This window comes from Squalius cephalus (assembly GCF_949319135.1).
Source record: "Squalius cephalus genome assembly, chromosome: 25".
Lineage (NCBI taxonomy): Eukaryota > Metazoa > Chordata > Actinopteri > Cypriniformes > Leuciscidae > Squalius > Squalius cephalus.
Genome location: NC_137146.1, coordinates 2551305 through 2621209, shown reverse-complemented (window position 1 = coordinate 2621209; position 69905 = coordinate 2551305). Strand labels below are relative to the sequence as shown.

The window sequence follows — 69905 nt, the reverse complement described above, 5'->3', positions numbered from 1 at the left end:
TCAACATAAAACAAAGGCATGGAACATGAACATGAACATGAACATGACGCTTACCAAAAGTGGTTACATGAAACGATACTTGACCAGGACACATGGCAAACATGAGGGCTTAAATACACACAAGACTAATGACTGAACAAGACACACCTATGCACAATGAAACCATGAACTAATGACATGACAATACACAACACATGGCAGGATCACATGAGGGCCAGGGAATCACATAACAACAACACGTCTACATTAAAGGGTTAGTTCACACAAAAATGAAAATTATGTCATTAATGACTCACCCTCATGTCGTTCCAAGCCCGTAAGACCTTCGTTCATCTTCGGAACACAGTTTAAGATATTTTAGATTTAGTCCGAGAGCTTTTTGTCCCTCCATTGAAAAAGTATGTACGGTATACTATCCATGTCCAGAAAAGGTAATACAGACATCATCAAAGTAGTCCAAGTGACTACAGTGGCTCAATCTTAAGTTTATAAAGCGACGACAATACTTTTTGTGCGCAAGTTTTTTCACGTAGTATAACTGCGTAGCGCTTCTGGGTTGTACGTCACACGCATCACACACATGACCAGCGTTCGGCCAATAGTGAGCCTACGTGTGACGTACAACTCAGAAGCGCTACGCAAGTTACACTACGTGAAAAAACTCGAGGCCCAGAGAGAAGGAAATGAATAGTGGAATAAAGTCGTTATTTTTGTTGTTTTTTTTTGCACACAAAAAGTATTCTCGTCGCTTTATACTTATACTTCACTTATTACTAACCAGATTGACTTTATTTCATACGTGTCCAAAAGTTCTTATTGAGAATTAAAGAAGGTTTAATGCCAATTTGGTGTTTTGTGGAACATAAGTTTTGTTTAAAAAAATAAAAGCAGAGAATAACAAGACAATTCAGCTGAATAAATTGTTCTTTATGCATGCTGGGAGGGATGAATGAGTTTTGTACTCTGCACACAGCATCATTGTAGCAAAAAGGTTTTTATTATTTTATTTTTTATTGTTGATTGGTGATGTCTGTGTGTAGAACTGGAAACAGCAGTTGAAAGTTTTTTGCATATACTTTTTTTTTTTTTACTTTCAGATTATATGAGTCACAGCATGGTTGGGTCTCACCCTGTTTTATCAAAGAGATGGTAGTACAACTACTCTGAGTATATTTAAAATGTTATAATTAATATTCAAAAACGTATGCCAGTGCAAATGCATGCTTCTGCTGGAGTTCTGTCTAGCAGGTTTGATGTTCATTGATCTTCTAGCTACATCCTGTGGGTTTTGCAGAAGAACAGACATTTTCTCAAGAGACGTGCCATTGGCAGGTTTGGCAAAAAGTTTATTTTAGGCCCTATACTATGTCAAACCGTTTGCACTTAAAATATTCCCAGCGTTTTACTAGTAAATTCAATTCAAAATTCAATTAGAGGGCTCTACAACTAAATTCTTACTAGTAACAATTATGATTAGAGAGCTCTCAATACACGAACCGCAAACTTTTTGCTAAGCCTGCAATGGCACGTTTCTTGAGAAAATGTCTGTTCTTCTGCAAAACCCACAGGATGTAGCTAGAGCACTGAACATCAAACCTGCTACACAGAACTCCAGCAGAAGCATGCATTTGCACTGACATATGTTTTTGAATATTAATTTTAACATTTTAAATATACACAGAGTAGATCAAATGGTAATATTTTTCATTCATCTTGGTCTAACATTAAAATAGGGTTGAAATTCAGGAAATTCATCTTGACTTTTGGTGATCACAATATCTGAATATATTCCTTAAGATTTAACTGGAATATTATAAAAAGAGGGTAAAGCTATTAACTCACATTTATTAGTTTAACTGAAAGCCTGAAGTCTCAAAAACAATTCATGTGATCAAAAAGTGAAAAAACAAACAAACAGCTGTGGTTGCCAGTACTTTCGGGGGCAGTTCGATGCGGCATAGAGATCACGTCGGCCGGATCGTGTTTCTCACGAACACAAACTTGTCAGTTCTAACTTTGCTAATACCTCTTAAATCGGTTGCCTATTGCTCACTCGTACAAAAAAAGTGTAGTTTATTTTAGCCACTTCCATACAACTTACTAAACCAGTGATAGACAGAAATCAAAAGGTCTTCAGATGATGTACTGCTGCGTTCATATGCACCTTTAGTTTGACCTACCCTAAGATTTGCGGTAGTGCCAGCCTCCTCATAATCTACTAAAATAATGATTTCAGAAAACTTCAAAATAAATCAAGATGTAACATTTATTTGTCAGGTAAAAATGTATCATGCTAATTACACAAGTAAATGATTAAAAGCCAATTCAGAAATAATAAATACATGACATAATTTACTCAAAGATGACTCTAAAAGTAAGCAATGCATTCCTGACAGACACATACAGTGGTGTGTGAGTGTTTTCCAAGTGTAAGACTTGAGAAAACACTGAAACAGCACTGTATGTTTTTTTTTTCCTGATTACAGGTTCCCAAAGACTGCTCTGTCACTTCCCCTTAAATACCCAGACCAGAACAAAAGGGTTATACCAATATTTTTTAGAGTTGTTTTGGGTCAATTCATGTACCCCAGGGGGTAGCACCTGGTTTCGGGGGAGAGGGGAGATATCTTGAAGAGACATCACCCAAAGAGGAGAACAGGTCTCCTAAGTTCTCAATCTTTCTCATTAAACCAATGAGTGCAATGAAATTAAGACCATTTTACCAATCACACTGAGACACTTAAAATGATACCAAACATGAAAAGGAAAAACAATAGATTCACAAGATACATTATATGTGATATATAGACATTCTTAGTGAACTTTTGGTGACTTGACTCAGGGGGAGAGGAGGGGAGGAGGGAGAGGGGGATGCAGAGATAAGGAAGGAGAAAGGTTTGGACGAGACAATGTCCTGTCGAGACAATGTCCTGTGCTCTTTCTTTGAGATCTTCTGTCCAGGGTGCGTTTTATTGCTTTATTGTAGGGTGAGTTTTATCTCAGCTTTTGTCTTAGCAGGAAAATCAATTCTTACATGATCACAACCTCACAACACCCTCCCCCTGTCGTGATTGGTTGGAACACTATTTGTTTTGGTTTTGAGTGGTTGGTGAAACCAATTGTTTTTGTGCGCAGATTTCAGAGCCTAGGCTGCCTACAGAGACTCGTTTTTTTTGATGGCATGCTTATGGGGCAGCTAGCGGATCGTTAGGAAAGATTAGATGAATGTGATAAAAAAAAAAATTGGGCCTGAAATCACTGATACAACCTTTAAGAGGGGGGGCTATGTAACAATCACCAGTGAGAGTGCCCGGGATTACCATCAGAGGGCACTCCAACCCAGACTATTACCACACCTTCACAGACTCCAATCGTTTGCATGGATTTATCAGCCATGATTACATACAGTTGTTAATCATTAGCCTCATTGGCTCTGCATATAAAAGCCTGGTTCAACCTATCACTCACTGCAAAGTTTTGTTTGTTGTTGTGCTGCATTTCTCTGGTTCTATGTATTTTGGTATTTGGACTCTCTGCCTGCCTTTGAATTACCCATTTGCCTTGTTCCCAGCCTTGTGTGTTTTGTTTGTTTGAATTGTTTACCTGTGTTTTGGCCTGTTGCCTGTACATTAAATTACATGTCTGGATTGTCCCATTATTAAAAGCTGCTTTTGGATCTCCAACCTTTTGAGTCTCAGAACAGTTCATAAACGCCTATACTGTCAAGCCTTTTACGCTTAAAATGTTCCCAGCGTTTTACTAGTAAGAATTCAAATACAGGGCTCAATTAAATTCTTACTAGTAACAATTGTAATTAGAGAGCTATCAATACACAAACTGTATATATATCACAATTTTTGCCAAATCTGCCAATGGAAGGATGTGGTTAGAAGAGCATTGAACATTAAACCTGCTACAGTACATACACAGAACTCATGCATTTGCACTGACATATGTGTTTGAATATTAATTTTAACATTTTAAATATACTCAGAGTATATAAAATGTTTATATTTTGCATTCATCTTGGTCTAACATTAAAAAAGGGTTGAAATTCAGCAAATCTTGACTCTTGGTGATCACAATAGTCACCTTCAAGTCAAGTCACCTTTATTTATATAACGCTTTTAACAATTTAGATCGTTTCAAAGCAGCTTGCAGTGATAATAGGAAATTACAGTAACAGAGATTGTTTTGGGTTTACAGCAGCTCTAGAATAAAGTTATTGTCCAGATAAAGTTAGTTTTGATTGATTGATTGAGTGATTCACTTCCATTTTTTAAAGATCATTAGTTATTAATTTAGGGGCCGCTAAAACGACACTGTTCTAACAGAAAACACTCCGGCCCGCTCATCTGCACGAAACAGTGCCTGGTGGCTCGAGAATGCAGACCCTGAAAAAACGTTCCAAGGTGCAAGCCTTAAAAAGGTTATCTCTGCGCAAACCTCAAAAACGTGCGAAAACGCAGACGGCGAGCACATGTGCATCACGTGTTTGAATATACTGTATATGTGGCCTTTGGGAGTGCACTAGAACAGTATACCCCAAAATATTATCCAACTACGCCACTCCCATTTACTGGACTGGAATGGGAGACCCAACTAATACCCCAGAAATAAAGATACACCCCACGCTAATAATATTCAAATGAATGAAACAATTGAAGGCTGATGTAACAAAAGCAATAAACATTATTTATTTGAAATCTTCAATCAGAGTAGTTAAAATACTTGCTTTGAATAAAAAAAACAACCATTAATGACAATAATACATCAAAGACATTTACATGAATTCTCGTAGACAAATATTCATATGAAAAACTACACCAACTAAAGTTGGGCCGGACCACAGTGCTCAATGTTGACCGGGATCCACGTTTAATTCACCATGAGTATAAGACTCCAAAAGGGTTCAGCACACCAAAAATAGCAACCAAGGTTACACTGCATCAACCATAAAGTGCTTTTGTTAGTACACACCAATTCTAATCACACCACACGGGTGGTCACCTTAATACATTGAGCATTGAGCCCTGCCCACAAACTATGAGAACTCAAACACTGCCCGCTTCGTTTGAACAAGTAAAGTGCAGCAATCACTACTACAATCAGCTGTATAGGAGGCTATCCAGATTGCACATATCACTAGCACTCCCCCGTCCCAATCATTAATATTGCACACTGCCCAATTACAACAAATTGTCTCGATGGTAAGATATCAATCATCAGAAAAACATGACCTTAATCATATAAATTCACAGATATGATATAACTAAATAATAAAAACTACAGATCATACAAAAGTTTCATACATGAGAAAACAGTGGCTGGATGTCCAAACAGAGTATACAAACTGCAAAAACGAGAAACGGCGTTCGTTCACAAAAGGCTCCTAATGATCCTGTGTGTACTGAAGCACACAAACGCCGGAGCGTGCACAAACCAACGTGTACAGATGAAGGAACGCACGGGACCTGGTATAACAGCAGGTTTGGGCTAAGCCACCCGCACCAACACACGGCAGCAATTATGCAAACGCCCTGTAACACCAGCACAGTCTGGCCACGAGAGAGAGAGAATTCCCGACGAATATCAAACTTGGTTCTGTTTACCCGCCCATTCGGCGTTAAACTCGGAAACGCTTCCACAATTGATTTACTGGTGACTGCACATGCACACACACTTCAACACGCGGGACGCCAACACCTGGCTGCCTACGCTCATATAATCGCGGTTCCACTCCCCTCCGTTTCCTGTCTAAGCGGCCGACAAAACACAAAAAAACCCGCCCTTATGGACACCTCCACATTTAAGCCCTTGCTACTCGCTCCTGGGTCCTAAAGTCCCAATGGCTACATATATGTGCGCAGACGTGTAGTCCTTTACAAACCAACCCTCAACAAACTACTTGTCTGGCCTTAAAAATTTATAATACAGAATTATTTATCACGTACAGCCACGTCAACCGGAATAATCCCGACAAAGTTTTATCTTTACAGAGGTAAAGGGAAGGGAAGGAGGCCTTCACAGGGGAGAAACTAGTTGACACTTCAGGACTGCATTGTTGTCATGTCCAGGCACAGGTCCTTCATCAGATCCGGATTCAGCCTGGATCCGGCGGACTGCGGTAAACCTCTGGATAAACAGAGAGAGTAAGTTATTAGCGTAGACGCCATTCTTCTTATGATGTAACAAGTACATCAGGATTGTAAGGAGTGTAAGGAAGTGTTCCGGCTGACCTAATCTATGCAGCCTAACATTGAATTATAGAAGTCTATAATGTGTTATGTGTATGCTAGGTCAAAGAGATGTGTTTTTAGTCTAGATTTGAATTTACAGAGTGTGTCTGCTTCCCGGACAATGTTAGGAAGACTGTTCCAAAGTTTTGGTGCTAGATAGAAGAAGGAAGGATCTACCGCCAGCAGTCGATTTTGATATTCTAGGTATTATCAACTCGCCTGAATTTTGAGATTGCAATAGATGTGAAGGACTATAATGCATTAAGAGCTCGCTCAAGTACTGCGGAGCTAAACCATTTAGTGCTTTGTAAGTAATCAGCAATATTTTAAAATGTATACGATGTTTAATAGGGAGCCAGTGCAGTGTTGACAGAACCGGGCTAATATGGTCATACTTCCTGGTTCTGGTAAGAACTCGAGCTGCTGCGTTTTGAACTAGCTGTAGTTTGTTTATTAAGCGTGCAGGACAACCACCCATAAGAGCATTACAATAATCTAGCCTTGATGTCATGAACGCATTAACTATCTTTTCCGCATTTGTCATTGACTGACAGCATAAATCGTAATTTAGATATATATTTTTAAGATGGAAGAATGTGGTTTTACAGATACTAGAAACGTGACTTTCACTGGCCGTGTTCTAGGTTATTACGTGCAGAAGTTTTTGGTCCAATAATTAGAATCTCTGTTTTTTCAGAATTTAGTAGTAGGAAATTACTAGTCATCCAGTTTTTTATATCAGCTATGCATTCCGTTAATTTTGTGAACTGGTAAGTATCGTTGGGGCGCAAAGAGATCATCAGCATAACAGTGAAAACTAATGCCATGCTTCCTAATGATATATTAGCATGTACAGAGTGAACAGCAGCGGTCCTAGTACTGAGCCTTGTAGTACTCCACACTGAACTTGTGATCGATAAGACATCTTCATTTACTGCTACAAACTGATAGCGGTTAGATAAGAATGATTTAAACCAGGGGTCTCCAACACGTCGCTCGCGAGCTACCAGTAGCTCGTGGCCTGATTGGAGGTAGTTCGCCAAGGGCCGTTCACATATTGCGTCTTTTGTGCGCTCAAGTTCGTTATTTCAAATACAGCAAGCTCATGTTTTACAGGTGCAGCGAGTCCGCATGAAGGATGGGAGTGCACCCAAACATTACGGGTGTTTTTTTTTTTTCCGTAAATAAATCTCGTAGCAGAGCTACAGCAAGCGTTTTTCGGTAGTGGAAATCCATTAGCTATTAAAACTTCTTTGTCGTTCAGTCGAGCACATGGTTGCATAGCAACGACAGACGCCACGGGAAAATCGGACCGAATTTTACTATTAATAATAAAAGATAAGCTAATGTGCATTGTAAATGTCAGTAATTTATCTTTTTGACTCATTATTTTTATAAAACTGATATATGCCAGGTTTATCTTTTTATAAAAACTTTTTTGTCAAAACTTTATTTGAACTTGTAGTCTACATGTTAGTAGATAACATGTTGCAAGACACTCCTTTAAAATCTGGCCATCATTTTTAATGTTATTATTTTAATGTTTATGTAAACAAAAAGTTATTTGCTGGTTTTCGACATAAAACTTGGTGAATTGATTTTATTGTGTAGTATTAGTACTTTTTGAACAGGATTCTGTGATAACCGTGATAATTTTGGTCACTATAATCATGAAATGAAATTTTCATGCCATTTCATCTCTAGTTATCATGCACTATAAAATCAACTATAATTATGTGTTTTTACAGTATAATATGCAAAGTACAATTTATATATATATATATATATATATATATATATATATATATATATATATATATTTATCTCTGACTCTGTTCTTTTCTCTGACATTTAAGGGTGACAGGCCTACAAAAACTATTTTAGGTCTAAAACAGTTTGGATAGTTGTTAAAATGAGAGTTATGAGACATTATTTAAGATATTTAAGTATTGTATTACATGAGTAGCTCTCGGCCACTTTCATTTTTAAAAAGTAGCTCTCAAATGAAAAAAGTTGCACTCTGCACATTTTGTATGTCTCCCTTATTTAACACACCTGAATCAGATCATCAGCTCGTCAGGAGACTCCATGAACTGATTTGAGTGTGTCAGATAAGAGAGACATACAAAATGTGCAGAGCAGCGGGTCCCGAGGACTGGAGTTGAGAACCACTGCTGTAGCCTATTATTGGGACGGGTAGGACAGACATAAAGGCATCGGGTGAAACAGCATCAGACATAAAGGCATCGGGTGAAACAGCATCAGACATAAAGGCTTCGAATGAACCGGACTCAGACTAAAAGGCATCAGCCATAAAGGCATCGGGTGAAATGGACTCAGGTGGAGTGACAAGGGCGTAGATTTGGTTTGAACATTGGGGGGGGTTGAAGTTTGGGTATGCCTCCTTTTCATGTGATCATGGTATAAATATTGGGGGGGTTGTAATGCATAGATTTAAATATTGGGGGAGGGGGGGGGGGTATCTCCCCCCCAACCCCCCCACAAAATACGCCCCTGAGTTTGGAGGTTCGCATCATAGCTCGAAAGAACGCTTTAACTTTACAATACTTTACAAAGCCAACATACCATCTAGCTAGATGTATACAGTATACAACTCATGATGGGTTACTTACCTCCTCCATCAGCCGTTCTTGTATCTGTACCACTTCTGTTCTGATCTGAACCGCGTACATGTGACGTCACATGGGGCGGGGCAATCCCAACCGCCAAACTCACCCTGAGTCCGTTTCACCCGATGCCTTTTTGTCTGAGGCTGTTTCATCTGATGAAATTTTTGCCACACCAAAAATCATCCCCGCCACGACTGCAGCTTCTGAGTGATGTCGGATATTGTGAGTAGGCTTCAAGACTTCTGAAGCCATTCGATAACTTAATATGAGGTACTAATGAATATTTAAGTCGTAAAGTTAAAGGAACTCATCTCTCTCGTTCTCAGTCATTCTCCATTCAGCATTCAAACAGCGTGTCACGTTCGGTTACGACAGTCAACACGATAAAACTCACTCCAAGATACATGTTGCCATTATTATACTTTATGTGCAGATAAAGGAATATGGTTTGGCATAAAATTACTTTATCTTGCTGGAGTTATATTCATTTTTATTGCTAAATCATGTGATCTTCTTCCCGTGTGTAGAGAGCGGTTTTTCACACGCACAGGAACTGAAATTTAAAACTGTTAAAATAAAAGGCTTAATTTTGCATTTAAAATAAGTTTATTCAGATGTGCGCAGACGTTCTCTTTCGCATGCACAAGGTTTCACATGCTTGCTCCCCTGATACCCGTCCTGAGTGCTCTCAAGCATCGACGGCTCGCTTGCTCAGCAACCCAGCGTTAAAATGTGCCATAATTCCAGCCAATCAAAGATGAGGGTGCTAAATCCTGATTGACTGATTGACAATCACAAGTCTACCTGCATTACCGACGGCGGAAGAGGGAAAAAACTAAATATTTTTTTAAATGCATTTTAATAAGAAAAAACATAATTTAAAACGGAAGAGGGAAAATTCATGGTGGATTGAGATGTTTGTTTAATGACTTGAACACTATTAACTTTCAAGTTCAAACGTCTACCACCCGACGACCACACTTAGGCTATGTAATTAAGTGGTAGTTCTAATGTCTTACTGAACTGCAAGTTCTGTAATTAGTGGAATTTGAATGTGACCGAGCTGGGGTCTCTAATGTTTTCAGAAATTAAGATGTTTTCAGAAACGAAGGATATACTTTTCCCCTTTTAGTGTGTACAAATGTTACATTACTCCCTTTAAAATATTTAAAAATAAAAAGCCATCAAATGAACGTAAAAATGTGATAACGGTATGCACTTCGTATCCTTGAAATTACTGAAAATGTGATAACGGTAAAATAATAAATGCACTTCGTATCCTTGAAATTACTAAAACAAAAACGTTCACAACAGAAATGTTTTGTAAAAAAAAAAAAAGTAAAGAAAATCATACTAAAAAAATAGACTGGATTACTAATCTTACGTAATATTTAGGATGGATAGTATGCACATTGGGATGCAGGCTTGTTCCTTCTCACTACAAAAAAAATAAAAAATTAATTTTATGGGTGTCATGATCCTGGTTCTGTCCTTCTCTTTTTCTTTCCTTTGTCTCCCTCTGCTAGCTGTTTTACGTCTTACTACCTCCTCTCTCACACATTTACGCACACACTCATTAACGCATCACCTCATCTCGATCAGCTGGTTCTCATTCACATCCCTCTTACACACCTGTTCTCAATCTTTCTCTTTTGTCTTCGCTATATCTAGCTCTTTCTTTCATGTCTGTGTTGTCGGATTATTGTTTGACTGTGATGCACGTCGATTGTTATTGCTCTGAAAAGAAACCTAAGTCCTGTCCTGTCCTGTTCAGTCCAGTCGGGTCCTGCTGTTTACTGTGCAACTGTTATCATCTGCTGTGACTCCTGTGAGTTACCTATTCTGTGCTGTACCCAGTGTTCTCCGTGGAGAATAGCAGAGGGTTCCACTGCTCACCAGACAATCGCGCTCCATCCTCCATGATCTGACTGAAAAGGGCACTTTCACGATTAAAGGGGCAGGGACTGACAATATGTTATTTTGTAGTAGATGGATGAAACAGGAGTGTCAATACATTAAACTCAATTTACTGAAATTGATTTCTGTATATTGTGTTTTTGTTTTGTTTTGTTTTTTTGGGTGGATTTATTATGGTACATTTCTGATACAACTAGCAATTCCCAGCCCGACCATTTGCTGTAATCATCAAGAACAGCAGCTTAATTGGAGATGGCAATCCTGCTCGATATCGTCTGCAAAAATAGACAGAGAAAATGGACAAGGCATATAGTCCTCACTTTAGATGAGCTCACACACATAGTTAACTGACCACTACTAAATGCTTTATAACTACCTGAATTACAGTAGAAATACATGTTAATATAAAGCATTTATTAACACACTAAGTAACTATTCCTATATGTCGGAATAATAATATGTATTTAAACAGTTTATTAATCATTTACTTACACTTTCTAAGTGATCTTATGAATCACTGACAACTCCTAAATAACTGCTTTGTAAATAATGCAATACTTCATTTAAAAATGATAAATCGATCATTAATAAAGTATGAAAATACAATTATTAAACACATTATAGATATGCTTATAAATCAATAATACAGCATTTATAACTGTATTTATAAGCTGCTTAATGTCTATTAATGCTTTATAAATGACAAACTAACTGTTTACTAATGCTTAACTAATGATTAATAGCGTACAGTTATTATAAAGTGTTACCAAATTGTCTTTGCAAAAAAATGTGATATTGATTAACTGTAGTATTTTACTGTTGAATTAGGCCAAACTCAGATAATCAAAATGCTGCGACAAACTCAACTGATTTATTGATATAAGTGAGATAAGTGAAAGCATTTCATATTCTCTCAGTCTGCAGGTTTTCATTCATAAGACAACTTTTTATCACCATTTCAAAGAGTCAAGTCAAGTCAACTTTATTTATATAGTGCTTTTCACAATACAGATTGTATCAAAGCAGCTTCACAGCATTAAATAAAATAGTACATCAGTGTTTGTTTCTAGTGTAAAACGTCCACGTTTGGTAATGCTGATCAATAGTATTGTTGATTGATTAATTAAATTAAGTATCCCCAACTGAGCAAACCAAAGGCAACAGTGGCAAGGAACCGAAAAACTCCATCAGGTGACCTAATGGAGAAAAAAAAAACCTTGGGAGAACCCAGGCTCAGTCGGGGGCTTTATTTTCTCTAATTCTCCTAGTTCTTTTTTTTTTTTAAATTTCTTGACTTTGTTTGAGCTAACTTTGCTTTGTTCCATCATTTTAACATGTGTTAATAACCTGGAATTATTTGCTTGCAACTGCTTCTGTTGCTGTAACACATCTTAAATAATCTTAATGGTTTTTGGTTTTATATTTTCAAGAAATTTAAAGAATCCTGCCATTCCTCTAAAACTGAGATTCCTTGATTTTTCCTGTGTCTTTTCATCTTCTTCGTCATCAGGTTCTGACTGACAGTTGTCAAACAGGAAATACTCTGGCTGATTCTGCTCATTCACTGCACACTTGACTTTAGCCTCTTTAACAGCCTTTAGTGCATTTTTAGGTGGAGCTCCATCTGAGTGTGTGAAGAGCAAGACAATGTTTTCAGAATTATCTCTCCCAAATAAAGACTGAACAGCATCAAATATGTATATTTGTCTGTAAGAGAGCCGATTTTGGGTTGCATTAATCACCAGACACACTGCATCTATTTCATGAACACAGTCATCAAATCTGCTTAATCTAAACAACCCCATGGCAATCTCTTTCTCAAGATCAATTCCATGTTTGTCTCCATGTACTAGTGTGTTGATGATAGTTAAATCAGTTTTACTCTCTTGTGAATAAAACCCATAAACAGTGATGCTGGAGGTCTGACTGTGAGCTGATGTTCGGTCACTCTGATCATCTGTGATCTCAAACCAAACCTTGTCTTCTCTCTTCACACCCAACATGTAGTTGATCATCGCATTAATCAGGGCTGTTTTTCCTGTTCCTGTTTCTCCCACCATCAGAATGGTGTTGTGGGGTTTGTTTGTGTCTCTTTTTCCAAAGGTCATTTTTCTATATGGTTCAGATTGATCCATATTGTCTGTCTTTGTTTGCAGACGGTATCGGGCAGGATTTCCATCTTCAATTAAGATGCTTTTCTTGATGGGAAATTTTTTGTCCTGCAATGTAAAGCATAAAAACAATAACAATAAAAATGTACATGTTTAAATGTTGTACAATGTTATATTTTGAAATCATCAAAAAAATATATGAACCAATATCCCTGATAAAAATATAGGCCCTTTCACATCAACCCAGACAATTTAAGTATTTTACATTTCTTTTTGGCTGAATGTTAGGCAGAATGTTAGCCTATGTCACCATAAAATTATGCAATAAAAAGGGAATTGTGACTGAGGATTAACTAAGCTTTGCATTCCCTAAGAAAGAAAAGGAAAAAAGTCAAAGAGAAGTGGATCTACATGAGGGTGAGTTAATGATGACAGTACTTTCAGTTTTGGGTGAACTATCCATTTAAAATTGACACTCTCAGTCAACGCCTTCTAAGCAGAAGACTGACCTGAGGAACTTCTCCTTGCAAAGAAGAAGTCCTGAGGCCAATGGCGTCAGACTTTTGAGGGCAGCCCCCTCCGGGTTGGAGCGGTGTTCACCTCATTACACAGTGCCCGCACCACTTCGGTGCCCTCAGGAGGTTGTTCTGCAAACCCCGCCACCCTTGGTGCCTTGGGGCGCAGTGGTTTCCAGCAAGCTTGTGATTCAATGTCACCACAACGCTGCGTCAGGAGGGTCGAAAATCAGTCAAATTTCCTGCCAGTATGCTTCAGGTCACAGAAGTGGCAACTCTAACAGGTCGTGCTTTCCTGCGGATTTTCCATCAACTGCATAATAATGTGCGGCATTAGAGGCAACATACAATTTGAGGGTGGAGGGAGACAGCCTTCGCTCCAACCCTTCTTGCAGAAAGGAAAGCACAGTACTGATCGAACATCTTCGGGGGTCTCCTCAGTGAGAAGAACATCACTCAACGAACAGGTTCCACTTCAGAGCATAAGTATGCCTCGCAGATTGTGCTCTCGCAGAAGTGATGGTGTCTACGACAGCTTGTGGTAGATCACCTAGAACCTAGACTTGGAGTTTCCAGAGGTCTGGACGCGGATGCCATACGGTGCCCTGTCTCTGAGAGAGGAGGTCCTTCCTGAGAGGACAGGGAATTGAAGGTCAGGGAATAGAACAACTGGCAATTGGATGAGTCCAGAGAGGCAAACAGATCTATCTGTGCGGCCCCAAAGTAGTCCCTGGGGCCACAGGCTGTCGAGCTCGGTGGCGGCACGATTAAGCAGGCTGGAGAAATAAATGGCAGGAAGTGACCTCAGATGCTTCTGACTCCATAGGAGGAGATGGCAGGCGAGTTGCGACATGACCACCTTGATGATTGATGTACGTAACAGTCGCAATGTTGTCCATACGAACCAGCTCATGCTTGCCAAGCAGCAGCATTTTGAGGCGGCTCAGCCGGGGTGATTGTTACACGGAGCGTGCCGCTCTACCATGCCCAGAACCATGCCCCCGGGACTTGACCGTGAAGCCAGTGCTGAAGCGGTCTCATATGAAGCAAACCCAGCAGCATGACTGTGGCTGTGGATGCCATATGCCCCAGGAGCCTCTGAAAAGTTTCAGTGGGACCACTGTTCTTGACAGTTTTCAAGCAGTTCAGCACTGACCGGACATGTTCCTCTCCATTCAGCTCCATACCAAGAATAGAGATCCTCTGTATGGGGGAGAGTTTGATCTTTTCCCAGTTGACCCGAAGCCCCAACTGGCTGAGATGCCAGAGCACCAGGTCCCTGTGCTCGCACAACTGCTCCTGACAATGAGCTAGTATGAGCCAGTCGTCGAGATAGTTGAGGATGCGAACACCACGATATCTCATGGGAGCAATGGCCGCCTCCGCGACCTTAGTAAAGATGCGGGGTGACAGGGCCAGTCCGAAGGATAGGACTTTGTACTAATACGCTCGACCCTTGAACGCAAAGGGCAGGAATGGCCTGTGTCGCGGGAGGATGGAGACATGAAAGAACGTGTCCTTCAGGTCAATCGCTGCAAACCAATCTCGGGGACGGATGCATTCAAAAATGCGTTTCTGCATTAGCATCTTGAACGGAAGCTTGTAAAGGGCCCAATTCAAGACACGCAGGTCCAAGATTCTTGGGTACAATAAAGTACGGGCTGTAGAAGTCGTATTTCATATCGGCTGGAGGGACCAGCTCCTTCGTCAGTAGGACTGCAATCTCCATGCGCATGACAGGGGCCCGTTCACTCAACACCGAAGTGAAGTAAAGTGAACACCCCTGTACCTGGGCGGGTGCCGAAGGAACTGAATCGTATAACCGAGTCTGATGGTACATTGGGAGCCAGCTGGACAGATTGGGAAGCGCTTTCCAGGCTTCCACAAACTGAGCCAGGGGGACCAGGGGCACCACAGACGTACTCGGGGTGGGCTAGCGAAGTGGATGACAGGGACCCGACCCGTCTCCACAGGTCGGCATTGGGTGCGTGACAAGGCTTAGTCGTAAGCTGCCGATTGACGATACAAGAGGGGGCAGAGGGTGGTAAGGCTTTGCTGGGTCGCACACCGCCAGTCTGGCCCTGTTGGGACCCAGGAACAGAGGAATTTGCTCTTTTTTGCAAATGTGGGTGCCGCTGGACTCCGGGGAGCCAGGAGCGGAACAGAAAACACAAACAAAACAAAACAAAGATTCTCCACCCGGCCCTCCTTCGGGAGGGAGGGAGTGGTGCGGTCATCTCCATCTCCCGGGCTGGGCGGCCTGTCTGCGGCCGGCTTCTCGCTGAGGCCTGGGTGGAGGCTTCTGCTGAGGCCTGGGTGGAGGCTGCTGCTGAGGCCTAGCGGGAGTGAGGTCGGCGACAGGGGGGCGCCCTTGGCGACGAGCAGGCGGAGGATCTGCCACCGGCAGACGGGTGGAGGCAGCAGCAGGCCACCAGAGCAGGATGTGCCAGAACACCTCCGTCTGCTTCTGGGCGGTGGAGAACTGTTGGGCGAAGTTCTCCACCGCGTCGCCGAAGAGCCCAACCTGGAAAATGGGGGAGTCCACGAACCGAGACTTGTCGGTCTCCCTCATATTGGCCAGGTTGAGCCAAAGATGGTGCTCCTGGATCACTATGATGGACATGTCCAGAACGACTGCACGGGCCGCAATCTTCATGCCACGGAGGGCAAGGTCAGTTGCGGTGCGGAGCTCACTCATGAGCTCACGGTCTGGACTACCCTCGTGCATGTCCATGAGTGCCTTGGCCTGGTGGACCTGCAGCAACGCCATGGCATGTAGGGAGGAAGCGGCTTGCCCACATGCTTTGTAAGCCTTGCCCGTGAGAATGATAACTTACAGACCTTTGAGGGGAGACGCGGATCACCCATCCTAGAGGTAGTGGTTGCCATACACAACTGCATCGCGACAGACCGCTCCACTGGAGGGATAGCCACGTACCCCTTAGCCATTCCTCCATCAAGGGTAGTGAGGGGGCAGGAGGTACTAAGCCGGTTTCGGGCAGAAAAAGGTGCCGTCCACAACCTTGTAACCTCCTCATGTAATTCGGGAAAGAAGGGCACTGGGGCTGCACGCTGAGGACCAGCACGGCCCGCCCCGAGATACCAATCATCCAACCGAGACGGTTCGGGACACGGTGGAGGATTCCACATGAGCCCGACCATCTTGGCGGCCCGTTTCAGCATAGCTAACGTTTCTGGATCCGGCTCGGGCAACGCTAAGGCCTGCATTTCGCACCAGAGTTTCAGCTTGGGACTTGGTGCTGGTTTTAGAAGGTTTATCTACGGCTCCCTTCGAGCCTCTTGACTTGCTCTCAGAGAAGTTTCTGACCCTAAAAACTGTGTTTCTTCTGACCATTTTTTTCACTAAAGAGAATAAGAGATCTTCAGGCCCTTTCGGAATCCCCCTTGTGTCTTGAATTTGCACCAAGCATAGTAAAAGCTTTCTTTTAACCTAAGCCGGGCTGCTTTCCGAAAGTCGTGACCACGTACCGCGCAAGCATTCTGTTCACCTACTTTCAAGAGACAAGACCAGGATAGCTGAACCTTGTTTGTCTAGTCAGAGCATTTGATACTTATGTCCACAAAGCTGCCCTTTGGAGGAAGCCTGATCAGCTGTTTGTCTATATTGGGTCACCTAAGAAAGGCCTCCCTGCATCTAAACAGACTGTTTGCAAATGGTTAGTTGAGGCTGCCTCTCAAGCCTATGAAACATCTGGCCAGCCATCACCTTTGGCCATTAGAGCTCATTTCACTTGGAGTATGGTGGCCTCCAAGGCCTTAATTTCTGGGATCTCCCTTCAAGAAGTTTGTGATGCAGTGGGCTAGTCCTCGCTGATCACATTTGTCAGGTTTTATGACTTGGACTGGGTGCCCCTGGATCACAAGTATTTATGTCAAAGCTGTTCTCAGTATTCACACAACAGGAATTTGTGTGTATGGTGTTGGGGGTTTGTCATTCCCAAAAGGGTCATTAACGCAGCAGGAGTTCTCTCGGAAGGAAACGTCTCAGGTTATGACTGTAACCCTAGTTCCCTGAGAAGGGATCGAGCAGCTGCATCACTTTGCCATACTTTCTGCATCCTTGTGATCGACTTGGCTAAATTGAAAATGATGCCGGTTATTCCTGTGTATGCTAGTTACGAAGTAAAGTAAGAGATCTGATGTTTGTTTGTATTTTATTTTTGCAGGTTATTTAGATCTCATATTACCAGGTAGTTTTGATTGTCTTTATCAACATTAGAACAACAGCCTGAGGTCAACTGATTATGAGCCAAAAATTCAGATTTACATAAATTATAGAACTTATGTCAATCTGACTATGGGACTAGAACTACATATGTGTTTGGCAAATGCTTTTATTACATTAAAAAACTAAAAACTTTTATATTAAGTACATAAAAAAATAAAAATAAAAATTGGAAACGTTTTACAATGTATTTGCTGGAATATTGTCTCTTGGCTATATTATGTAACAAAACAACAACAACAACAACTGTATTTTACCAATGCAATGCAAAGCTAGGTGAGATACCAAGAGACCAGTCTCTGGTGTCATGCCAAAGCCAAAATTTAGGTATCATACTAACCTACTATATTTCCCAAACTCTTCTTATAGCAACTATTTAAATGCCCTTTAATGAGATACAATCAGCAATGATTTTCATGTAGATATCAAAGCAGTGCATGATGCTTGTATTGACAGTAAACGTCATGTAAAAAGGCCTTGACATTAAAATAACAAAGTATTTATGTAGTAAAAATAAATTATTTCACATCATACAGTACCTTTGTGATTACTGTGATGACATCAGATTCAGCGGTGTAGTTGAGTTTTCCCACCACTGCACATTTAATATTGTACTCAGTATCTGGTCTGAGATCAGTCAGAGTAACTGTATTCTGGTTCTTTAACACAATTTGAGATGTCCAGTCTTTCTCTTCCTTCATTTTGTACAGTAATCTGAGCTCCTCTGTATCAGGACCCGGTGGAGACACTTTCAGAACCACTTGTCTATATCTGACATCTTCAACGATCGGACAGTCTGGTTTTGATGGAGGAGTGAAGAAAACAGCTTCATTAGATCCATTTTTATACAGAAGAATGCAGGAACCTGGATGCTTTTCATGCTCTTTTATGGAAATCATAAATTTACTGCTTTGACTACTACATGACTTCATCAGCTCTATAAACATGTTCAAATGTTCTCTCATTTTCTCCCTGATGCTTCCAGTGAGCCATGATTGAGACGCCACATCAGGTTTCTTCGGTGGATTTCTCATCATTTGAGGATTCATGTAATTTTCTTGCTCATTAAGCAACTCATCTGGCAGCTCAAGAGAACTGAAAGTGTAGCAAAACACATTCTCCACCTGAATATCAGACAAATAAGAGTCCAAGCTTGTGTTCACTTCGGCTCCAAAGTCCATTAACTGGCGAAGAAACTCATTAACGGTGTTTAATTCTTTTTCTTTCACTGTTATCCACTCTTTCAGACTCTTTTCATTGAATGGAGACTCATCATGAGCTTGAAGAAGATCCATCAGAGCACAAGACTCTTTCTCACAGGCTTTCACTGACTGGATCACAGATTTAATTCGGTCACTGATATCTTGTCGGTACATTTGGCAGTTTTGCTGCATATCATGTATTTTCTTATGAAGTGCACCAAAAGTTGTTTTCCTGGTGTTTTCCAAAAGTAAATTGCACTTGTTTTCAGTCCAACTGAGATTTTGGATAGCAGACTTTTTGGCCTTGATGAGATCCTGGTTTATGACTGTGAGACGCGTCACATCACTCTCTACGGTGTAGTCGAGTTTTCCCACCGCTGCACATTTAATATTGTACTCAGTATCTGGTCTGAGATCAGTCAGAGTAACTGTATTCTGGTTCTTTGACACAGTTTGAGATCTCCAGTCTTTCTCTTCCTTCATTTTGTACAGTAATTTGAGCTCCTCTGTAGCAGGACCCGGTGGAGACACTTTCAGGACCACTTGTCCATATCTGACATCTTCAATGATCGGACAGTCTGGTTTTGATGGAGGAGTGAAGCAAACGGCTTCATTAGATTCATTTTCATACAGGAGAATGCAGGAACCTGGATTATTTTTCTTTTCTTTTGATGCAACAATAAATTTGACCAATTTTCTATTGTTTAAAACAATCAAGTGTTTAAATACCCTCAGGTTGTTCCTCATAATCTTTTGGATGTCAGTTGTGAGCCAAGTCTTGTGTTCTTGTTTCTCATAATTTTTTCCTTTCGTTGAAGAACTCAGGAAGGCCTTTTGTTTAGAAAGCAGAACATCTGTCCAGCTCAATGATGTGAAAGTGTAGCTGACCAAGTGTTTAACTTCCAGATTCATTAAATTTTTATTGAGGTTGTTTTCTACCATTGCTCCTAAATCATTCAGTTGTGAGAGCAATGCTTTAATAATGTCAGATTCTTCCTCTTTCTCTTTCAGCCATTGTTCAAGAGCACTTCTTTCAAATGGAGATTCCTCATGATCTTGTAGAAGATCGATCAATGCTGTGTCCTCTATGAATTTTCCACGGATCTTTGGTAAGAGAGAGCCGAGTTTCTTCATGAGACTCAATCTGCACTGGTAGCAGTTTTTCTTCATGTCATTGATTTTGTCATGAAATGCAGTAAATGTCGAAGCTGGCGTGTCTGTCAGAAGATCACTGCATTTCATCTCAGTCGTACTCAAACTCTCAATAACAGATTCAACGTCTGAGCTTAAACCTGTGCTGATTTCATGTTGAAACTTTACAACTCTTGAGAAAAGTTTGTCCAAAGGATAAAGCCAAACTCTCAGAGGAACCACACGCTCTTTGTTTTCTCCCAGCAGTTTCGGAAGATCTTCAAAAACCTTCATAGCATCTTCAAAAGTGGTCGGGTTACGTGATGGCTGGAAGTCGCCATAAAATGTACACTTAAATTTTTGTGCAGCAGTCTTCAGATTGTCATTCAGATTAATGTTTGCACCAGCTGAAATGCCTTTTAACTTCACAAAGACAGCTTCTACTTCTCCTGCTATCACTCTCTTGTCTTCATCAGATGAAACTTCTCTATCAAAAACAAAGCAGGCGTCTGCTCCGTACAGCACTGCCGTCACTACATGTGTGGCAACGTCATTCTCATAGTGAGCCATGTCTCCAGAAGCAAAGTGGTTCATGATCAGTTCTTCAAACTTAGTGGTTGAATGATAATGTAATGTCAGTCTCTGTTGATTGAATGATTTCTTTCTGTCCTTGAGATAATTGGCAGCTCCACTTACATCGAGGAGTCCTCCTAAAAGACTCAGTTTCAGACTACCATCAATTTTCAGCAATTTTGTTTTTTCCTCAATCGAGTCTGAAGCTGTGACTGTGAAAACTGTATTGATTTGGGATTTCTTGCTTATGTTCTCCTTCAGCTGCTCTTTACTCCAAAGTCTGATTCCTGTAATGAAGGGGCAAATGTTATTTTACAACATTAAATAAAAATTTAAGTCAACATTTATATATTTTATTTATTTTTTAGACAGCAATTTAACAGCCCGTTTGCCCTACCCGACCTTTAATTTCATACATCATAGCAACACCACACTAGTTGTTGTTTCTTCACCTAACAGACACTTACTTATTATTTGGATATACATTTAAATAAAAGTCTCTGAGCAGGTGCATCACTAAATACTGTATGAGAAACATCCTGGATCAAACCATTAATGCCTAACATAATGCAGAGATATCTATATATTCAACTAATTTTAAACCAGCATTGCCATCATATCAGATCTAAGAGTTATGGGTGCTGAGAAAGATTTTTATTTCGGTCTGTAGTAAATTATTTTTGCAAATAAATTATTTTTCTCTTTTAAAACCCATAAATAAAGAAGTAATTTTACATTCTTTACCCATGGGCCTCTAAAACTTTCAATGCTTCACAGATTTGGGGTAACAGCCTATTATCACCTGGTACGAGAGCATCTCTCCTGCAGTCATACAGCATCCCCAGCTGGAAGGGTCTCCCTAGAGCTGCAGTCTCTATTGAATTCACTCCCACTGGATCCATGCTAGACAAAACACAGAAAAGAAAAATCACAGTAACATTATAGATACTGATGGAGGTTTAACCCTGTATGCACTTTGCATACCATGAGGGGGGGGCAGCCCTGAGAGACCTTACGACAGCTAGGACCTCTTCCCGTAGCCTTCTTAGCTAGCTGGACGGCCCTCAGGTCGACCTGTCTCGCTGAAGACTTCGGTTGAGAGCGTCTATGCCCCCAAGCTCCTTGAGGGGGGGCCCTAAAAGCAATGCACTCTTTTTGTGCCTGCCAGTATGAGGAGCTGGGGGCAGCCTTCTTTGACTTAGAGTGGCGAGCGAGATACTGCTTAAAGGCAGCGGATTGTTTCTTCGCCTCCTGAAACCTCTCGATGACCGAACTGACCAGTTCAAACAGGCCAGGCCAGCTGACGCTGAACAGGCCAGAAGGCAAAATCGGGGCATTAAGGAGAAAAGCCCTAGTCTGCAGCTAGGTTGGACAGACGAGAAGAATAAGTTTTTTGAAGAAGAATGGCAAACACAGGTGTTGAGACTGTGCTCTGTGCTAGGAAGCGCTCGTCCAACTTACTTTTTATCTGCGCTTCCTGCCTTTGATGTGGCCAGCTGATATTAAGCCTGTCCTCAACAATCTCCTTATACGCAGGGACAGGAAACAGCAAGGTTTATTCAAAGTCCCTGCCCTCGATCCTGGCCGCAGCACTCTGATCGGCAATGCATCAGTCTGACAGTCCTCAAGAGCTGCGCTCCCAAACAATGCACACAAAGTGTCCCCACCTGTTATAAATCTCGGACAGGGGTGCACACATCGCTTGAACTGTTCACTCGACATTCTTTTTTTTTTAGATATATATGTGAGACAACACCAAATAGGACTGACAACAACACAGAACGCTTGCTGAAGAGCAAAAAGCTAACTCTGTTGTGTGCCGGCGTCCCCTTTGTAGCTTCCGTGTATGCCGTCAAACGTTATGACACAAGACCAATCACGATTGGCTTAGTTTCATTCATGCTTTAGAGGCGTTACACTGAGGGGCGTTTCCCAAAGTGGCGTTCCTACGCAGTGCGAGTTCCCTCGAAAGGGAACAATCAGTGCTGGATGAAGTAGATTAAAGAAAATTTTAGCTTCAAACTCTAACATCAATAAGATTAAATGTTTGTCAAAAATAATTTGAAAGTTTACATTTGTAAACTTGAAATTTGATTATTGCAAACAGAACATGAAAGCTGAGATTAAGCACTAAAAATAATATTTGAAAATAAGAAAAGCACTTTCTTACAGTACATTCGGTTTTATTCCGATTCAAAATACAACTTCAAGTTCAAAAAGAGTTTAGTCCAGACATGCAAGCACGCAGTATTTAGACATGTGCTGGAGCCAGGTTTATATTGTTACTACAGCAGTTCATTCAGCCTGAAGTTACAGATTCCTTAAGTTTCATAATTTGTTCTGTAGATAATTGCTGGTGTGCTACCTTATTTATTTGTTAAACAAAGGGTGAATTTACAGGTTAATATTCAGTTTAAAATTTTGATTTTGATATTCAAATAATGTTTCAAAGTATCAAAGTATTTACAGTGCATAATAGTGTAGTCTTACCCTTTTGATGATTGGTGGTTATCTGTCATGTCTGGTTCCTCGCATGGGGAGTTTTTGAGGTTACCAAGCAATGTGTTGCTAAATAATAAAAAAAAGTAATTATTTATTTTTCCACAAAAAAACATTGTTTACAGAAAGAGGGAGATGGCTTGATTAGAAGGAAATGTTATTTCTATGGGAACGTTAAAGATCTCTCCTGAACCTTATGTATACATTTATTTGTTTTGAGTATTAGTAAATGATCCTTGTCATATTTAAGATTTCCCAAGCAATCAGTACATTACTCAATGTCACTGAAGTGCTAAACAAACCGATAACATACATTTGAGATGGTATTTCCACAATATATCATTGTGTATAAAGTGTAATGTCTTGACAGTAATCAAATAATACATTTAAAATTGCTCTACTTACTGTTTTAATGAAGCTTACTTGTTCAATTGACTTGAAACACTTGCAGACAAATAGATCAACAGGTGTTTTTATACTGAGGGAAACAACCTTATTATGGCCATGTGATTTAGAGAAATATTTGTTCATGCAAATGGTCACATCACATTGGAGATAAAGGTACCATAGAGGACTCATGGACTCAGGTACCATGATAGCTTTTAGATGTTCTGAAATTTTAACAGTTGTGTATTTGCTAGAAAAGTTCACTATGACAGAATAAAACAAATGTTACTTAACCTATCCAGTAGATTTTTCTCTGATGATGGTTTAAGTGTTTTGAATAAAGGACTTTCATTTTCTCCTACAGCACTACTGAATTTGACACGTACAGTGCATCTGGAAAGTTGTCAGGGATCAATCAGGTTCATTCACACCCACTGCACAAAGATCACAATCACCGGAGTATTAACCACTTGCACCTGTCGTCTAATCACACCACTGAGCATTATAAAGGAGCACACTTCTCATCCAGTCTCCGTCGAACCTTGAACTAGGAACCGACCTGCTTACTATCTCTCTGTGATTCCCAGATTCGTACTCACTTCTGTTCCAGTGTGACTCTACGGAATTCCAGCACAAGGACAATCCTCTGCATATTAATTCCTGCATCTGTCTGTTTCATTTGACGATCACCTGCCATTTTACTATTAAAGCTTTCTGAATCCTGCTTACCTTGTTGTCCTCGTGTATATCCTGACAGAAGGTTCGACCAAAACCGCCATGGATTCAGAAAGTCCCGCTCCTGAGAGAAATCCAGCCCAAATTCCTCTGCCTGAGTTTGACGAGCGCGGAGCGGCAGCCAGTCCCGCTTCCGCATCTGCAGCTTCATTTCCGTGGTGTGTGGCAAGCCCCATGGTAAAACCGGCGCCCTTCTCAGGCAGGGAGGAGGATTGCAACGGATTTCTCCTTCAATGTTCCCTAGCGCTAGAGGTACATCCATATAATTTCCCTACTGAACGCTCAAAAATCTCCTTTGTTATTTCATTACTCACTGGCAGAGCACTGCAATGGGCCGAAATCATCTGGAATCAGGCCGGTCCAGCCTTCAATTCCCTTCAGGCTTTCATATCCCATTTCAAAGAGGTGTTTGGCTGTCCTCTAGGCGATTCATCCACCTGTGAACAACTCTATCATCTACGACAAGGTACAAGTTCAATCACTGAATATTCCTTGAAATTTAGAACCTTGGCTGCAGCAAGCGGATGGAATGAGAAAGCACTAATCACCACCTACCGGCAAGGTTTAAATCCCGCTCTTCGATTGCAACTTGCAGTATATGATGATATTGTTGGTTTAGAGAAATTCATCCAGTTATCCATCCGTGTGGCCCGACGTGTTCAGAACTGTTATCCTGAGAATCGACAACCTGTACATCCTGTTTCTGTTCAATCATTGGAAAGTCCTTTTGCAAACGATACAGAACCCATGCAGATTGACAATACCCGTTTGACTGTTTCCGAAAGAGCCCGACGAATGTCGAATCATCTCTGCCTGTATTGCGGAGACAATACCCATTATATCAGCGTCTGTCCTGTCCGACCACCGCGTCTCTTGATGAGTTTGTTGTCCACCAGTACCCTTAGTGTTGCTCCATTATCTGCTACAGTGTCATTGATTACTGCTAACGCTAGTATTTCAGTTACAGCCCTCATCGACTCCGGGTCAGCGGGTAATTTCATCTCGAGCGCCCTCTGCAGGCAACTTCAACTCCCGAAGATCCACTCTCCAACCCCGTTCACTGCAAAATCAGTGACTGGAAAAGCCCTGAATCCCGGGTATGTGAAATATCAAGTCAAACCCATCACATTACGAGTCGGGTGTTTACACGAAGAATCATTCACTCCTCTGATACTTGAAAACTCCACAGCAGCCATAATTCTGGGCAGACCCTGGCTCATACACCACAATCCCGTAGTTTGTTGGAAGAAGGGAGAAATTTTGTAATGGGGATCAACATGTTTCCCTACTTGTTTCCCTGAACTTCCCAAGCCAGTTTCTCTCTCTCCAGCGAATATTCCCATCGCTGTGACATCCATTGAAAGCCCTCGGGAAAAACAGTCTACAGACATTCCGTCCTGTTACTCCACGTTCGCCGATGTCTTCAGTCCCGAAAAAGCCTCCCATCTTCCACCACATCGATCCTGGGATTGTGCTATTGACTTGGAGCCAGGTGAATCGGTACCCCGAGGTCACATTTACTCCCTTTCCATCCCTGAACAGCGAGCCATGGAAGAGTACATACAGGAAGCCTTGAAACAGGGATACATTCGTCCATCCACCTCTCCAGCAGCCTCCAGTTTCTTCTTTGTCGCCAAGAAAGACGGAGGATTGAGACCCTGTATCGATTACCGGGCACTGAACAAAATAACCGTCAAGTTCCAATATCCCCTTCCTCTGGTTCCCACTTCTCTTGAACAACTGAGAGGCGCACACATCTTTACCAAGTTAGATCTCAGAAGTGCGTATAACCTTATTCGAATCCGCGAAGGGGACGAATGGAAAACTGCGTTCATTACCCCATCTGGCCACTATGAGTACCTCGTTATGCCATTTGGATTGGTCAATGCACCTTCCGTGTTTCAGGATTTCATGAATGAGGTACTCCGTGACTTCCTGAACAAATTTGTGATTGTCTACATTGACGACATACTCATCTTTTCTCCCAACGAAACTGTCCATCGACACCATGTCTTTCAAGTTCTCCAACGTTTACGAGATCATTCTCTTTTTCTCAAGGCAGAAAAGTGTACATTCCACCAAGAGGCTGTTCCGTTCCTCGGTTATGTCGTCAGCAAACATGGAGTGAAGATGGATGACGGGAAACTCACAGCAGTCACCTCATGGCCAACACCTCAATCCATAAAAGAACTTCAACGATTCCTGGGCTTCGCAAATTTTTATCGACGTTTCATCAATAACTACAGTACCATAACCTCTTCACTTACCTCTCTCTTAAAGGGAAAACCCAAGTCCTTAACCTGGACTCCAGAGGCAGACACAGCTTTCAACATCTTGAAACAGGAATTCACCTCTGCACCCCTTCTGCGTCATCCTGATCCAAACCTCGCCTTCATTGTAGAAGTCGATGCCTCCACGACCGGAGTCGGTGCCATCCTATCTCAACAGCAGGAAGATACCATCAAACCTCTCCCTTGTGCATTTTTCTCCAAGAAGTTAGCTCCAGCAGAACAAAACTATGATGTGGGGAACCGTGAGCTTCTCGCCATCAAGCTGGCTCTGGAGGAGTGGAGACATTGGCTCGAGGGTGCTCAACATCCATTCACAGTCCTTACTGACCATAAAAATCTGCAGTACCTAAAAGAAGCCAAGAGGCTGAACCCGAGACAAGCCCGTTGGGCCCTTTTCTTCACCCGTTTTCATTTCCACATTACTTACCGCCCAGGATCCAAGAACATCCGCGCCGACGCTCTTTCCAGACTCCATGCTCCCCCAGATCTCATTGAAGAACCTGAATCGATTTTACCAACATCGGTATTCATCAGCCCGATCCTTTGAGATATAGACGACCAGATCCAAAGAGGTACACGACGAGAACCACCTCCACCTGAGTGCCCAGCCAATCTTACCTATGTCCCACATGAATTTCGTTTACCTCTTATTGAGTCTGCACATTCCTCCGTGGGTACAGGACATCCCGGAACCACGCAAACGTTTAAGATCCTTCAACCACGGTACTGGTGGCAAGAGATGAGGGGAGATGTAAAACGCTTCATCCAAGGATGTCAAATCTGTGCTAAATCCAAGGTTCCCCGCCACTTACCATCTGGGAAACTCTTACCACTCCCTGTCCCTCAGAGACCCTGGTCACATCTGGGGGTAGATTTCATCACCGATCTACCATTATCTGGAGGTAACACGTGCATCATAATCATCGTGGACAGATTCTCTAAGGCATGTAAATTGATTCCATTACCAGGACTCCCCACGGCCTTCGAAACCGCAGAGAATCTTTTCAATCAGGTGTTCCGTCATTTTGGCATCCCAGAGGATATTGTATCCGATCGTGATCCCCAGTTTATATCTCGGGTCTGGAAGGCTTTCTTCTCTCTCCTTGGGGTCACGATCAGTCTAACATCTGGGTACCATCCTCAGGCGAATGGGCAGACGGAAAGAAAAGTGCAAGAAATAAACCGTTGCAAGTGCAAGAAAGAACCGTCCGAGGTTCTCTCAGTTAATTACTGGTTCCGAGAAAGTGAAAGGGTTTGGAACGAAGCACATTGTCATCTCCAACGGGCGGTCAACAGACATAAGATGTTCGCAGACGCTCGAAGAAGTGAAACGCCTACATATGAGCCTGGTCAACTTGTCTGGCTTTCCACACGGGACATTCGTCTACGCCAACCATGTCGAAAGTTAAGCCCACGATACATCGGACCTTTCAAAATTCTCCACCAAGTCAATCCGGTCACATACAAGTTTCAACTCCCTCCTCACTTCAAGATTCACCCTGTGTTCCATGTATCACTGTTAAAACCTCACTATCCTGCTGTTCTCCCTCCTTCCACAGAACCTGATCCTGACATGCCCCCCATTGAGGAAGATCCCATCTACACTGTTCGTGAAATCCTGGATTCCCGACGTCGGGGTGGTCGCCTAGAATACCTGGTCGACTGGGAAGGGTATGGACCAGAGGAAAGATCTTGGATTCCACGAGACGATATCCTTGACCCAACACTTCTCACTGAATTCCACCAACAGCATCCACAGCGACCAGCTCCACGACCTTGAGGTAGACCACCACGATGTCGGGGTCCTCGTTCCGCTGGCGCGGACCCTGGAGGAGGGGGTAATGTCAGGGATCAATCAGGTTCATTCACACCCACTGCACAAAGATCACAATCATCGGAGTATTAACCACTTGCACCTGTCGTCTAATCACACCACTGAGCACTATAAAGGAGCACACTTCTCATCCAGTCTCCGTCGAACCTTGAACTAGGAACCGACCTGCTTACTATCTCTCTGTGATTCCCAGATTCGTACTCACTTCTGTTCCAGTGTGACTCTACGGAATTCCAGCACAAGGACAATCCTCTGCATATTATATTCCTGCATCTGTCTGTTTCATTTGACGATCACCTGCCATTTTACTATTAACCCTCTGAGGTCCGGATTTTCTTCACATTGTCGCACTATAAACTTAAATTACTCCATCATTTATGGTCATACAGAAAAAAAGAAATATAAAAAAAGAATCTGTGATATTTCTCCTTTTGTATGTGTCCACTTACAATCAAATCAAAACATTGTGCTTTTGTAAAATAAAGAAAATAAACAGGGTGTGCGTTCTGCCTCTCCGCCGCGGTGAACTTTTTTTTCTTGAGCACGTCTATAAACTGAAACAAAACTCAGCAAATACTTGTCACACATTTATGAGCCATATACCTTTATAAACATTTAAGTGTGTACTTTTAAATGATCGGATTCAAAACGAAAACAAATATTCTCTGTTTAAGTAATTTGTATAAAACCAACAAGATGTCCAGCTTCTCAAACGCTTGCTCATTACAGATAATTTGGCCACGCCCACTCGCGCAAAAGACATTCACATGCAAATCTCCACATGGGAGCGAACGCGCTCGTTACCTCAAAAACAAAACACCAAAACACTTCACAAGTCTCTGCTTTTCGTCGAGCGCCGTGAGCTTACATTAGAATTACCTCAGAAGAACGCGTTTGAAAACGTGAAGAAAAAAAGGAAGATGTAAGGTAAGAAATTCTTACATATTAGTTTGTTATTGTTGCATAAATTTCACATTGCAGTTGAACTGTTGCTAGATATATGGTGAATATTATAATATTTAGACCCGTGTTTACTGTTACTGTGTTTGTGGATATCTGCTCAAATGTAGATATGGTAATCATAATGTTTTATATTTGAGCGCGATCGCGTTTGAATGTATCATATTTGGATCGCGATCGCGTTTGAATGTATCATATTTGGTGAAAAGCACCAAACGGCTTCATGTTTTTACTATTATCTCATGCCATATCATCATAACAAATGGAAACATTTGAAATAACATGATAATCAATATATTTTTCTCTAGCTTAGTTGTTACTGAAATATTTTGGAAGATTTATAGGCTGCTATGGTTATTGTTATTATTTTATGCAGCACTGCGCATAGCCTATGCCTATAAGGCACAATAAACCTGATGTTCATTATTATTGGAAACATTTATGTGTGTGTGTGTGTGTGTGTGTGTGTGTGTGTGTATGTGTGTATTCTGTGAATTTTAAAAAGCAATTTTAACCAGAAAAATCTAAAATTTATACCCAAAATCGTGCAGGCCTATAGTTTCTCTTGATATCAGTATGTTCACTTTTTTTTTTCTTTCAGGGCCCAGATGCCACTCCTGCTGACTTCAACATTCACATGAGTCTCTGTACATGAACACGGTAAAGTGAAAATCAAACACCTTGGAAATGAAAGGTATGTACAATGTTTTTAGGAATGGCACAAAGGTCTCTGTCTTTGGATAATAGTTTTCAATGAGTGCTTTTTTGACATTTGTTTTGTATCTTTGGATTATGTTGTGTTGTAAATAAATCCAAACAATTTAAAAGCCATTCTTTTTTAAATCTCCTCATTTACAGTATTGTGCAAGGTTGCTCAGAATGATAGGGCCCTGATAGCTCCTAATAGGGCCATTAGGGAGTGTCTTTGTCTTTCTCAGGTGAGAAAAGCTTACATATTAATGAGGTCCCGCATAAGGCTTTTTCACACAAAACACGTTGTAAAATTTTTAAATCAATATATTGTCTTATCTGAATGAGCAGTCAGGGTGATTTTCACATAGTTTTGGAGCAAATATTCTAGGCTACGTCATACAATTTTCAAAAGTCTTGTGAAGAAATAATCAGTATGTGTTTCATGACCTTATTTCAGTGAGAATTTTTTTTTGTATTTTCACAAACCACGCATAAATGTCATTATCTCAAAACAACAAACTTTTACACACATGCTGCTGATATATTATTGTAGCAGAGTTTGTGCTGAATACAGTGTAATTAGACTTTAGCCATGAAAATGTCACAAGTAACAGAAATAAGCACAAATGTCAGAGCATGTCAGAACACCTCCAGGGCCCAGAAAACAGCTCAGACCTCAGAGGGTTAAAGCTTTCTGAATCCTGCTTATCTTGTTGTCCTCGTGTATATCCTGACAAAAGTATTCCCAGTGCTTCACTTTTTCCACATTTTATTTCACAGCCTTAAAATTAATTATTTTCCTCAAAATTCTACAAACAATACACTATAATGACAACGTGAACAAAGTTTGTTTGAAATCTTTGCAAATTTATTAAAAATAAAAAAAAATATAGCTGCGAGCAGCGATTGCGGGCCCAAGCCGGTGGCACCGCCACCCTGGTGCCTTTAGTTACACTAAAGACCGCAGGGTGGCGATGCTGCCGGCTTGGGCCCTCCATCGCTGCTCGCAGCTATATTTATATATATATATATATATATATATATATATATATATATATATATATATATATATATATAACAAAAGATATATACATTATATATATATCAGACAAGTAATATTCTCTGTCTTGTCACTTCACAAAAAAAATGGTACAAATTGTACTACTAACTACTTAAACAGAGCAGTGTAATTTTAATACGTTAGGTTGACTATTTTATAATTATATTTTATTAGGGCTATAATGAACAGGCTGCGATGTCAAGATTGCAATGCTGGAGTGTGTGTGTGTGTGTGTGTGTGGCGTGGGCGTGATTGAACAGTGGAGACATAAAAATATACTTTATGGTGCTAACTTTAAAATTGAAATAAAATGCTCACGGCTGCACGGGCATTCATTCCTACTTCCATAGGAATTAATTGAAAATGCTCGCTCTGCTCCCAACCATAATCAATGTCAGTGCGGACGAACATATTTTACTTTCGTTTTTAAGTTAGCGATTCAAAAGCCCCCAGCGGTGTCACCTATTTTTTTACAGTCTATGGGTGTCACACGTCGATTAACCGGTGCTTATATTCTCACTGTCACATACCTAGTATAGGCCGCCTACCTGAAAGAGAGTTTAGCTTGCCCAACCATAGTAGCCTGATTAGAACGTCAATGACAAAAAAATAACTTGGGAATCACTAAAACGAGAGATTATTCTAATTATATTACATTAATTTTAAGTTGCAATCAACAGTTGATAATAAATGTATTACTGATCAATGGTAACAAGGTTGCGCTGCTGAGGCTCGTGCAGCTTCTCCAGGAGAAACGTAAACAACTGAGCGCAGCACACAAAAAAGAAACCCAGTTAACAACATACTGACTATAAAAATTACAAATATGGAGTTTTTATATATTTTATAACATGATAAGAGCAACCTCACTTGACGAGTAGGCTGTGTTTCCTGAATACAATCACGATTGAAACTGCGACGTTGATTTCATCAACAGGTTAATAAACAGTTACAATTAAGTCACTTACATTTAAGATGCAATATTGACTGTTTTTGTTCTGTTTCAGCAGCAAAAATAGTTAAACCAAGATCACAGCAGAACCATCGCACATCTCACAGCAACTTGTTTTCTCATTTCTGAATGATTCAGCATTTTGAATGAATCGGTTGACTCAAAGATTCAATGACCAATCCATAAACATCTGTCTCAATCATGAATGACTCAGTCATTCGAACGAATCGTTTGAACGAATGAATTAATGACTCGCTCATTAAGACGGTCGCCTGGCGACACCTAATGGCGGTTTAGTGTTATGTTTAAAAGTATCTTTCTTTCCAACGTGTGTGCACCATTATCAATGTCTGTGCGGACGTCTTTACTTTCACTTTTATATTAGCGATTTAAAAGCACCCGCTCGTGTCACACATCGATTAACCAATGGGACAATATCCTCACCGTCATATACCTAATAAATTTATATTTAAATACAATAGGCCTACCTAGTAAAACGTTTTATATACTATTTGGATATCCTTTTGGACACAAGAGGGCAGTATAGCCCTATGTTTGCTTTTTTGTTGAACCAAATAGCACTAAATAGCCTGTTTTTAACTTTTTCATACTTCTTGAATTGCAAAAAAAGAATAAAATAGGTTTAGTTCTAATATTTGTATAATTTTATATAAAAATAAATGGTGTATAATTACATTTTTAGAAGTTATGAGATGTTTCCTGCTTCCTTTTTGACATTAATTTAATCCCTCGCCATAGCAAAACCGTTAGAGATATTCAATATCCGTTCACAATTTAGCATCTTTAATGTATTTTCATCATGTTGAAAAAGTTTGGTGGGAATAAAATAAATAGTTTAAGAGGAGTGGCTAAAAATTCAGAGGCTGATTTTGCAAAAAAATCCACATTCACATGAAAATATCTCACTTCCTGATGGGAGGAGCTAATGAATGTAAATTAGAAAGTTGTCCGGCTTGATGAGAACAATATACAAACTATTTTTTTTTACTCTAGTTAAAACTAACCCCCCCACTTTTGTCAAAAGCATGTTGAAAGTGACACACTTCCTGCTGCCAGTTGGTGGCGCTATAACTTTGACTCACAATAGTCACATCCATGTGATCGGCCTCTTACATCGAACACACTGGTGAAGTTTCATCAAGATCAGTTAATGTATGCTGAAGTTATAACACACTTCCTGTTTCATTTTTTCGCCATAAATTCGTTTCCTCGCCACGGCCAAACCGTTCGAGATATTCAAAATCCGTCCGCAATTTAGCATCCTCAATGTCTTGACTTCATGCTGACCAAGTTTGGAGGCGAATCGATGAATTTCCTAGGAGGAGTACATTAAATTCAACAGCATGCGTTTCCAAACAACGCTAAATAGCAGACTTCCTGTTGAGCTGGCGTAAAACTTAGAGCACGAAAGTTGTTCGGCCTGAGGAGATCTATGTGTGTACCGAGTTTCATATTATTACATGCAAGTGTGTTTGATTTATGGACACGTGTTCGGATCCCGTTCCAGGGGGCGCTGTCGAGCCCCCCTGCCACGTCCGGGTACCAGCTTCAGCCCGGCCCTGATGGGCGTTGGTTCTGACCTGTGTGCAAAGTTTCAAGAGTTTTTGAGCACGTTAAGGGCCCCAAAAGCCCCTGAAACCTTGAAAAACAAAAAAGCAAATCTCACCCAACAGACAAATCCCTCCCACCCCTCACACACACAGAGTCAGAGAGAGAGAGAGAGAAAATTCTCCCAAAAAATCACATTCAAACCAAAATATCTGACTTCCTCTTGGTCTGAGAATATGACTGTAAATTAGAAAGTTTTCCGGCTTGATGAGAACAATATACATACCAAGTTTTGTGATTCTAGGAAAAACTAAGCCCCCATTTTTGACTAAAGGTGGCGCTACTGAGCCATTCCACCACGCCCGTTTCTGAAACTTTGCACATGTCTACTGGCTAATAAATGTAATGTGTCTGTTGAGTTTCATGCAATTTCAAGTATGTTAAGAGTCTCAAAAGCATCAAAAAAGAATATTAAAGTTTGAAGCGTTGCCACGGCAACAGTATTAAAGATATGAAAAATCCTTTCACAGGTCTACATCTGCCGTGTGTCTACATTATACACATAAAGGTTGAAGCAAATCGGGTAAAAATAAGAGGGTGATTTCAAAGCATTTTGAAAGTGACACACTTCCTGCTGCCAGTTGGTGGCGCTATAACTTTGACTCACAATAGTCACATCCATGTGATCGGCCTCTTACAACGAACACACTGCTGAAGTTTCATCAAGATCAGTTAATGTATGCAGAAGTTATAACACACTTCCTGTGTCCCATTATTCGCCATAAATTCGTTTCCTCGCCACGGCCAAACCGTTCGAGATATCAAAAATCCGTTCACAAGAATTCATCCTCAATGTCTTGACTTTATTCTCACCGAGTTTGGTGGCGATCGGATGAAATCCCTAGGAGGAGTATTTCACATTCCATTGTATGCGTTTTCCAAACAACGTATAATAACCGACTTCCTGTTGGGCTTTTGTAAAACTTAGAGCACGAAAGTTGTTCGGCCCGATGAGATCTATATGTGTACTGAGTTTCATATTAATGCATGCAAGCGTGTTTGATTTATGGACCAAGTTTTCGGACCCCATTCCAGGGGGCGCTGTCGAGCCCCCCTGCCACGCCCCGGTACCAGCTTCAGCCCGGCCCTGATGGCCGCAGGTTCTGACGTGTGTGCAAAATTTCAAGAGTTTTTGAGCATGTTAAGGGCCCCAAAAGTGGCAAAAAGGCAAAAAAAAAAATAATGAAGAAAAAGAAAAAAAATTAAAGCTGCAAGCAGCGATGAAAGGGCCCTCGCACCCGTGCCATCAACACTCGGTGGCTTTAGGAAGGCAGAGCATGGTTGGGAAATGTACATTTAAGGAGGTATATATAGTAAGAGTATGTCAAAGTCAGTTACAAAATGTTTTGTATAATGGTGATAATAGCATGCTTCATGACTCAGCTAAGTGTTGCTAGCATGTTCAGTCTGTTTCTAGCATGCTTAGTACACAATAATTATGTGGTTAGTACTGCATTACTGTGTTAACCATGTCAGTTTCTGTTGCCAGTAGGTGGCGTTATGACTATAACTGAATATGAGCATGGATGTGTGTTCAGGACAGAACTCTTATCAAACATGTGAAGTTTGGTGCAAATTGGACATTGCCTTCTTGAGTAACAACAAAGTCATGTTTCATTGAATTAGCATTCTTTAGAACTTAGCTAAGCATTGTTAGCATGTTTTAACATGTTGCTAGAACGGCATCAACGTGTTAAACATGTCACTTCCTGTTGCCAGTTGGTGGCGCTATTACTATAACTGAACATTCTCATGTAGATGTGTTCAGGCCATGACTCTTATCAAAAGTGTGAAGTTTGGGGCAGATTGGACATTCCATGCCTGAGTTACAGCAAATTCCTATTTAATTGCAATAATAGCATGCTTTAGCACTTGGCTAAGAGTTTGCTAGCATGTTTTAGCATGTTTCTAGTATGTTGTTAGCATGTTTAACACTTGCTGGCACTTTTTTATATGTTATTAGGAGTCCACAACAGTGTTAAACATGTCACTTCCTGTTGCCAGCAGGTGGCGCTATGACTGTAACTGAATATAAGCATGGTCATGTGTTCAGGACAGAACGCTTATCAAAAGTGTGAAGTTTGGGGCAGATTGGACATTCCATGCCTGAGTTACAGCAAATTCATATTTAATTGCAGTAATATCATTCTTTAGCACTTAGCTAAGTGTTTGCTATTATGTTTTAGCATGTCTCTAGTATGTTGGTAGGATGTTTAGCACCTACTGGCATTTTTTTATATGTTATTAGGAGTCAAGAACAGTGTTAAACGTCACTTCCTGTTGCCAGCAGGTGGCGCTATGACTATAACTAAATATGAGCATGGACATGTGTTCAAGAGATAACTCTTATCAAACGTGTGACGTTTGGGGTAGATTGTACATTGCCTTCTTGAGTAACAACAAAGTCCTGTTTCATTGAATTAGCATGCTTTAGCACTTAGCTAAGTATTGCTAGCATGTTTTAATATGTTTCTAGCATGTTTAGAACTCAATGGCATTTTTAACATGTTGCTAGAACGGCATCAACGTGTTAAACATGTCACTTCCTGTTGCCAGTAGGTGGCGCTATTACTATAACTGAATTTGAGCATAGGCATGCGTTCAGGCCATGATTCTTATCAAACATGTGAAGTTTGGGGCAGATTGGACGTTCCATGCCTGAGTTACAGCAAATTCCTATTTAATTGCAGTAATAGCATGCTTTATCACTTAGCTAAGTGTTTGCTAGCATGTTTCTAGTATGTTGCTAACCTGTTTAGCACTTGCTGGCTCTTTTATATATGTTATTAGGAGACCACAACAGTGTTAAACATGTCACTTCCTGTTGACAGCAGGTGGCGCTATTACTATAACTGAATATTCTCATGTAGATGTGTTCAGGCCATGACTCTTATCAAACGTGTGAAGTTTGGGGCAGATTGGACATTCCATGCCTGTGTTACAGCAAATTCCTATTTAATTGCAGCAATAGCATGCTTTAGCACTTAGCTAAGTGTTTGCTAGCATGTTTTAGCATGTTTCTAGTATGTTGTTAGCATGTTTAGCACTTGCTGGCACTTTTTTTATATGTTTTTATATGTCCACAACAGTGTTTAACATGTCACTTCCTGTTGCCAGCAGGTGGCACTATGACTGTAACTGAATATGAGCATGGTCATGTGTTCAGGACAGAACGTTTATTAAAAGTGTGAAGTTTGGCGCATATTGGACATTGCCTTCTTGAGTAACAACAACATCCTGTTTCATTGAATTAGCATGCTTTAGCACTTAGCTAAGTATTGCTAGCATGTTTTAACATGTTTCTAGCATGTTTAGACCTCAATGGCATTTTTAACATGTTGCTAGAATGGCATCAACGTGTTAAACATGACACTTCCTGTTGCCAGTAGGTGGCGCTATTACTATAACTGAATATTATCATGTAGATGTGTTCAGGACAGAACGCTTATCAAAAGTGTGAAGTTTGGGGCAGATTGGACATTCCATGCCTGAGTTACAGCAAATTCCTATTTAATTGCAATAATAGCATGCTTTAGCACTTAGCTAAGAGTTTGCTAGCATGTTTTAGCATGCTTCTAGTATGTTGTTAGCATGTTTCGCACTTGCTGGCACTTTTTTATATGTTATTAGGAGTCCATAACAGTGTTAAACATGTCACTTCCTGTTGCCAGCAGGTGGCGCTATGACTATAACTGAATATGAGCATGGCCATGTGTTCAGGACAGAACTCTTATCAAACGTGTGAAGTTTGGGGGAGATTGGACATTCCATGCCTGAGTTACAGCAACTTCCTGTTTCATGGCGAAACATCGAAATTTGTAAGGCCGCCGAGGACCCGCCCTTCGACGAAAACTCAAGATCTTCGCAATTTAACGTCGCAAAGGCCTTAAGATTACACTCACCAAATTTGAAGATGATCAGATTAAAACTGTAGGAGGAGTTCGTTAAAGTACGAGGCCTGAAAATGGCAAAAACTGCACAAAAATCTGAGAGGAAGTTCAAAATGGCTGACTTCCTGTTGTGTTTAGGGCTATGCTCCAAGAGACTTTTTTGTAGGTATTAGGTCATTACACGTATGTACCGAATTTCGTGCACGTACGTGGAACGTTGCAGGAGGCGCACTCCGTTGAACTTTTATAGGTGGCGCTATCGAGCCATTTTGCCCCGTCCAATTCTGAAACCTATATCAGATGTAAATTTTCGCCAGTTCTGACGCGTGTGCAAAGTTTCGTGAGTTTTCGCGCATGTTTAGGCCCTCAAAAATGCAATTCAATGCGGAGAAGAATAATAATAATAATAATAAACAGAGCAATTCCAAGAGGGTCCTCACACCATCGGTGCTCGGGCCCTAATAATCCTTACGGAAACAATAGGGCCTTCGCCCTTTCAGGGCTTGGGCCCTAATAAAAATTACATTTACATAAGTAATCCAACATTAAAAAAATTGATAAAAATGATCAATCTAGAAGAAAATTTCAGACGGCACTTAGAGGCTTTTACATCTTAAGTATTCATATACGTGTGTGTATATATATATATATACACACACACAAATACATCATATGGTTCATATACAAATAAATACATACATTTCATATTTATAAATAAACCAACACAGAAAACAAGTGTCTTGTCGATTTAAATTGTATTCTAAAATAAACTATATACATGTTTACAGATTGTGAGCTCTACAATTTTATAGTGATGCCCTACAAATGAGATTGCTAGTAGCAACGTCCCTTTAGATATTTTAGAAACCTGCAGTTACCTTACTGAAGCTGCTGACGTTCATTTTCTTCCCTCAAGATGACACTATAATAAAAATGTTTTAAAACTTTTGCTTTTGGTGGTGCTTTAAGCTCTATTATACTACTTTGTGCCAAAGTTTTGTGATTTTGTTTTAAGCTTTGTATTCTGTATCCATTTAAAAGTTAAATGATACACAAAAATAAAGCAAATACATTTCAAAGGTGTCTGGAGTGTGTGGGTACTTCTCTACAGTGCGACACTCATTTTCAGACAACATTTTTCAGATATACCTGCAATTTGCTTGTTTCAAAAACCATCTGGAATCTGCCACAAAATAAGTGCACACACAACACACTTTAAAAATATTAATTACTCAATGCCACATATTAAACACTTTACAACTGACAATCTAGCTACTGTAAATCCCTGAAAATCAAGTGTTTTGTAATAAAACTTGCTAAAACAGCATGACAAAATGAACATACTAACAAATAAATGGAAAGAGAGTATAACATTTGTTTTGTTTATAAAAAATGTTTTTAGCAATTATTTCTAGAAGGAATGAGGAATCTTTACTCTCTCTTTTGTCTCCCTTTTTCTCTGGCCTCATGCTCTTGTCATTCTTCTTTCTTTTCTTTCTTTCCTCCCTTTCCTTAGCCACTCTCCACTCTATAAGAACACAGGTGTGTTCATCAGCCCCCTGCAAAATCAACACAGAATTGAACATTAGTGATGAACCATGGTCAATCCATATTATTAATATTAATGTTACATGGACAAGCTGAGGTACACTTGTTAACAGTAGCTATATAGCCAACTAATATAATATAATATCAACACTGGTAAAGGAGAAATAAAATTGTTGTAAAATAAAAAATAAAAGTTTTGTCACTATCTCATTTAACTGCAAAACAACGAACGTCGTTTAAAGAAAACAGTGTTAGCTAACGTTAGCTGACAAGCATTAGCTCATTCTGTTCGGTAATAATAATGATAAAATTGTAATTTCTCAAAATTGTAACCTCAATTTACATTATTTAAACTTTTAACAAGTCAATCGTTTACTTATATGATGTTAAACAAATACAATTTAACCACAAAGAAAAAAAGTGTTTTATAAAGTACTTACACTCGAAAACAGACGCGTCTCCGTTTTCCGCCATTTTCAAATATCATGACGACAACTCCTCTCCCGTGGCATCATGGGATAGTAAAGGATAGGGGTAGTCCATCATATCCGCACTTCAGAATCTCTCCAGAAGTAGTAGGTCATCCGGGTACTTTTCGCTTACTGTTTTTCGAATTCTATGAATTCGGACATATACTCTGCTTGCGTACTGTTTTTTGCATACTATATAGTAGGGAAGTATTCGATTTCGGACGCAGCTTAAGTTCTAGTGCATTGGTTGCTTCTCAATATCCCTCCTTGTCTCCTCGCTCCTCCGTCCTCCATCCTATGACCCGGAAACCCATCGAGCTTAGTCATCTTAAACAGACAGTAAGATCTTGAAGGACATCTCAATTCTCTAATTGCACCGTGAGGAGTCGAGGATTGAGGAGTGAGGAGCTTCCTGAGGAGTAATGAGCGAGGATACACAGGAGTATCCTATGCGGAAGAGTTGTATTGACTTAAACATGATGCACGTATACATTCTACTCCCCCTTCCCATCGGTCACAATAATTTTTAATAATAAGTGCACACACAACACACTTTAAAAATATTAAAGGTTGTATCAGCGATTTCAGGCCCAAACATAAATGATCACATTCATCTAATCTTTCCTAACGATCCGTTAGCTGCCCGCCCCATAAGCATGACGTCAAAAAAACGCGTCTCTGTAGGCAGCCTATAGGCTCTGAGATCTGCACACAAAAACAGTTCAAAACCAAAAACCACTCAAAACCAAAATAAATAGTGTTCCAACCAATCACTGACAGGGGGAGGGTGTTGTGAGGGTTTCGCGTGCAGTCACCATAGGCAGCCGTGCACGAGCGCAAAACCTCACAACACCCACCCCTGTCGGTGATTGGTAAAGTGTCCATCGTATGCGCACTTCAGATTCTTGCCAGAAGTAGTAGGTCATTCGGGTACTTTTCGCTTACTGTTTTTCGAATTCTATGAATTCGGACATATACTCTGCTCGCGTACTGTTTTTCGCATACTATATAGTAGAGAAGTACGTGGATTTCGGACGAGGAGGAGGCGAGGATCGAGGAGTGAGGAGCTTCCTGTGGAGTTATGAGTGAGGATACACAGGTGGATCCTATACGGAAGAGTTGTATCGACTAAACGTGATGCACGTATACATTCTCCTCCCACTTCACACCGGTCACAATCATTTTAATTTATACTTTACCCTTGCAGTTTATATAAACCACACATTTCACATATTTCAACAGGATGTCTTGCTTTATTATTATTTATTATGAATTTCTTAAATAACCAAACTAATAGAACAGAAGGGCAGATCCTTTGAGCGCTGCTGATGATGCTATGAAGTGATGCTCGAGTGAACAAGTTTTCCAATATATAAAAAAGCTTTCATTCAATTCCTCTGTACTCATTTTCTTTCCTTGCAGCCTTCCCTCGCATCCTACAGGAGTGGAGCTGAGACGCGAGGAAAGGAGACGAGGATGCATCCCTGCCGCCATTTTGATTTTGAGATAAATATATCTTCCTCGAACCTTTATTGCTTTTTTTTAATTTTTTTATTAGTGTCGGATATTTGCATGTATTATACTTGTAGAACTTCAATATTGATTAAGATCAACATCAATAAATGTAATTAAATTATACACTATGAAGAGCATTGCAAATTCTTAGCATACACATACACTGTTATATAGCCTATTCTTCTTCTTTGGGGTTTTACGGCAGCCGGCATCAAAAAGTTGCATTGCTGCCATTTATGGAACTAGCACCTTAGCACACTATATCCTGCTATACAGTCCAGTGTCTATTACAAATAAAAATAAAAAACAGCGTTTTCTGTTCCTTACATCTGTTCCTTACGTTCAAATCAAATTAGTCTAACTCAGAAGTTTAAATGTTGTTATAGCCCTCATCAAAATTATTTACAACAACTGTCAGCTAAGGAGGATGGTGTACAGAATCAGATGAATAACAGAAAAAGCACAGAATGTTACAAATTAAGACAGATGAATAATGATAGTATAACCTTTCTGATAACAACTGAGATTCTGTCTTAACTGGTCCAGAATATGGGGGTCTTTCATTATAACCCGTATTTTTTTAGTGTTGGGTATTAGCAAATATTATACTTGTAGAACTTCTTTATTGCTTAAGATCAACATGAATAAATGTAATTGAATAATACACTATGAAGAGCATTGCAAATTCTTAGCATACACATATTCACTGTTATATAGCCTACTTTATGTAGGGCTAAATTTTATTAAGTCATATAGCCAACTGCAAAGAATGTCTTGACAAGTCAGACATAATTCAGTTTAAGATAAGTTCATAATTTCATAATTTAGTAAAATGGATCTACTTACAATAGGCTGTGTTGAACAGTCCGTCCTTCCTCAGCTCATAAGGAGAACTAGACGAATATTTGGATCACAACGCTCATTTAAAGTCAACTCCCATTTTCTGAAAGTCATGTGATTTTTAGGAAAACCCTGTTGTTTTTTTATTTTCACTTTCTCCGCTATCATCTCATGGCAGTGCTATTGGCTGGAAATGCTGTCAATAATAATTTCAGCATTTCAGCTTTTTCAGTGTATGATTTTTGTTTTAAGCTTGTAGTTTTTTTTCCCCCTTGTGGTTTGTTGTTTTTGTATTATGTTGAAACTTTGAATCTTTATTTTTCCTTTATTGTTTTTTTTCTCCCATTGTCTTATAACCATAGACTGTAGAAAAAAAAAAGAGTTGTAAGTAAGCGGCAACCTCTTTCTTGAAGCCAATATGGAAGTGACTTTTTTTTGCAATTCATCGACTGGCCGCTAGAGACAGGCTCCTAAACGGAGTCAATTCCATATATCCCCCATGTTAAAATGGACAAATTTACAGGAGAAAAAAAATGTTTACAGCCTGGTACAAAAACTGGTTTTGGTCTATATAGCTAATTTTCCACTTAATGAAACTGTGAGGGGGCTGAATTTTTTTTATAATCTTTGGTACTCTATAAAACCCCTTTCCCTTTTCTCGGTTAGAACGATTGGAGCAGCCGTAAACTACACAAAACATTTTCAGACAGCAGATCTTTAGCTACTTCGCTTCCTGCCCGCCATCTGAATTTCGCGCTCTCGCAAAGCAGCAATGTGACATCATGTGAAACCAACCTATTCATTGTTGCTTTTAACTATTATAATTTTTCAAAGGGCAAAAACAGGAACTTTAACTATTGGCTTATGTCAGCTCCACCCACGTCCTGCATCTTTGTCCATTTCCGTTTATCCGGGAGTGACTCGCTGCCAAGATGGTGAAGGCTGGCTCCGCCCACTTTAGGCCTCAAAGATGCTTGTGTCAGAGTGTGGTCCGCCTGGCTTTGATGTCAAAAAACTCTCGCGATGGCGAGGCGGATGTGTCGGATTCTGCAGTCGAGCGCAGTTTCTCTGCACCGATTGTGCTGATCAAAACCATTATGGGAAACGACTTGCGGATGACACACCTTAATGCTCATTGGTTTAAACAACCGTGAAGTATTGTTCTCTATGAAAATGTTTGATTTTAAAACTCTGATATCATGTTTTATGTCCTATAATTTATGTGTGAATATTTTCAAACTCTCTAACAGTGTGATCTCTATATAGGTTATGTGATGTCATTTTAATGTGATTTCATATTTTATGAAAGTCATTTTACTTTCAGCCACAGCCAGATGAAATCTAGACGCACCCTAGCGGCAGTAAATTTTATTTTGCAGCCAGGGTAGTCTAGCAACTCTCCGTTAGCTTTCGAGCTGGAAAAACCAAACTCTAGTCAGGCCAATCACATCGTGTATAGAGTCGGTGGGCAGGCTTAACATAATGACGACAGAGTTGCGACTGTTCCGCATGAATTCCCTGCTACTACTAAAACAAAGAAGAGTTGCTGCTGCTGCTGGCAAACAGCGATCATTCGAATCGGCTTTGGCCGCGACTCTGCAGGACTTGAAGTTAAGCTTTTCTTTGAGAAAAGCACAAAGAATGGCACTTAAGTCATTCTTAAAAAAGGAAGATGTGTTCGGAGCTTTGCTGACCGGATACAGCAAAAGTTTAATCTATCAACTAGCTCCGCTGGTGGGAAAACGCTCTGGTTGGTTGTAGCGCTGTCATATTGCGTGCAGAGGGAATTTGAAAGACAACCGTTTATCCTGCCCCTCGAATTGAGCCCTGCCAATGGTGTGTTCCCAGACCCAACATCTTGATGTGGGTCTGGCTTGCCAGGCTACCAATGTGCAGCATCCACCTGGATGATGCGACGTCAGCCATATTGCACCAGAGAGACAGAGTGATGAAGCCAATCAATATATGGGGATGATTAGGAGGCCATGATGGACAGACGCCAATGGGCATCACAAAATGGTCTTAATTTCATTGCAGTCATTGGTTTAACGAGAAAGATTGAGAACTTAGGAGAATCCTGTTCTCCTCTCTGGGTGATGTCACTCCAAGATATCTCCCGAAACCAGATGGGCTACCCCCTGGGGTACATGAATTGACCCCAAAATATTGGTACAACCCTTTTGTTCTGGTCTGGGTATTTAAGGCTAGGGGACAGAGCAGTCTTTGGGACCCTTTACCAGGAACATCCCCCATACCGTGCTGTTTTAGTGTTTTCCTGTTGGAAAGTCTCTGTCAGGAATGTATTGCTTACTTTTAGAGTCATCTTTGAGTAATTGATGTCATGTATTTATTATTTCTGAATTGGCTTGATACATTTTACCTAATAAATAAATGTTACATCTTGATTTATTCAGCATTTTTCAGAAATCATTATTTTCTAGTAGATTAAAGTGCAGTCTGGTGTTTCCGCAAATCTCTGTCCAGGATAGATCAAACCGAAGGCACTATGATTGGAGCATGGGGCACATCATTAGGGAGACCTTCCGATTTCTGACTATCACTGACTTAGCACGTTGCAAGCTCGCAACTATTAAAAAAATAACACCTTTGTTATGAGTCAGCAGTGAGCGGGCACTTAGGGTAAAATAGTTGCACTGTATCCTCTGACTATTTCAGGACTGGCTAGTTTGTGATCGCGAGCGCACATTCGTGGTCCTTAATGAATGAATATTTGAAATTATGAGATGCTCAGAATAATCAAAGATCTAAAATTAATTCATAATCAATATTTATGATTATTTTCTAAATTTGATTATCATTTGAAATTGGAGTCAGATTAAGCGCAGAGCTAAAGTAATACTGAAACTAAATTCCAATAAATTAAGTGAACTTCACTGGAGCGTTGAAAAGACATACACGCATTATTCCTTCGCCCACGCCATTGGATTTCCATTGTTGGGCCAATGGGTGGTCCTTACACTATCTTAATAGTTCACAATGTTCCTATGTTTTTTTTTTTTTTTACTGTTTTCTAGGTAAAAAAAACAGGGTCTGTGCAAGAAGGCTCACTGGGGGAAACGCATATTGCGAAGGCCCCGCGGCCAGCTGTGCGCCAGTGCGTCCGTGCCGAGCGTGCCCTCGGTCAGGGAGTAAAACAGGTCGCAATGGGACAAGTCGTGGGAGGCAAACAGGTCTACCCGTGTGTCCCCGAACTGATCCCAAATCAGCTGAACCGACTGGGGATGGAGTCTCCATTCTCCAGGGAGAGGCTGAAGCTGTGAGAGCTTGTCGGCTGCATAGTTCAGGTCTCCCGTGATATAAATGGCTCGAAGCGACCTCAGATGCTTCTAACTCCATAGGAGGAGGTGGCAGGCGAGTAGCGACATACGGCGGGAGCGTAGACTACCTTATCGGTTGATGTACGCTACTGTTGCGGTATTGTCTGATCGGACTAGTACGTTCTGACCCTTGAGCAGCGCATGGAAGCGGTGCAGGGCGAGACGTACTGCCAGCAACTCAAGGCAATTGACATGCCAAAGACACTGGGGTCCTGTCCAGGAGCCCGCGGCAGCATGTCCATTGCACATGGCACCCCAGCCCGTGGTGGAGGCATCTGTTGAGACAACAACATGCCTGGAAACTCGTTCTAAGGGCACTCCGTCCCGTAGAAAGCTGAGGTTCGTCCACGGGGTGAAGGTCTGACGGCAGGTCGGAGTAACTGGTACTCGGAGCGTGCCATGTTGCCATGCCCACCTCGGGACTCGATCGTGAAGCCAGAGCTGAAGCGGTGTCATATGAAGCAGTCCGAGCAGAGTTACTGCGGCTGCGGATGTCATATGCCCCAGGAGCCTCTGAAATAACTTCAGTGGAACCACACTCTTGCCCTTGAACCGTCTCAGGCAAGTCAGCAGTGACTGCGTGCACGTCGATTTCTATACCGAAAAAAGAGATCCTCTGCACGGGGCAAAGTTTGCTCTTTTCCCGATTGACCAGAAGGCCCAGACGGGCTAGGTGCCGGAGCATACTGATATGCCCGCCCTCGAAAGCAAACCGTCGGAACGGTCTGTGTCGAGTAGAAGGAGACATGAAAGTAGGCGTCCTTCAAGTCGATTTCTGCAAACCAATCCTGTGGCCGCACACATTTGAGAATGCGTTTGGCTGTAAGCATCTTGAACGGAAGCCTGTGGAGGGATCAGTTCAAGACGTGCAGGTCCAGAATTGGCCGTAACCCACCGGATTTCTTCGGTACAAAGTAGGGGCTGTAGAACCCGGACTTCATTTCGGCTGGAGGAACAATCTTGACCGCACCTTTCCCCAGTAAGGTAGTGACCTCCTTACGCATGACAGGGGCATTGCCACCCACAATAGTGTAACGGACTCCCCGGAAGCAGGGAGGAGATCGTGCAAACTGAATCGCATAGCTGAGCCTGATGGTTCTCTCGACCCAGCGGGACAGGTCTGGAGCTCTAGCCAGGCTCCCAAGAACTGAACCAGCAGGGTCATGGGAACCACAGACGTACCCTCGGTGGGGCAGTGAAGCGGAATGACTGGCCCGGACGTGGGTGGCGTAGCGACCTGGTTTGGGGGCACGGTCATTGCTGCGTCCTGACGGAGGACCAGCTTTCCATGGGGGCCTGCTCTGACAGGGTCTGGCGACAGAGGGGGACGAGAGTGGCAAGGCTCGTGAGTGGCGCACACAGTCATCCGGGACCTCTGGGGGCTTGGAGGAAGGGGCATCAGTTCTTAAAAACAAAAGATTTGCCGCTGGCCCTCCACCAGTGCTGCTTAGCCTGGCGTTTTAGCCGGCTAAGGGGTGGAGACGGGCGGTGCCGCCCTCCTGTGACCTCCTCCTGCCCGGGGCTGGTGAAGGCTGCGGAGCAGGAGGGGAGGAGCCACAGGGAGGCAGCCTCGGCAGGAAGCAGACTAAGGAAACTGCATGGACGGATGGCCGTCGGTGCAGAAGTTCACAAGAAGACATATATAACATATACATTCAAAACAATTTGGGTTCCTCATTTCTTCATTGGCAGAACTCTTTGGAAAACCTGTAGGAATCTTTACAGAAAGAGCAGTTCTCTGGATTTACCATGAGTACAGACAAGAGACTGATCCAAAATAAATAATTTTTTATCAATATTTTTTAAAATCTTTGTTTCTTTTTTTTTTTCTTTTTTCTTTTCAACATGATCTACTGTACATTCAGTAAATTTTTGAGGTTGGATGTCAGATTCATTCAAATCCAAAGTGTAGTTGAAGATGTAGTGAACATATAATTAAATAATACTGTAAGGAAAACTTTAAATTCAGAAGTTGTTTAAAATGGTAATCTTATTTTTAAACTTAATACTTTCTTTAATTTTTAATTTGTATGATTAGGCTACAGTAGGATTGTACAAAGTTCAAAACTTGGCAGTTTCTCTGAAAACCATGCATATTTAATGTTGTATGAGGTAATTATCGTATTGTGTTTAATCTCACAGAGTGTAATGTGTGTTCAGAGTGTCTGTTTGGATGATTTTGAGAGCCATTTGAAGCCAAAGTTTGTATCAGATTAACAATAATGTAGTTTTGAATAAAGTGTTTGGTCAATTATTTTAGTGGTTTTAAATTTGCAGTTATAGCTTTAAGAAAAGTGTTAATGTTTTCAGGAAGGGTGTCTTAGCAATTAAGCACAAATAAACAAAAACAAAAATCTGCACCAAAACTAATTAAATAAATGTATTAATAATGAGACAAATGTGATAAAAGTGAAAAGCATTTCATATTCTTTCATATATAAGACTAATGTACTTTATAGCACCATTTCAAAGACAGTCTGCTCCTGTAGGCTATGTGTTTTCCTGTTGTTGCACTCCTGCCTGCTCTGATTATGCTTTTGTTCTTGTTGGGTCCTCCCAGACCACCTGACTTGAGATCCTCAAAAAACAGCCCTGGAATTTACCCCAGATAGGCCCCACCACAACTACAAACAGCAGCTACTATATCTCACAATATTACAGCAGTCAGTGTATCGCATTTATGGAAAATAACATCACAAATCCCACGGTGATTCAAATGAATTATTGTATGAACTAAAATACTTGAAATCTACATGTAGAGAGCAGAACGCAAAAATGTATATTATGACATAATGATAAACAAACCTAGAATCTAGAAACCTAAAACAAAAGCTATTCTACAATTTTAGTATTCATATCAAATGTCTGAGAGATATAGAGAGAGAGTGTGTGAATTTGGATATTGGCTGGGTTAGCCTACATGCCACGGTCAAAATAATATCATTGTGACAGTAACAGTGTCTACATGCAACAACAAAAGTCACGCTGCAGCCAAGCTGAGTGAGAGTGACCATGTGTGCACAAATTATTTGCATTCACATAGCAACATTGTGACGGCCCAGATCCGGCTCACATCTGGCACATGTGGAATGATGATCTGGCCCACGTGCAGCGTGGAATGACGTCCCTTGGGCGGCTCACTCCTGTTTGCCAGATCTGTGGACCACAAGCAGACCATAGCAATGCCACATGTCTGCCAAAAGCAAAGAAATAAACCAGAACTGGACCTTATCTGAGCCACAAAATCTGTGTATATTAAATATGATTAAGGTTGAGTCATCTCAGCCTTAATAAGCCTGCAGAATCACTAAAGAAAAGAAGAGAACAGAAAAAGAGACGAGCAAAAACACAAGAACTACAACTGACTTCAGCCATAGCCTTAGATGAAATCAACTGAAGATAAAAGAAGACAATAAATCTCTGAAGATTTCATCAGAGGAGGATTAAACAACTCCACAAACATTATTACCAGCTTCACTTATTACTAACCAGACTGACTTTATTTCTGTTAGACTTCTACAGAAGTTCTTATTGAGAATTAACAGGTTTAACTCTCATGTGTTTCATTTCAAGTCACCATAACAGCGATTAGGGTGTCCATTAGTTGGGCTCTTTACTCTTATTATATCTTTTGTCTTTTTTTGGCTGCTGTGACAGTGTGTTTATTAAATACATTTGCAGCAGCAAAGAAAGCTAAAATGAATTGAGAGCAGGTGATGATGGTTATTAAATCATCATAAAATAGCCTTATTCACTAATGTCATTTCAGACAATTCTGTTGATCAATTAATTATGTTGTTCAATTAATATTCACATTACAAACCCTGTTACTGTCATAATTCAGAGGCGGAAGCAATATGCAAGTAAACTCTTTATTGTAGGTCAGAAGACACAGAAATAACACACGGGTGGGCTGGTGGCGCAGGGACTTGATGGTCAGCGTGGAGGTGAAGACAGGTGACGGTGAATCCAGTGAAGTGAACATCCAACACGACGAACACCATGAAAACACCGAACAGGACACGAACTGGAACAGGAACTGGAACCGGAAGAGCTGACGACGACAACACACTGAGGACACCAAAACCAACGATCTGACAGGGAAAGGAGAGTGCGATGAGTTTATATAGCAGAGATGATTGGTGGTAGCTGATGAGGGGAATGAGATCAGGTGGAGTGCTGATCAACTGAACGAGCAGCCACGCCCACTCACACACACCCACACACACAAAACAACAAATACACGAGACACGAAGAAACCAGTGAATTCATGAACCGTGACAGTACCCCCTCTCCTAGGAACGCCTCCTGGCGTCCCCAGACTCCCTTACCTGTCGATTGTAATCATCGATAAGAGAGTGATCCAGGATGTCTCTGGCAGGAACCCAACTCCTCTCCTCCGGACCGTAACCCTCCCAGTCCACCAAGTACTGGAATCCGCGTCCCCTCCGCCTTGAGTCCAGAATGCGATTAACCGAATACGTAGGTTCCCCTTCTACGAGACGCGGCGGGGGGGGAACCGGGACGGGCGGATTAAACTGAGAATGAAACACGGGCTTGATTTTGGAAACATGGAAGACGGAATGAATCCTCCTGTACACTGGAGGGAGTTTGAGGCGGACTGCCACCGGGCTAATGATCTTGGTGACAGTGAATGGGCCAATAAATTTGGGAGCTAGCTTATTAGAGACGGAGCGGAGAGGAATGTTCTTAGTAGAAAGCCACACTTTTTGACCAACGACGTATACGGGAGGCTTAGACCGGTGGCGATCGGCTTTAGCCTTGGTGCGCGCTCCCGCTTGGAGTAGAGTCTCGCGGGCTCTAGTCCAAGTGTGGCGACACCTCTGGACAAAGGCGTGAGCGGAGGGGACCGCGACTTCGGATTCCAGACTAGGAAAAATTGGTGGCTGGTAACCTAGACTACACTTAAACGGCGATAGGCCCGTAGATGATACTGGTAACGAATTGTGGGCGTACTCCACCATTGACAGTCGTTGGCTCCATGAGGAAGGATTCTTGGAGACCAAACATCGCAACGTTCTCTCCAAATCCTGGTTGGCTCTCTCAGTTTGGCCATTGCTCTGGGGATGAAACCCTGAGGACAGACTAACAGTCGCACCCAGTAATCTACAAAATTCTTGCCAAAATTTGGACACAAATTGGGGTCCTCTGTCGGAGACCACGTCTGTCGGGAGGCCATGTAGCCGAAAGACGTGGTCAACGACTGTTACCGCTGTCTCCTTGGCTGAGGGTAATTTGGGCAAGGGAATGAAATGGACCGCCTTCGAGAATCGGTCCACCACGGTCAAAACTACCGTGTTACCCTGAGAGGGTGGGAGGGCGGTGATAAAATCTAGAGCGATGTGGGACCAGGGTCTCGAAGGGATCGGCAGCGGTTGAAGGAGCCCATCTGGGGGTCGATTGGAAGTCTTACCAGTGGCACAAACTGAGCAAGCCAAAACAAAACTGTGAACGTCACGAGCCATACGTGGCCACCAAAATCGTTGCTTAACTAAAGACGTGGTACGACTGACTCCTGGATGACAAGCCACATTGGAACAATGACCCCACTGAATGACGTTGGACCGTAATTGCTCTGGCACAAATAACCGGTTCGGTGGACAACCGGGCGGAGGCGTTACCCCTTCTAAGGCCGTTCTGACCTTCGATTCGACCTCCCATGAGAGTGTGGAGACAATTAGGGACTCCGGAAAAATGCACTCGGGAGTAGACGGGCGATCGGAATGGTCAAAAATACGTGACAAAGAATCGGGCTTGATGTTTTTGGAGCCCGGGCGGTACGAGAGAGTAAAGTCAAAACGTCCGAAAAAAAGTGCCCACCGAGCCTGCCTAGAGTTCAATCTTTTAGCGGTTCTAATGTATTCCAGATTCTTATGATCGGTCCATACGATAAAAGGTACCCCCGACCCTTCTAACCAGTGACGCCACTCTTCCAATGCTAACTTGACTGCCAACAACTCTCTGTTACCAATATCATAATTACGTTCGGCAGGGGACAAACGATGAGACAAAAACGCGCACGGATGCATTCTGTCGTCTGTAGGAGAACGTTGGGATAACACTGCACCTACCCCCACCTCTGACGCGTCGACCTCCACCATGAACTGACGTGATGGATCAGGGGTAACTAGGATGGGGGCTGAAACAAAGCGGCCTTTCAGTTTGGCAAACGCAGCCTCGGCTGCGTCTGACCACCTGAACGTAGTTCTGGGGGAGGTCAAGGCGGTCAGAGGTGAGGCTAGTTGGCTGAAATTGCGAATGAACCGCCGGTAAAAATTGGCGAACCCCAGAAACCTCTGTAGGGCCTTACGGGAATCTGGACTTGGCCAATCCACCACAGCCTTAACCTTCTCAGGATCCATGCGCATCCCCTCAGACGACACAATGTACCCTAAGAAAGGAACAGACTGTGCATGAAAAGCGCATTTCTCCGCCTTGACAAAAAGACCATTCTCTAACAACCTCTGAAGCACTCGTCTGACGTGCTGAACATGTTCCTGGAGAGACGAAGAAAAAATCAATATGTCATCCAGGTAGACATAAATGAACTGATCGACCATGTCTCTCAGCACGTCATTGACGAGTGCCTGGAAGACTGCTGGACTATTGGACAGCCCGAAAGGCATAACCAAATATTCAAAGTGCCCCCTGGGGGTGTTAAACGCAGTCTTCCATTCATCCCCCTTCCTGATGCGGACCAAATGATAAGCGTTACGTAAGTCCAGTTTTGTGAAGACCGACGCTCCCTGCAACCTCTCGAAGGCTGAAGACATCAACGGCAAAGGATAAGTATTCTTTACCGTGATGTTATTCAGCCCTCGGTAATCAATGCAAGGTCGCAGAGAACCGTCCTTCTTCCCCACAAAAAAGAACCCCGCCCCCGCAGGAGAAGAGGAAGGTCGGATGAATTTGGATGCCAGAGAATCAGAAATATATTTCTCCATGGCCTCCCTCTCGGGAATAGATAGAGAGTAAAGTTTGCCTTTAGGCGGAGACGTACCTGGCAGTAGATCTATTGCACAGTCATAGGGACGATGCGGAGGGAGAGAAGCAGCCCGAGACTTACTGAACACTTCCTTCAGGTCCAGATACTCCGTGGGCACGTTTGATAAATCCACTGCCTCCTCCTGAAAAGCAGAAACAATAACAGACGGACAGGCAGACGCAAGACAGGACTCATGACAAAAACTGCTCCACTCCAACACTGATCTCTGCTGCCAGTCAATTTTGGGGTTATGCTTGATTAGCCAGGGGTGACCGAGAACAACAGGTGCCAGGGGGGAGTCCAGGATGTAAAATGAGGTAGTCTCTGTGTGATTGCCGGATACAGTGAGTGTAATGGGTCCAGTGGTGAATGCGATGGTGGGAAGGGCTTGACCGTTGAGGGCGTGCACAGCAATGGAATGGGTGAGTGGTAACAGGGGAACGTGAATCTTGTGAGCGAATGTGTAGTCCATGAAGTTACCTTCTGCCCCGGAATCCAAAAGTGCAAGACAGTCGTGAGTGTTGGCTGACCATCTAAGTCTTACCGGAAGGAGAGTTGATGTTGATGAGGTCTTCTCAGCGGAGATCCCACCCGACAGTAGCCTCAGATTTACTGCCGGGCTTGCCCTTTTACCGGGCAGTTGTAAGCGAAGTGACCAGCAGTCCCACAGTACAGGCAAAGGCCCTGGGATCTCCGCCTTTCCTTCTCCTCCCGGGAAAGCCGAGCTCGCCCGACCTGCATGGGCTCGTGATCGTAGACGGGGCTGACCGCGTCCCCGCCGCTGGCTTGCGTGGTCTCCACGGTGGTTGAAGCCCGAACCGGTAACTTCATCCGTTCAACACGAGAGAGACGAGAATCCACGCGAAGCGCCAGGTCGATGAGTCCGTTGAGTGTAGCGGGTAAATCCAACGCGTAGATTTCTCTCAGGACGCGGTCAGCCAGCCCATGCAGGAACATGTCCCACTGCGCTTCCTCGTTCCATTGACACTCAGCCGCCAAGGTCCGGAACTCAATGGCATAATCTGATACGGATCTGCTTCCTTGCTTGAGATCCGCCAGGGTTCGTGCTGCTTCTCTTCCCGCGACCGCGCGGTCAAACACCATCTTCATCTCGGCGGCGAGTGTCTGGAACGAGGCACAACACGGATCTTGATTCTCCCACACCGCCGTCCCCCACAGAGCTGCCCTCCCAGTCAGCAGTGTGAGTACGAATGCCACTTTGCTTTGTTCTGTGGCAAATGTTCTGGGTTGCAGAGAGAAATGCATAGTACAGCGAGTTAGAAAAGCTCTGCAAAAATTCGGCTCACCACTGTAGGGTTCAGGGACCGGTAGACGGGGTTCTGACTGGGAGGCGCCTGATGGTGGAACTGGGGGAGCGGCCGGTGTGGGTGGTGGCGCAGTGGGAGCTCGTAGATGTTGAAGCTGCTGGGTGAGCTCGGACACCTGCGCCACGAGAGCTTGAATGGCCCGACCCGACTCCGTAGATGTCCTCTCTTGAGCCTCTATCCGAGAAATGGTTACTCTGATGAAGTCATCAAGCGTAGAGGATCCACTTGCTGCTCCCATCGTTTGGTCAGATCGTTCTGTCATAATTCAGAGGCGGAAGCAATATGCAAGTAAACTCTTTATTGTAGGTCAGAAGACACAGAAATAACACACGGGTGGGCTGGTGGCGCAGGGACTTGATGGTCAGCGTGGAGGTGAAGACAGGTGACGGTGAATCCAGTGAAGTGAACATCCAACACGACGAACACCATGAAAACACCGAACAGGACACGAACTGGAACAGGAACTGGAACCGGAAGAGCTGACGACGACAACACACTGAGGACACCAAAACCAACGATCTGACAGGGAAAGGAGAGTGCGATGAGTTTATATAGCAGAGATGATTGGTGGTAGCTGATGAGGGGAATGAGATCAGGTGGAGTGCTGATCAACTGAACGAGCAGCCACGCCCACTCACACACACCCACACACACAAAACAACAAATACACGAGACACGAAGAAACCAGTGAATTCATGAACCGTGACAGTTACTGCAGCAATCAGATTTTAACATACACGAGCACATACAGTAACATGCACAGATATCAACAATCAGCAAATGAATCTCAATAATAGTGACAATCAGATCAACTCTGAACAAGACAAAAAACTCATGTTTGTTCAAATTTGAGCAGCTTTTTATACTAATACTGGATCTCATGCTACAGTAACATATATAAATATAATATATTAATGGCACAACAAAACTGTAGTGGTGGGCAGATCGAGGCTTTGTGAAACAATGAAACAGTTGAAGCAAATGTGCCATTGTGTGGAGATAATTATATTTCAAACAATGCATACCTTGCTTAGATGGCCCAGCAGTGTCAGTAGCAGGCCTAGGTACAGGGGGAATGCTACCATCCTCTGCACCCTGCAAAATGGCAGGATGAGTGCTCCTCAAGTGGCGCATCATGGATGTATTGTTGCAGTAGGCTAGCTGCCGATCACAATACACACATCTCACTTTATTTGGGGTTTCCAAATGGAAATGCTCCCTCACCACAGATGTATGGCATCTCTTCTCCATTTTTATTTATCTATCTATCTCTTAATCTATCTATGTATCTATATATGTATCTATCTATTAATCTATCTTTCTATATATATTTCTATCTATGCATCTATTAATGTGTCACTATATGTATACTCTGTCTGTCTCTAGCCTACCAGTCAATGTGTAACTTTAAATGTAAGCCTAAATATAACTAAACAAATCGCACTATAAATGTCACTATATCACCAAAAATCCACTATCTCAAAATCAAACTCCTCTCACAAAAACCCACAAGGTCAAGATGCGTTGACTTCACTTTTATACAGATGTGCGATTGTGTGGTCTGGGCCCGACCCTGTCAATCAGACGCTGATTCGGCGGACCATGCCACCTGTCGAAACACTTGTGAAACACTCCGAAGCTTCATTTAGCCGTAGTCACGTGACATGGGTGTTTTGAATGACGCTTCGGATCAGTGTTTCGAAACATCTGCACATCGGGATCTCGAAAAGCTTCGGAACATCAGTTTCACGTCAGCCATCGCTACAAAACTGTTGTTTTTAGATTAGATCGAATCATAAAACAAGCTACTAAAGTGGTGATTTTCACCATTGTTGAGATTCATACGCTCTTTATTGATGTCTTTGTGCTTATAATTTGTGCTCAGAAATTTGTTTTGTTTCTGAAAATTCAGAAACAAAACAAATCAGAATAGGCTACCAGATTGTCATAATGCTGATGCCACTTAAATGAAAATTTAAGTTCTTGTATTTTCGCATTCTGTTGCCACAATTCGGAACGGCACAAACGCGAACCATTTCTTCTTCGCTTGTGAGCAACTCCGATCAAAACTCTTCACACACTACGCTCCTCCCACCTGCACACTGCTATTTATCTTTTTCCAGCTACAACTTCCCACAGTTCCCACAGGACTTCAGCGCGAGACTACAGCTAGCCGTCTAAAACACTATTTAGGTGAATTTAAACAATGGCTAAGTTGCTAAACACATCTTGTTGTCATGTAAGGGCCCTGTTCATGTTGGACAGACATTTTAATTGTATTTTGTGTCTGTTGAGAGGCACAAAGACACTCTTTATGTATATGCCCCCATAACTGCCATTTTAGCTGAGTGGGAGCTTGGGGCATTAGCTGTAGCAGCTCCGTGTTGCAAGCAAGCCCCCAATGTTTCGGAAAACATTGAAGCTTCTCCAGGCGCCGCCATTGGCTAGCAGACCATCACCTGCTGTTAGCATCCCATTGACTCCCATTCATTTTGGCGTCACTTTGACAGCGAATAACTTTACATCTGAGGCGTTTAAAGACTCCATTTGTCCATTATTTATTTCTAAAGAAACACGAAAATGTATAAAAGGCTCCATTACCTTGTATCTTACGTTATGGCCCCGTAGAAGCAGTTTTTGTAAAAATAGGCTAACGATTGCGTCATAACCACGCAACTCTCTGTCGCACAGTAGAGAAATTACCGTATGGACAGGAGGAGAAACTTGCGCGCGATTGGGGGACGTGGAGGCAAAGTGACAAAGTAATTAATCAGAATACTTAGCAAAAGTTACTCCTGCTCCAAGCTCATGGACAGCTCCTACTCACGCTCTCCGTCTCTGCAAGATTCGGAAGGGAATGATTCAGATTTCTCTCGGCACAACTACTAGAAGACAGACGGGTTGCTCACATCACATCTACGTCGCCAAGCTCAGTTTGAGTCTGCGCCGTACGCTCGACCATCAGGAAGTTAGTGCCTCTAATTGGCTTCATTTGTCTCCGTTGAATCCAATGGGGTCGCTGTGTCCAGTTTATATACTGTCTATGGTTGCAAGCACCAATCCGGTTCGTTTTTTTTTTTCTATAGACAGTAGCCTACTCACAAAGGTACGGAAGCGTATTGCATTCACTTGAGGAAAAAAAATCTACTCTGTTTTTCTGAATTAATTAATCTATTCATTTTTCATGAATAAAAAGTTTTTAATCTGTTTTTCTGAATTAATGACTTAATTATCTCAGAATTACGAGATAATTTTTCATGAATAAAAGTTTTTGCTTTTTGAGATTTTGAGATAATTAAGTCATTAATTCAGAAAAACAGAGCAAAAACTTTTTATTCATGAAAAAATATCTCGTAATTCTGAGATAATTAAGTCATTAATTCAGAAAAACAGAGCAAAAACTTTTTATTCAAGAAAAAATATCTCGTAATTCTGAGATAATTAAGTCATTAATTCAGAAAAACAGAGCAAAAACTTTTTATTCATGAAAAATTATCTCGTAATTCTGAGATAATTAACTCGTTAATTCAGAAAAACAGAGCAAAAACTTTTTTTTCATGAAAAATGATCTCGTAATTCTGAGATAATTAACTCATTAATTCAGAAAAACGGAGTCGATTTTTTTTCCTCAAGTGAATGCAATACGCTTCCGTACAAAGGTATAATGATCAAGATTAACTTAAAAATTGCCCAGAGTTCTCCTTTAACACATGATTATCTGTGCATTAGTTAAGCATGAATTAATGTAACTTGCCTGTGAAAATTGCACCAAACCAATTTAAAAAAACTGCACATTTCTTGAAGATCAAGTGATTTATAAGAAAGTTACAAATGATTTTATTTCCGTTTATTGAAAGGATACAGTCTCCATAAGAAGGAAGTTAAACTTTTGTTCACATGCTGATTAAGTTAATAGTTGTATTTAGTTTCAGGTCTGTTCCTTATTACACAAGTATGTGGTGGAACAGTATTGTTGATTTCCCCCTCTAATAACTGCCCTACTTTCACCCTGACTCAAGTCACTGAAAGTTCACCGAGAAGAATGACCACATATATCACGTATTATGTATCTTGTGAATCTTTAGTTCCCTTTCGTAAAGGGAACTCCCGCTGCATCGATACTCGATACTTTGGGGAATGCCTTCGGCAAGTGATGTGCAGATCGATACTAAAATATCGATATCTCCGATACCAGCTTTGTATGTTCTAGAATCGATTATCTTATCAAAATATCGATATTTCAGTAATTTGGAGCAAATATGTAGTTTATTGGAAATAGAAATACAGCGGAAAGTAACCACAATTACCCTCGTTTATCTGAATAATGCCAACTTAGTCGGAACTACTTGTTCTTCCGCCTGCCAAGTCATGAGCGTATATGGCTCTGTAAAACTGCAGAGCACGCTAGCCACTCAGTCCGCTGGCACATGTTGTTCAGTCATGCTGTCAGTCCGGCGGATTGGATATGGCTGAACGCAAGCGAAGTTATGTGTGGAGCTACTTCACTTCCATAAACTCAAACGATGCGGTTTGTGACACGTGTAACAAAACAGTGAGGTACTGTGGTAATACCACAAACCAAATCAAACATCTACATATAAATCACAAGACAGAATATGACGACGTCATGACGAGGCGGTCAGAGGAGGAGGAAAGGAGAGGTACAGGTGCTGCTAGGGCGAGACAGACATCGCTTTCAGAGTCCTTTGGTGCAGCAGGCAGGCACTATCCAGGTACAGACTAGGGAGAAAATGAGGCGATGTGGCTGTATTTTGGGGGCTTGGGTTTTAGTGACAATGATAAAACAACGGCAGTTCCCTGAATTCTTAAAACAAATTTGTTTTAGAACTTTGGTTATACATACAGTATCTATTTTATAAAAAAATGCTGTGACTCAAATTGAAATGGCTAGTACAATACATAATTAGAGAAGTACCATAATAACTTCATAATTGTCAGAACCCACATTTTGAAATTTCTATTTAACCATCAGTCAAAACAAATGAGACGAAGAATAATACAACTGAGTATTATTCTACTGATACAATATTATCTGTCTTCTTACCTATCAAATACTTTTCCTGGCAAACGTAGCCTACTGTAAAGTCCAATGCAGCCTTGTCAATGTAATTTAAATGATCTACTCTGCAGATAACCTTACCTAACTAAATCTGGGCCGGCTGAATTGATGTGCGATTATCTCAGGGACACATTTTACTCCAAGCTGAACTATTGCAGACATTTTGGTCATTTAATTATTTCATTACTTATTTATTTACTTTATTTTAGTAAAATGTGTCCCTGAGATAATCGCACATCAATTAACATTAACATGTCACTAAACCAAAAAGTGTGAATGTTTATTGTTTTATGTTAAGATGTTCAAGCAGGCGTTTTAAGATATGTAATTTAATTTCAAATTACAAAGTATCGGTATCGGATCGGTATCGCCGATACTCGCCTTCATTTTACTTGGTATCGGATCGGATAGGAAACCAGTGGTATCGCACATCACTATTCGGCATGAAGCGTCTGAAGTCAACTATGGAACTATTCCAATCTTGATTGGTGCAACGTCACCCGTGACGTCGCATGTGACGGTGATCCGGAAGCTACAAAAGGGTCACAGGAACCAGGAAATGTTAGCTTCTGGTCTTCAGCAAGCGCTCTATGTCATCTTGTCTGTTCTATTTGGTGTTGTTTGTCCCGTGAAAAGAGTATTATTTATGGCGAAAAAAGATAAGCTATTCAGGCAGTGTGCGTCCCCTTGCCCACGTTATTTAAGCGAGGATGACACACACACGCTTGGTGTAGTTTGTCTGGGAGTGGAGCATGCACGGGCGGTGCTCGAGGGCGCTGTCTGTGCAAACTGTTTTCAATGAAAAAGCTCCGCTCCCGTTTGAGCTTGTTCGATCAATTAGATCAGGCTCGCGTTTCCAGTGCATCAGGTCCCGCGTCTGTTGAGGCAGCGCGGCGCTTGTATGCATGTGATTCACACGTGGGGCTGGCATATGATACTGAGACGGTTGCGACCCTTTCTCAGTGTTTATTAACCAGCTCCACTGGTCTCGCGCACGGTTCGGAAGCCCGCGCTGCGGCTTCTTCCGACCGTGTTAAAGACACAGCGTTTGATTTATCTGGCTCCGAGGAGTTAGATATTATCTATTAACACTGGATCACGTGGATAGGGGGATTCGCCACCCCATATTCCCATTAGTGAGGAGTTGCTGGAGGTTGTAATCAGGGCAGTGGTTAAATTAAATGTTAAATGGCCATATAATAAGCAGGAAGCGACTAAGAAAAATAAAATGAATGAGCGCTTCCTGCAGACCCAGTCACAATCTTCGTGTCAGAGCCTTCCCTTTTTCACTGATCTCCATACTGAGGTATCAAGATCGTGGAAAAATCCATTTTCATCTCAATTATTTTCCCCCATGTATATATTTACTCATCCATTAGGGAATCTAATGAAAATGGTTATTAGGTGATGGCTCGGGTTGAGGAATATTTTGCGAAATATTTTCTCCCCGACATTGCGTCACCCCTGATAGCTCAGACACTTCCCTCCAAATCTCGTACATCGAATTTGTTAGGGAAAGCATATATGGCGGTGGTCGAGCTGGTGCATGCCCACACACGATGGGGTTATTACAGGCATACCTGGCTGACCTCCTCAAGCAGGTGGATGATAACTGGGAGGTCTCACTCTATATTACTGAATATCGTAGAGTATCTGACTTATCTCTCCGTATTATTAAAGAGACGGCCCGTGCTATTGGCCGTTCTATGGCAGCACTAGTCGTCTCAGAGAGACATTTATGGCTTATTCGCTTGTGGATCGGGAAGAAAGACAGGGCTTTCCTTCTCGATGCTCCCCTTTCACTTTCTGGCCTCTTTGGCGACGCGGCAAGAACCGTTGTCGAGAGGCTTCAGGAGGCAGAGCGACAATCAGCTATCCCCAGTTGTCAGTCCAGGTCTCATGGGGTTGCTGCCAGGGGGCAGCCTCATGGGACAGCCGCCAGCTCCTCATATTTTGAGAAGGTTTCCTCTCGTGCCCCCCCGTATAAGGCTTGGGGCCAGAAGAAACATTCTCGCACGAAGCTCTCCATACCGAAGACAGGTCTGAGGACTGTCTCTCGGGCTAAGAAGGCTTCAACTAAGAGGTCTTGTCGTAACACGCAGACCCTTATGGGCGTTCCCCCAGGAGAGCGAGTACAGGAGTCTCGCCCCCTTATGCAGCCCTTAGGAAATCGATGTTTGCTTCCCGCCGCCGATGGCGCTTCGGGACACATCGGCTTCCAGCGAACACAAATCGCAGTATCTGCCCGAAGACGTTGCGGCACTGTCGAGTTCGCCGCCTCTCAGGAGGTCTGTAGAGAGCATATTTCGGTTAATTCCTGCCAGTTAGCTGCTTCAGGTCACCAAAGCCATTTGGAAATTTATAGCCGAGGCCAGTCTCGAGGGACTGGTCCCCATAATGGCATATTTAGACACCCCGAGGGGTCTTCAAAATATAGCCTAGGGGGTCCTGCTTATGGTGGAGCTAATATACAAATATTATCTACTAAGGGTGGTTCACATGTCGGCCAGCCCCGAGCAGGGTCGGTTTTTGGAACAGGAAGTCTAGTCCCTCTTAACACAGGAAACCTCTAAGTGGGCTCTTCCTTGGTTACGGGAGCCCGGGTTCTACAGCTGGCACTTCATAGTTCCTATGAGGGGGGGAGTTAGGCCTTATTTTGGATCTCAGGGTACTGGATCAACCTCCGAGGGGGTTCAGATTCAAGTTACCGACTGTCAGTCAGACCAGCTCCGAGGACTGGTCTGTCTTGATAGATCCACAAGCTCCTTAACTCCTCTTTCCCTTCTAACCCCATCACAGGAAGTTTCCGAGATCCGCTTTTGGGGGAAAAGCGCATCAGTTCTGGACTCTTCCAGTCGGCCTAGCCTTATCCCCTCGCACCTTCACTAAATGTATGGACACGGCCCTTGCTCCATTGAGACTTCAGGGGGTCCGTATCTTATAGATGACTGGCTCATTTTGGCTCAGTCAAAAAGAACTAGCAATTCAACATCGAGATGTTGTTTTGCGCCATCTGAGGTGCGTGGGGTTGAGACTCAATGTCAAGAAAAGTTCCTTAACTCCTCTTCAGAGGACTACATCCCTGGGAGTAGAGTGGGACTTAGTCACAATGCGGGCACAATTGTCTCCTGCTTGTATAAATACTATCTTAAACACAATGAAGAGTATTAGGTTAGGCCAGGCTATCACTGTCAAACACTTTCAAAGAGTTTTAGGTCTTATGGCTGCAGCTTCCACGGTAGTACCCTTTGGTCTGCTCCATATGAGGGCCTTGCAGTGGTGGCTCAGGAACAAGGGATTTTCTCCTCTGGGAAACCCTTTTCGTACGATCAGAGTTACGCGCAGATGCCTTCGTTCTCTTGTCGTATGGAAGAAACCATGGTTCCTGTCTCAGGGCCCGGTTTTGGGAGCACCATGTGAGAGAAAAACTCTGACCACGGATGCGTCCCTCACGGGCTGGGGTGCGGTTATGGAGGGCCGTTACACCCGAGGTACTTGGAAAGACCATCATCTCACATTGTATATTAATCGCTTGGAGATGTTGGCTGTATTTTTTGCCCTGAGGCACTTCCTTGTAGACCTCAGAGGCCATCATGTTCTTGTTAGGACAGACAATATGTCGGTGGTCTCTTATATCAACCGCCAAGGAGGTTTGAGATCTCGCCCTCTTTGTAGACTGGCGCATCAAATTCTTCTTTGGTCCCAGGACGAATTTCTCTCTGTCAGATCTATTTATATTCCTGGAGTTGAAAATATGGGAGCAGACATCCTGTCGAGGCAGGGGCCGAGGCCCGGGGAATGGTGGCTCCACCCTGAAGTGGTTGAGCTTATATGGAGAGAGTTTGGCCGGGCGGAGGTTGACCTGTTCGCTTCTCATGAGAACTCTCATTGCCCGCTCTGGTACTCTCTCTCACATCCAGCTCCTTTGGGCTTGGATGCCACGGTACAGATGTGGCTGAGGTCACATCTGTATGCTTTTCCCCCGATTGCTCTGCTCCCTGGGGTTCTAGATAGGGTCAGGAGGTACGGAGTGAGACTACTCCTTGTAGCTCCGTACTGGCCGGCCCAAATTTGGTTTTCGGACCTTATTAGTCTCTTGGAGAGTCCTCCATGGAAAATTCCTATTAGGAGAGATCTTCTGTCTCAGGCTGATGGTATATTATTTCATCCCGACCAGAGTTATGGAGACTATGGGTCTGGCCCCTGAGGGGGTCCCACCCATAGTTAGGTTGCCCTTTCCACCGAGGTGGTCAGGACATCCATACTAGAACCCCACTATACTAGGAACTAGACAATTAAGTTAGGGAGGGCATTGAACCCAGTTTATTACTGCCCACTGGCTTCAGTACTGGTGTTCCATCCCGCTCTCTAACGGGATCTCCTGTTCATGCTTAGGGCCTCTGTGGCGGCCTCAGTGCCCTCCGCAAGCCTCTAAGGGTGTTCTCGAAAGGACGTTCCCACTGAAACTCCATGTTCCTGTAGATTGGAGGATGAATCCTGTCATCCAGCCTATTGGCATCAGGCTGATGGGTTATCCCTGGCACCCATCATGTCCTGTGGGTGAGGTATACAAATATATATTTGAGATATATAAGTATATATAGGAGAATCTATTGAGTCTGCTTCCTGCTCGTCTTACTCCCTGGAAGAGTGGTGGTGCTGCCCCCTCTTACTTGCTAGCGTGGGAGCCACTCAACGTTATTTTTGCCCGGTACTGAGGTACTTGTAGGCAATGTTAAGATTCTTCAGGTATTCCATCCTCCATCGCATGTGTCGGATGGTCAAGGTCGTAGCCTTTGAGGTTCCTACATTAGGACTCAGGCTGAGAGGAGTCAGTCCATCTAGTTATGCATCAAGGGTTAGGAGCTATTCCCTTTATTAAGAGTACAGTTGGTTATCTAAAACCACTCATATTTGAAGTACAAGGTGCGCTTCTGCCTTCACCTCTCATCTAATATTTTCTACTGTCTGGGGCTCCCAGCCATGAGGTCAGTCGAGCCTCCGGCTCCAGACCTCCCCTTCTTGCACCAAATCTTATGACAAGCTAGTTTGGATCTGCCCTCTACTCATTCTATCGTCCGTGAGTGTACCAGATGCTTTATACCAGGGCGTTTTTTCTCTCAGTGTGGCGGCGTGGGTATTCGTTCCCCAAAGTATCGAGTATCGATGCAGCGGGAGTTCCCTTTACGAAAGGGAACGTCTCGGGTTACGTATGTAACCCTCGTTCCCTGAGTAGGGAACGAGACGCTGCATCCCTCGGCCACACTTTTCGCGCCCCTGAGAACGACTTGCTTTGACCAATTAGAAGCTAACATTTCCTGGTTCCTGTGACCCTTTTGTAGCTTCCGGATCACCGTCACATGCGACGTCACGGGTGACGTTGCACCAATCAAGATTGGAATAGTTCCATAGTTGACTTCAGACGCTTCATGCCGAAGGCATTCCCCAAAGTATCGAGTATCGATGCAGCGTCTCGTTCCCTACTCAGGGAACGAGGGTTACATACGTAACCCGAGACGTTTTGTCCCTTTCATGTTTGGTATCATTTTAAATGTCCCAGTGCAAATGGTCTGAATTTAATATAAATAATAATATGTGTGTAGTAAATATTTAGAACTCCTTTGTTCTGGTCTGGGTAATAAAGGGAAATTATGTAATCAAGACCCCCATGCAGTGCAACTGATGTTATGTATTTATCATTTATGATTCAGCTTCTAATTGTTTAAATGTGTAATTGGCATGATACAATTTTACCTTACAAATAAAATATTATGTTTCATTTATTCTGTATTCTTCTTCTGAAATCATTATTCCCAACAGATTAAGTGGAGTCGGTATTTCTGCAAATCTGCGTCAGGAACTAAAGGCTCCATAACAGGAGCATGTAGCACATCATGTGTGACCTTTTGATTTCTGTCTATCACGGACTTAGCAAGTTGCAGCATCGTGACAAAGAAAATTGGAGAATTTTTTATTTATTTAATTTTTTTATGAACAAGCATGGAGCAGTTCGACTCAAATGTGTTTGTAAACCCTCTGACTATGAACAGAACTGGCGAGTTAATGTCCGTGAAAATCACAACCCAGTCGACGTGAGTCTCTGTGTGACATCGAGTCCCTAATGAAAGAATAATTGAAAGGTTACACACAAAAAAAATACATTTATGTCTAAACAATTTGTGTATTTTAATCACATATAAAAATTTCCAAAAAGCGTTACTTTGTGCCCCGCTCTCCCCTATATATAAATGTACACCTCTTATCGTCGATTGCTGAGTGCTCTCCACTCATGTTAATTATCTGAACGTGCTCCTCCCGAACTTTGTTAATAAAAACATCATGTATGTGTGTAATGTTATTTTTCTGTGTGGTTATTTTTGTCATTTTAACTTTTTGAGTAATATTTTTGTCTTTGGCTAAAATATGAGAAAATTGAGCACATGGTGACAAGTGTAACACATAAACCTATATTTCTGCCTCAAAATCAGTGATCAGAATCAAACACTCATGAGTTTTGAGCTGAGATATTAATTTAAAAATTCTTAAACGTTGATGCTAGCAGTAGACTGAAATGAAAAAGTGAAATGAGCATTGCTGCTGATCCCATCATAAATTGTTCATAAAATATATTGTATAAATTCATTGTATATTTAGTTAATTTTATAGGCCATGGTGGTACAAGTAATCATGCAATATATCAGTTTAAAAATGGATCTACATACTGTTTTAATGGTCCTTCCTTCCTTTAATGGAACACTCAGAACAGATTGACAATAAACTGTGCATCATGATTCATTTTAATTTTTAGATGTTCTGAAATTTTAATATTGTGGTTTTGTATTGGAAAGAACTTTCACTGTGTGATATATATCTGTTATAGAATAAAAAAGAATAACTTAAGCATGAGTTGCAAAATGACATGATTCGAAAATAATCTCTGATAAATTAAAGGTAGCCTACATACAGTAATGCGCAAATAAACAGTGTCTAAGAATAAACATGTTAAAAACAAACAACACCTACACTATACTATACACTATACAATAGAGCTGTAATGGTAAAGCAGCACAGACTCCATAAACCATCAGAGACCAGAGTTTCTTTGCATATAGAGCATCTCAGTAAACTCATTTCTAAACTCTCCATTTTTTCACCCTCTTGTGACAGCTGGCTTAACTACACATTTGCTACTAATTGGAACAAACCATAAATCTAACTCCCACCCTCCCATTCTTATACAATCAGCATCCATTTGTAGGTTCGCTATCCTAGCGTTTCAAATTGAAGGCAGGGAAACTTTGACTGAGGCCATCACAGTGCTCACACACACACACACACACACACACACACACACACACACACACACACACACACACACACTTCTATACAATACAATTGGAAATACAAATTCAATACAAAAAAATGTATGACCCTTCTCAGAGTAGCTTTATAGAATCTATGATTTATGAAAAAAAGAAGACAGAGACAGAATTGCTGCAGTAAAGGCTTTATAGGCAAACGGACATTTCTCCAAGATAACAAAAATATGCAATATAGCCATTTACAGTATTATGTGTAAATACAAAATATTTAAACAGAAAAAGCCATCTTCTAATATGCCCGGTCTTCTGCATTTGTCCACGTGTTCTCATCCACATCACACCTGATATCTTCTCTGGCAAGGCATCTTGGGAAGAATCTTTTGGCTTGCCTAATCCACCCCTGGCAGTGTTCAGCTGTGATGTCTTGGTATGCAGCATCAATTGCATCCAGGAGGGACATTTGGTCCTGTGGACTATGGTCAAAAACCTTCCATCTCCAGGCTGAGAAAACTCCTCAATGGGGTTGAGGAAAGGGAAGTAATGGGCAAGGAAAAGGGACATCATCCTCTGATGGGCATCAAACCAGGCTGTCACTGCACAGGAATGGCGGAATACCACATTGTCCCATATTTGCATAACTTCAATCAGCTGTTTCTTGTTTTGACGAGGCTCACTCACCGAGTACTGTTATCAGAATGCTTTTATTCTGTTCAATAACACAGTGTTGCACTTGGCTTACTGCAGCTTTATACTGCCATCTAGTGGCCCAGTTGGAATGGCACACATATCAATACATTTCTCAGTAGCAATGGAATAAAATACTGGGGATATACTTGTGTTTCAGTTCACAATATGAACAGCAGTTCAGTTTGACTTTAGCCTATAAGTTAGGTTTAGAACATGGTGTTATCTGTTCTGACATACAGTGTGAAAGCATTTGTAAATTTGGCCGTAAAAATCCATTGTTTTGGTCTTGGTTGAGCTTGTGTAAAAGAAGTTCAAGCATTTTAAATGTGTTAACTGTGTGCATTTTGTGTCAAAGCAACAAGAAATGTGTTAATTGTATAGCCTACACAGACGGATGTTGTGCTAACTGTGTTAAGAGTTTAGGAAAATTGTTAAAAGTATTGAAAAAATTGTCATAGTGATCGTAAAAAAACTAACTTCAGTTCCTTCAGTGTTACTTGTTACATTCTCCATTGTCCATTAGTAAAGTTTTTTGAGGAGGACTTTACTGTGTAGATTGTTGGGCTGTTAACCCTTTAGGCGCCAGAGGTTTTTTCCTAAAACATTCGATTTTGACATCTTAATTTCAAAAGGCTATATCTTAAAAGTAATAAAAGATAGAGACTTTCTGTAAATTAGAGAAATATTAAGGATGACCCAAAGTTTATGTAGGGATTACATTTTCTTGGCTACAGCCCCTGATTATTACACCCCAAAACTGTAATAATCATAACAATACAACACAATCACGCAAGTTATACATCACTGAATATTTACCTGCATACATAGAAATCGCTAAATCTTATTTCACAAATAAACAATGTATATACAAATATGTGTGTGTATGTGTGTAAATGTCCAATTCTTCAATTTGTGAACAGTGTCCGTAATCAATTGAAGTAAACATGTCAATCAAACGGTCTTTAGTCAAAGTCTTCAGTAAGTCATTTGAGAGCTCTCATTAGTCAGTCAGTCAATTAGTCAGTCGGTCATAGAATAGTTAAAAGTCCTCCGTTTCAAGAAGGCAAACTTTAGTAATGGGTCTGGTCAAGCAGGAACTCTTTGATTCTTACTTGACGTGTCAATCCCCTTTTATCCTGTGTGATCTGAATAATCTTGCCCATTATCCACGAACTCCTTGGAGCAGTATCATCCACTACAAGTACAATATCTCCCACTTCAAAATTGCATTTCTTCACCAGCCACTTCTGGCGTTCTTGTAATTGAAGTAGGTACTCCCCGATCCATCTCTTCCAAAATAGATCTGCCATGTATTGGACCTGTCGCCAACGTCATCGTGAATACAGATCATCCCTTTTAAACAGTCCAGGTGGTAAAGACGGCTGTGTTTTCAAGAGGAGGAGATGGTTAGGAGTAAGAGCTTCCAAATAATTAACATCCATAGATGCTCTGGATATTGGATGATTATTAAGGACTGATTCAACTTCACAGAGAAGTATCCGTTTAGACAATGGCCGCCTCTGCGACCTTCGTAAAGACTCGGGGCGACAGGGCCAGCCGAAGGGTTGGACGTTGTACTGATACGCTCGACCCTCGAACGCGAAGCGCAGGAATAGCCTGTGTCCAAACTTTGTCCTTTAAGGATAGAATTTAAAATCTTCCTTATGGACCTTATAAGCCGTTCCCAAATTCCTCCAAAGTACGAACCAGCTAAGGGATTGAAGTTCCACTTAATTCCCTTTTGAAGCAGAAATGAATTGATCTGATTATGATTCCAGTTTTTCATAGCCTCCTGCAGTTCACATTGGCCACCAACAAAGTTTGTACCATTGTCTAAACTGATCTCGACAAATTGTCCTCGATGTGCAATAAATCTTCTTAATGCATGGATGAAAGAGTCCGAGTTGGACCGAGTCCAGCTCCATACCGAGAAAATTAGGGAAAAGAAAGGCACTGGGGCGGCAGGCCGAGAACCAACACGACCCGTCCCAAGAAACCAATCCTCCAACCGAGACTGAGTGGGACACGGTGGAGGACTCCACTCGAGCCCGACAGCCTCGGCGGCCTGTTTCAGCATAGCTGACATCTGTGGATCAGCCAAGTCGTCATCTCCAGAGCTCAGCTCACCCTCCGATGCTGAAATCGTCATCCTGTCCTCAGGAGGGGACCCCGAATGAAACGGCAGGTCGGTCCATTACAGAGGGACCAGCGCGCTCAACGGGGGACTACACTGGCTGCAGTGTGATGGAGGGGTGAGGAGCCCACAGGGAATGGTTACCGGGCGGGTATTCCATCACTATCCTCCGATCACCCATCCCACATGGCACCCTAGGGTGGGGCATGGTAATGGGGACTCCACCTTCACGAACGAAGGCGAATCTCAATCTCAACACAGAGACAGTCATTCAACCGCATCCAGAAATGCACGGGTGAAATGACATCTTGAAAAAGATGCAAATGCACCCATGTTGCTCTTTCAGGATTTGAAAACTCTCACCAGTGCTGGAGCACACAGGGGCATGATTGCGGCAACACTGACAGGGATGGTGCAGCCTGTACCAGTGGAGCACTCAACAAACAAATTGTTTTTTTGACCCGAGGTCAGTCCTACAGCTCCTCCTGTCCAATTTTAGGTAAAAATCAGGTCCATCGGAGACGTCCAATGGAATTCTTAGGCGCGCCGAATAAACACCACAGACAGTGTCAGAGTAAAACTATATGCAAAATAACATACACTGTGTTGTGCCGGATGAAAAGTTTATTCTATGTATCATCTTTTTACTACTTTAATTTTACTCTAATTCGTTTTGTAACTGTATAATTTATCTCTTTTAATTATTTTATAACTAATTTAATTTCCCTTGCTTTTATTTTGTGTTTATTTTCTATGCAAAGCACTTTGAATTGCCATAGTGTGATTTGAATAACTGTTTTATTTTCCTTGCCTTTATTTTGTGATTATTTGTATTGCTTTCTATGTAAAGCACTTTAAATTGCCATAGTGTATAAAATGTGCTATATAAATAAACTTGCCTTTCCTGTCCCATCCAATTGTTTCTCGACACAGATCTTGAAGTATCATTTTGGCACGTAGAATCAGAGGAGACAGAAAGCCAAGAGGGTCATAGATGGAACTAATGATAGAAATAATTCCTCTTCGAATAAGAGGTCTACCTTGACGGTCACCTTGAACTTGAAGACATCAGACTCAGCACACCACTGCACACCTAATGCTCTTTCCAAAGGTAGCGTGTCATGTTCCAAATCCAAGTTCTTA

At 41.9% G+C, this 69905-nt stretch overlaps 1 protein-coding gene across 1 annotated transcript; it reads right to left on the bottom strand.

Annotated features, from left to right (window-relative positions):
* Positions 1–11642: 11642 nt before the first annotated feature.
* Positions 11643–41923, bottom strand: LOC307154045 (uncharacterized protein). The gene is made up of 5 exons (XM_079863941.1): positions 41874–41923; positions 23055–23132; positions 21367–21467; positions 18198–20851; positions 11643–13005 (listed from the first exon to the last, which is right to left on the bottom strand). The coding sequence occupies exons 2-5, from the start codon at positions 23081–23083 to the stop codon at positions 12178–12180; spliced, it is 3612 nt and encodes a 1203-aa protein (XP_079720067.1). The 5' UTR covers positions 23084–23132; positions 41874–41923; the 3' UTR covers positions 11643–12177.
* Positions 41924–69905: the final 27982 nt, after the last annotated feature.

Coding starts and splice junctions, on each gene's coding strand:
- LOC307154045 (XM_079863941.1), bottom strand. CDS start 23,083: ATGACAGATAACCACCAATCATCAAAAGG. Junction 21,468..23,054: donor AACCACCAATCATCAAAAGG/GTAAGACTACAC, acceptor TGTTTTGTCTAG/CATGGATCCAGTGGGAGTGA. Junction 20,852..21,366: donor GAGAGATGCTCTCGTACCAG/GTGATAATAGGC, acceptor CCTTCATTACAG/GAATCAGACTTTGGAGTAAA.